Source organism: Alnus glutinosa, chromosome 1 (genome assembly GCF_958979055.1).
Source record: "Alnus glutinosa chromosome 1, dhAlnGlut1.1, whole genome shotgun sequence".
Taxonomy (NCBI): Eukaryota; Viridiplantae; Streptophyta; class Magnoliopsida; order Fagales; family Betulaceae; genus Alnus; species Alnus glutinosa.
The window spans coordinates 52,482,674-52,536,810 of record NC_084886.1 but is presented as its reverse complement, the minus strand read 5'-3'; the positions used below and the strand labels follow the sequence as shown (position 1 = coordinate 52,536,810).

Sequence of the window (54,137 nt, the reverse complement as noted above, 5' to 3'; positions counted from 1 at the left end):
AAATTACATGTCGTGAATCACATATTCTAAAAATAGAATTTGAATATAAACTTTAATTTGTCGCTATAATATTAAATTATTAATGATTGATGAGGCACAAATAAGGGCCAATATTGTCTCAATGTTTAGTGTTTACTAGTACAGTTACAAAGTAAAATAATCACATGTTCTAACAACAACTATTAGATACTCTGTTAATTATATTTAAAATGTATTTAAAAATTAGCAAATGATATTTGTACATATTTTTTTAGAGTAAGAATCGAGAAAATGCTTGAGAGTACCCATAATATTGTAATTTTAGAGTATTCTATTCTTGTTTTATAGAGATTTAGTCTCTTGTTTTAATTCTAAAGGTTTCGCTGTAGGCTTTTTCTTATTGGGTTAAATAAAGATCGAATTTTGACCCAAAAGAAAAGAGACTTAGATATTCCATTAATTATATTTAAAATGTATTTAAAATTATATGCTTCGAAGATTGTTGTCAATTTTATTTTATTTTTTTAAAATGAGAAATTTTAGAAAATCCTCCTCAACTTCCATTCAATTTAAACTAACCTCATTAAAGTTTAAAAACTTTTAATTTAAACTATTGAATTTCTAATTTTTTTCAATATCACCATTGGTTAAGATTTGACATTAAATCAGACGTCAAAAATGGTGAAATAACTTTTATACTCCTAAAACTTTTATAAAATTTCAAATTTACCTTTAATTTTAAATTAAAAATAAAAAATAAAGGTAACCCACAGCTAGGTTACCTAATGACATACGGTTTCTCTGCGTCACATTCGTTAGGATTTAACAGAAAATCGTAATGAATGAGGTTAAATATTGTAAAAAATTAGAAGTTTCATGTATAAATTAAGAATTTTTTAACTTTATGAAGATAATTTTAAAATGTCTTAAAATTATGGGGGTTTGTGAACGGGTCACAAAAAGGGGCCCACTACCGTTTAGGTGTTTACTACTGCTACAAAGTAAAGAGCTCTTCTACACATCCTCTCATCATCCCCTTATCACTCTTTTATAATAAAAATTAATCTTTTTTTTAAAGAAAAGAGGGTGGTAAAAGAGAATGAATGGAGGATGTTTAGCATTTCTCCGAAGTAAAATAGGGTTACCTCTACTTATATAACCATGGCGGAGTGAGGGGGGTGGAGGGGTCAAATGCCCCCTCACCTCCTAAGAAATCTCTTTATCCTTGGCTTAACTTTTTTCTATCTCCCTAGAATGCCCCCTTCAACAATTCATCGAGGGCAAACTTGCCCACCCATTGCCGTGTTTTTTTTTTGTTCTGTCTGTCCTAACTCAAAACGTTTCTCATTTCTGTAAGGTAAAAAAAAAAATACAGAGTCGAGAGGTTGAAGAAGGGTCCGGATGAAGGTGGAAGACAACATGACAAGTGACGAGGCAACATTTTTTTTTTCTTATCTCCGAAAGGATCAAAACGCAGCGTCAAGGGAAGTCTACAAAGAGTCAAGACTCAAGAGTCATCACTCATCAGTCAAGTCTACAACTCTACAGACTTGAGACTACAGCTACAAGGACAACTGGACAAGGACGAATCGGATCAAAATCATCAAACAGATGAGTAATAAGTCTAAACAAGCAGCGGCGTCCTTTTGGAGACTTAAATCTTTCTCATAAAAATTAAAAGTAAAAAGTAATTTACTGTAGCTTGAAGACATAACAAATTAACAATTAACAAGCAGTGGCGTGGGGCGTTACTCGAAGTCTAAAAAAAAATTTATTATTCAGACTCTCTGAGCTGCGTAGAGCCGTGTGTCGGGTGCGACTGTGCGTGTCAATGGTGTCATGGATTGAATGTCATATCATAAAATATGTTTGTTTTTCTATAGCTTCGGCCTTCACTCTTCAGATCTTGTGACTTGTGGCTTGAAAAATAAGAACACTATTTTCTTCCGACTCAAACCATTCCATGTATGTAATAAACTTAATAAACTTTCGATTAAGGTTTAAGTTTTTATATTTAAATTGTTATTTTTAATTTATTTGTTATTATGTTTAAATTTATTTTTTTAAAATTTAATTATTTATGAATATATATAATTTTTGTTTTATATTTTAATTATATAAAATATATAATTATAGTTGATGAGATTATAAAGAATAATAATTCAATTGAGTTACAATCAAATTCTAAAAGAGCTTGTATTGAGGTAAATTTAACAAATCTACCGACCATCCTTACTTAAGAAAAAAAAAATTATGGTTACCATCTTAATGATAGAGACAACATTCGAAGAGTGTATCTACAAAAAATACATTGTCAACCATTTGACTATAATTTTTCACAAATACAATTTGAAAACAACAAATTAATTAATTTTTGTTGAATTTTATTTTTTTATTCATCGAAAAAAAAAAAAATTCTTGATCCCCTTCACCCAAAATCTTGGTTCCCCATTGCTTTTTTTGTTTTTTTTAATTTTGTCTCATGTTCTCTAAACTACCCAAACATAATTTTAAAAAAATAAATTTTCTTGGTATTGACAATTTTGAATATAATAAAGAATAATATAATATAATAAATACACACCAAAACGAGCCCTTAATAGGTTTTTTTTTTTAAAATAAAAAATAAACAAGTACGTTTTAAGAATTTTGACAAGAATGAATGAAAAATTCAAATAGATGGTTGAAATTTTAAAAAAATAAAATAAATAAAAAATTGAAAGGCTGATACTTAAAATTAACTCATTTTAAAGTTTTAAAGTTTAGTTACCTTTTCATAAAATTTTAAAAAATAATAAAAAATCGAGAATTATAAATGAGATTTTTCAGTAAAATAAACTCGAAACAAAGATAAAATGTATAATTAATAATCAGTTATAATTGCCCAAAGCGTGGCTGCCCGCCCGTAAGATCAATGGGCTATATGGCCCACGGTAAAACAAAACAAAATAAGAAAATTGAAGGAAAAAGGGTGTAATCCATCGTCAACAAGGAAAAACGCTCTTTCTTTGAGGCCAGTACTTCAACGTAAAACCGACTCCGACTCCGACTCCAACTCCAACTCCAACTCCATCTCCGACATCTCCAGGATTTCTTATACCTATTATATATATTAACCTTCGCCTAAGTTCAGAGAGCAACTCCAAGCTTTGCATACTGCTCTTCCTAAACTGCAGTCTGCATCATCATTCATCATCTTCTTTTTCTTCTAGGAAGAAGACAAAAAGTTCCACCAAAGAAAGACAACAGTGAAAAAAAAAAAAATCAATTTTGCGAAGGATGTCTGATTCGGCAGATTCTCCAATGAAATCTGATCTCCTCCCACATCAACTCTCCAGTCCCAACGCACGCAGGTTGAAAAAACCCTTACCTATCCTTCTCCCACACGAACTTTACGGCCTCTACAGTCGTGGGGAGACAAATCACACGGCAGCTATCCTTCTATCACATGAACTCTACGGCGTCATCCCCCGCATGGAGCGAAAGAACGGCCAAGATAACTCTGAAGATAGCAACGGATCACAGCATAACACACCCATGAAGAAGCAGCTTTCTGAGTCTCTCAAAGGCCATCCTTCCAACCCACCCATTTTTTTCCCGCATGAGTTCTTCCATCGCCACAATCGTACGGAGAAAAGTATCCCACATCAGTCGTCTCATGAATCAGTGACACAAAAGAGCGCCCACGATAGTTTTGAAGAGAGCAACGCATCACAGCACAAGTCAACCAAGAATAAGCGGAAGCTCTTTTGTTTTTTGTTTTCGTTTTTAATCTTGTCTTTTTTTTTTTCTTTTTTTTTTTTATGAACCAGAAAATCTTTTGAGTTCCAAAACGACCATCTTTCTAAACTGAACCATTCACTCATTCAGTACGTCTGTTAATTGGGTAGCGACGGAATGACGATTGATCTTTGTACGTACTTTTGTTTTTCTCTCAACTCTTTTGCGAGGATCAAGCTAATCCAGTTGTATTTAAGTCTTGACCAAATAATTGAATATCCAGAATACAAAATAAAAATTAGTGTTTACTTTCACTTGATGATATCTATCTCTTAGCATTGTATGTTGATTATTTAATATATTTCTCACCTTGAAAAACTACATTAAGCTTAATAATAATAATAATACCAAAAAAAAAAAACCCTCAAACAGAAGGTAAGATCGTGTCCTTTCAAAGATAAATATTTTAAAATTACTTTGAGACCGACTAGGGCAACCCATGTCGCTTCTACAGCTGCAATTGTCGGCTCAACAGCCTTTTCGGTAACAACACCTACAAGTTTTGCAAAGCAAACCGGAAGAAAAAACAAACAAGTATTTATGGCAGTGTTCCTTCCGGCTACTTGGATTGATTTATGATAGATTTGTTTGCGTATCCTTAGTTTTTAGGTACAATTTGTTTATGACTCAAATTTTGTTGAAATTTTTTTTTTAATAGGGTTTAATTGTAATTTTAATAAAGTTTGAGATTCTGCATAAGTAGTTATTTTTTAAGTCAGATCCTTCTGGCTTAAGAATTTGGAGGGCATGTCCCTTATTGCTCAAGAGGTAAGCTTTCAGAATTTATAATAGCACGTGCTATTAGTTCAAAAACCCTAAATATTTGATGGAAAATGCTATATGTAATTAAATTTTTACAAAAGAAACATTATTAATTGATATTTAGCTTATTATTAGAGATAATCAAAATAATTAATAAAAAAAAATGTTATGAATATAAATAAATAATTCCCACATCATCTTAATAAGACTTCATTTGTAAAAGCTTAAGTACATGTAGTATTTCACTATTTCTCATATTTGATGGGCTCAAATATATGTTCTCCATCGACCAAGCCTACCTAGTACCTACATGGCTGGCTCTATGTAGAAAAAAATTAGGCAGCCGCCTAAAACCCTCAATTTAATAAGGCCCTCAATTAATAAAAAATATTCATGAAAAAATATTTGAAAACTTAATTATAGTTAACATTCTTTAATTAACGTCCTAATTATAGTAATAAGTGATTAAAAAGGCATTAATATCATATAAATATCCGACATTTCATTCTTGAAATAAGTTTTAAAAAATTAATAGTATTAAATAAAATAATCAAATAATATTAAAGACATTCTCAAATAAAATTTATTTTCCAACTTTAAACGTTTTATACTTTTATTCTTGAAAATAATTGAGAGAATTAAAATAATAATAATAATAATATTTAATTATTTTATGGGTAGAGATTTTTTAGGCCTTTGCGATGAGCATTAAATAACCAAAATTCAAATTAGAATTTAAAAGGACAATAATTTTGTATCCCAAAAGATGAGAAAATTAATTTTTAAATAAAAATAATATATATAATTTTTTTTTTTAAAAAAAAAGCCTCACTTAACTTTGTTGTCTTCGGTCACAAAATATATCAAGCGAGACATGCCTACCTAACCCTCATTTTGACGACTGATTTTTTTCCGTTCCGTTTAAAAATTGAGCTTCACAATTCACACGTAGAACCCTAGCTCGGCAGAGGAATGGTTGCAAATTGCAATCACTTGTCTGACCCTGTATGAAATACTTGATGGGCCATATGTTCGAGCAAGTGTTCAAACAATTTAAGTTCTGTTTAGACATATGCATGAGCCCATCAGATTCCTCACAACTGTGCCAATTGAACTGTAATTTTCGATCAACAATTGCAGGAAATTTAGTCCAAAACAGAAATTTTACCCCAATATGGCTCGAGGAGGCAAACGGTTGCGGGAGGAATGGCTCCTGAAAGAAGCATGTCGGCAGCCCACTGGCCAAGCTTGTGAATCGGCAAGCCACGTACGTTCGACACCTACAAGCTCGTTAGTTACTAGTGAAATAAGTGAACTTTTTTTTCCCCCTTCTAGCTGCTGTTATGGGCGTAGTTGGGCATTTATAATCATGGATATAAGCGGAGTGATTTGTTGGAGGAATGGGGAGTGGGGAGTCCTTAATTGTATCGTGATTTTACTGCATGTTAAAGTTGTTTAATTAACTTGAACTTTTACCTTCTTTCGGAGGCGTATCATAAGATTAGTAACAGTCTGCACCTTACAACAAGTGTTTTAACTTTTAAATTATATGTGCATCAAACATGCATTGTTTTCGGGAGAATCAATGTGTTGACTACTGGTCGGGTAGGAACATAGTATATACCATACCTTATTCCAGTCTAGATCCTATTATATAATTTCTTGTTGATTAATGATGAGCATGTGCATGTGTTTGTAATGATCATTAATGTTAAAAATTACATTTTTATTTTATAATTATCACATTTTGCTGCTAGTTAGGAATTAAGGTTTAAACCAAATTTTTTTTTTTTTTTTATCAATCCTTGTTAAATAAATTAAAAAAATTAATTAAAAGATTGATCGAAAGTGCCATATTAGAATATATTATAGGTTAAAAATGTAGGTTCTAGCATAATTAGTTGTTTGTAATACCTAGTTATGATTTGCTACTGGTGTCACCAAAACCTTCAAACCAAAAGTAACCCAGTTTGGAATTGATGCAAGCATCAGTTAGCGGAGAAGGCAGCGGGAAGTACTTGTGAATGAGCAGAATTCTTTCAGAAAGAGAAACGTGGCGGCGTGGCGCCATTTGCTTTTCGCATGCGCGCTCTTGATGCCCCCACCCAGCCAGGGAATGGGCAACCCATATATATGATTTTTCACCCACTCTTTCACTCGAGGAAAATGACATTTTTCTTTTAACAAAAAAAAATTTGGCAAAAATTTCGTAAGGAACTATTTGCAAGCTCCCATATATAACAAATATACATGTAACATGCGCCTGTGACGGGCCTTTACATTAAGCATTTGATATATATATATATATATATATATGCAACGCACTCTCAGGAACTTTTTATCATTTTTTTTTTCTTTTAATTTGTACAGCATTTTTCTTTTTTCTTTTTGGTTGAAATGGATAATGCATTAAAAACCTAATTAAACATAAGCAGTACAATTAAATCAGTGTATTAATCATATCCAAAACTATCAAAAAGAACAGATTTTTTTTTCAATGAGACCATAATATAGTACGTTACAACAGCAGCTTCACTGATTGAGATCATTGCACTAACAAGCTATTCACAACACGTGACAACTTGACCGCAGCACCGTAGAGTGTGGGGTACTTCAGCAGGTATGCCAATTCTGGTAACAAAGTCGCGAAAATATATGATGATGGAAGAGGCACAAACAGAGGCCGGCCAATAATGTCGCAAAGTGAATACTGCTACTACAAAGTTAGATAATCATGAGGAAGAAGAAAATAAAGATATAATGAATTAATGACATACGTGGTGGTAGTGGTGACAGTTTCTTGGTGTTCGGTTGCCTTCTTATCTCCTAGCTCGGTTGTGGCCCTTTCCACTGAAAAGATTGTGGCAAGTGTCCCCCCCTCCCCTCTCCCTCGGAGACGCTCGATCTCAAACTTACCAAACCCACTTCTCTCTCTCTCTCTCTCTCTCTCGCTCTCCCTTTCTGAAAGCCGAAAGAAAAGGAAATGTGTTCTTGGAAGATTACATGCATGATAATGACGAGCATATATATCTTTCATCACCTTTAAAGCCTCCTTTAGAGACAAAGTCTATATCTGTCTAATCTTATCAAATTGAAGAAGACCAAATGAGTATGGTTTGGTTAGAAAGTCATGAGGAGAGGAGATCGTCTAGAGTCCAGACCTAGCAACTTTTCGGGTTTAGGACATCATATTCCTTTTATATATGAAAATTAAAAGTAATGTATATATATAACGTGATAATTAAGAATGATTTAAATCAGATTATTAATCTGATTTTTTTTTTTTTTTACCTTGTTGAAACTTACCAATATGAGATCCCATTTCAACAAACATTTTTCTAAGTCATGTCAATTTAAATTAAATTGGTCGTGCTAAAAAGAACCAAAGTTTTTTTTAGAGCATTCTCATTCGGCTAGCCAAATGTTTTGGCTAACTGGGATATTGCTAAAATGAAAGCAAAATGAGCTGTATCTGGCTCAATAATTTGGAGAAACATTTGATGAGTACTTCACTTACCAAATGTAACAATAAAGTATTATTTTAATCTCTAACATTCACTATTCTCTCAATAAATAATAAGGAAAGCTTTTAAAAATAAATTTTAAATGGAATAATAAAAGTTGATAGCTAAAATAAATAGTCCATGCATGAGATGTAGCATGTATACTTTGAAAAAGTTTGTAGCTAAAATAGAAAAATATGTGTTTTAGCTAAAATTGAGAAAATTTACTAAACCGAATGTAAATGCTTAATTTTAGTATAACCAAATTTTCTACGAAGTTACTTAGATAATTATGCGGAAGATCATCCACATGTTTTATGTCACAATATGACTAGCTCATTCAGTCCATAACAACAATATAATTGAATAATCGCATGACCAACTTAATATATAGTTATGTGAATAGATCATCGTCCTTCGCCTCTACTGCAACCAGGAGTGTTTTTTCCCGACTGTCCGTACACTGCCTCTACTGCAACCAGGAGTGTTTTTTCCCGACTGTCCGTACACTGGAGCGTGGTGTGCATGTGCCAACAAGTGCTCCTGATCCCTTGCCGGCGCGTGTTGGCCCTTCATCTCCTCCAGCTTGCTGTCAGTGGATCCCGAGAGATTTGGTGGTTCATCTAATAGTGAGGGGTCTTAGATTATAATAAAGGTTCTTCCCTTGTTCAAAAAAAATAAAAAAAGAGTTTATTAATAATTTTGTAGTGCCTCGTGCATTTTAAATTGTTCATAATTAAGGTTAAAAATACATGCATGTGAATGAGAACCCTCAAAACCGGTATTAGATCGAGGAAAGCTTATTCCTAATGAATTTAGGCTTTTTCTTGGGGAAAACCAACCAACTAGCTAGAGATAAAAGGCGTGAATAATAATCAATCAAAGATCTTATTCCCAAACTGAAATTTTGGACCCTCCCTACAAAAAGGGCATTGCATTATAGGTGGTGGTGGCGGTCCCAATTTACATATTTTAATACTGATCGATCAGCTTCCTTTAGAAGCACCCATGCATCTCGATCGGTTCATTGTATCAATAAAGAGTTTTATGCATATTGTATATATATATATATATATGTTCAATTAATTATATATCCTCATGAAAGATTTGCCATTAACATTTTTAATTTTTAATTTTTGTTTTATGTTCTAAAAACAAATATATTAACAAATAACTTAAAATATATACAAAACCCTCCTCAAAATACAAAAACAATTTTCATTTTTTATGTTATATATATATATATATATATATATCAACACTGTTTTATAGTTTTATAAATCTAAATCAAAAACAAAAACAGTTTTTCTTAATTAGTTAAAGCAAAAGTTCGAGGCAAAAAGAGAATATCACGTACGGATATACTTATTTCCAGAAGCGTTATCTTTTTCTTCTTAATTCTCTTTTTATGCTTTGGTTTCGGAAAAGCGATATTGGAGAACCTATATATATATATTATTATATATAATATAAACGTCGTAGTTTAATTGGTCTCTCTATCTTTTAAGTAGGGTATACGAATTTTTCGTAGAAATTTTCAAATGCCTCAATCAAAACTTTCTCCAGACTAATCGGGATTAGCATTAACGTATTCTTTTAATGTGCTTTTGTGAATCCAGAAAATCACTTAAATAACTTTTTCGATCTTTCATCTAGCACAATCTAATATTGTCGGCAATTGTACGTATCGCCAATCTCTTTTTTATTGATAAATAATCGAGTAAAGTGATTAAGAATGGTGATTGGCATGACTTTGGCAGCCATCATTATTACTTGTTTATTTTTTATTTTTTATTTTTTTTTTATAATAATGTTTTGACTTATATACTTTTTGCTCATAATATTTAAGTCTCTGATACCAAATTAAGCACTTCTCCCTGGTTAAAAGTGCTACCAAACTCGAGCCTCCTCAAATAAAGTTTCATAAATTCAATTGTTCTCTTTCTGCATATAATTAATTCATGCATAATAAATTTTTACCATGCATAATACTGATCTTTTTGTCTTTTTAAAAGAATAATCTCATGAGGAAACCATAAATGTTTTAAATGAAACTTACCATGCATGCATATATCCAAGCGAACGAAGGTAGCTAGAATAAAATCGAAGAGCATATTTACCGTCCCAACTCAATACCCTCTATATATAAATCATTAATTAGCGATTGTCTAATTGATCATTAAAAGTATTTTAAATATGTTGATACAATTGACTGCACACCAACCACCTGGTGGAGGACTTCTGCAAAGAAGACAAAGTGAGATCGAGCAAAGGGAGGGCTTGCTGGGTGTACCGATGGAGCCACCTTCTTCGATGCTGAAACTAGTAAAGAAAAGAAGAAGGTAAGGAAAATCAAAAAATGGTTAAATATTATTGCAAATATGCTCTAGTTAGATTTAGAAGAGTATATATATATAAAGAAGATAATCATCAAACAAAAAATTTGGATTAATGCATTTTCCCTCCTTAAACCACCACTTATTTATACATTGCCCCATAAACTACCACGTCACATTCAACTCTCTTAATTTTCAAATGTAAAGGACGAAAATACCCTAAAACAACACAATTTAAAACTTAAAAAAAAAAAAAAAAAAAAAAAAAAAAAAAAAAAAAACAGATTAGTCTATTTTTTATTTTCGTGGCTTTTTTTTGAACTTTTTAACTATTAGGATATTTTCATCATTTCACGTTCTTTTTATTTTATTTTATTTTTGCAAGAAAATGGTGATTTAAAACGGTTAAATGTGACAAGTGGTATTTTAGGAGGAAATTGCGTAAATCAATGGTAGTTAATTTAGAAGAAAAAAAGCTAATTAATCCAAAATTTTGTCCCAAACTCGACCCTTTAACCGACATATGATGTTCCTACCACTCATTTTATCGAGCTCTACATGCAATTAATATCGGTAGTAATCGAATTCGAATTTTCTGCTAAAAAAAGGGAACATGAATAATAATAAGGGAGCTCTCCTGTCCAAACAGAAAAAAATCTCTCATATACTTAGAAAAAAATAAAATAAAATAAAATGAAGAAGAAGGACAAAAATAACAACAAAGATTCCCAATTTTAAATAATCTTTGTCTATGGTGGTTTGCCTTCATGGAAAATACGTTAAGGACATTTGGGTGTGCGAGTTTTTGTTTTGTTTTGTATTGTTTTTAACTTTTCTCAAAATTTTGAATTAATCCCAAGGAAAAAAAAGAGAGTATAAATTATGTTTGGGAAGATGAAGTAAATTGAGTATATATTTAATATAAATATATTTTTAAAAAATATATGTTTTTAACTTTTCTCCACCCCCTGTGTTTTTTTTTTTAATGTTTTTTTTCGTTTTTTTTTTAGTATTTTATATATATATATATATATATATATATATATATATATATATATATATATATATATTAATTGAGTTGAAAACAATGTGAGTTGGGTTGAAAAGAAATTCGGGAAGGAGCCAAACATGAATAGACTAAAAAAACAGAAAATAGTTGAGTTAAGAACGGTTTCAAAACATCTCCCTTGATAGTTGATAGTTGACAGTTGATACCCATTTGTTTCTGGTCCTTCACCAACCTAATTACCTCTCATCCAAAAGAAAAGATGAACACCTTCAAACTCACCAAACTTCACTTTCACTTTCACTTTCACACATTCCCACCAAATCACCCACCGTAAAAAATATATATATAAAAAGATTCTCACGTAAAAAGCAACTTTAAAAAAATCAAAATTAAAAGCACCCATTTTTAATGGCTCAAGATTCTTCACCAATAAAATCAAAAGCAAACACAAACTTGTTTTACAAGGCAACTAATATAGGAACAATTTTCTTTCCCTCTCTGTCTCTTTGTGGGTGTGTTGTGGGGCCCGTAAAACACAATGATATGGCTTGCAACATAGGTTGGAGGATCGGATGGTCACGGTTCCATCGTCACCACGCAGTGCAGCCCCGAGAAGCCCTCGCCTTATTTATGGGTTGCATTGGATTAGAAAGAGATTAACTGTGTGTTATTTTAGTAGTATTGCTATTTGAGAAGCGATTGTTTTACGACTCTCACCCACATGGCCATGGCTCACGAGACCCTCAGGAATTTTGAGATTTTTTTTTTTTTTTTTTTTTTTTTTTTTTTTTTTAACATAGGCATTTTAGACATTTTAACAAAAGGAAAAAATTCTTGGGATATAGACTTTGCAAATATTAAAATTTTAAAGTTATGATTGTTAAAACGCTGATAGTTCGGAGGGTATATATAAGTGAAGTTTCTACATTTCTTTTTTAGAAAAAAAAAAAAACTCAATTTATAAAATTATCATGCATTTTTTTAGTATATAAAATTATATATTTTAATAGTATTAAAAAAATTAGAAGAAAATTATATTAAAAAGAATATATTTATTATATACTATTAAAAAACAAACTTTCTACATGTTCAAAAAAAAAATACAACGGCCTCGTTTGATAACGTTATTTTTAAGATATATTTGTTAGTTTTTGTTTGAAAAAACGTTCTAATGTGACAAAGTAAAAATATTTTTAATTTTTAATTTTTTGAGTATTTTGTAATTAGAGTTATTTGTTAATACCTTCCCCTTTAAAAAAACAAAAAAACGTTTTCAAACTCTGCCAACAATTTTAGCCTGTACTTTGTTATTTTGGCTAAAAAATGGGACATATTAGAAATGCATTTCCTAATTACGTTTTATCAGTTTCCATATAATTAAGTTTTAAATATAATAATAAATTTAAAAATGAGATAGATTTATATACTTTTTTAAAAGATGGATGAATTGGGTTTTAATGGAGCTGGGGCGCACATACGGCGGAGATAGAGACAGTCTCCATTAACTTTTGTGCAGATGCAGATCGAATAGCGCCCATGGCGGCTCCTGTACACGAATCATGTTTACTCTCCACTATAGCTCGCGCCATATATATATATATATATATATATATATATATATATCAAAATATATTAATCTCCTTTGAGATCTCGGGAAAGTATCCTAAATTTTTCTTTGTTAAAAAATAGATACTAATCTCAGACTAATTTTTCTTCTATCCCACTCTTGTCTACTTGGACCAATAATGTAGTGGGACCCATTTTTTTTAACAATATTATTGGTCCAAGTAGGCAAAGGTGGGATAGGAGTGAGATGAGAGTGTACAACCAAGCATTTCTCTATCGTTCACCAATCACCCTCAATATACTAAAAAAAAAAGAATTATTTTGTTCACCTGCACACCAAAAGTTCAGGAAAAAGGATCTTTCTGATTTATGATAATTTCAAAATTGATATTCTCCATCATCGGAAGAAAAATATTCTTTCAAAATTTTGAGTTTAATTTTAACAAAATATAACAAAAAATTTAAAACTGAACGAGGAATAATAAAATTTGTGAAAAATGAACTAAAATAGTCTAAAGGGTTGGAATAAAACTCTCTGAAATTATTTAATTTCATAGAATAGTAAAAGAGTCATTAAGAATAAATCCATAGTCGTTGTAATTTTAAAAATAAAAAATTGCTTACACATTTTAACCAAATTTTTATTTTTTAAGTTCACTAAAAAAATTTGTTAATTCATTTAATGGAATTCAATGTTTTAACAATGTTCGGTGTTTAAAACAAAGAGGAGTTTAGTATAATTTTGTGAAATAATTTCCTCTATATAAATTTATTGAACCATGCATTGGATAACTTTATGCATGCATATATAGGTTGCCTGAAATATGAAATTATTATATAAAATTACATATATTTATATTGGTGTGAAAACATTTATTCATACGCTTCAGAGTTGGAACTTGAAAAGTATGTCATACTAAAAAGAAGGGTGAATTCGACGGTTCATAGGCTTTGCAAAATAGAGAGTTAAACATGACACAAATCGGATATGAGTAAATTGTGTTTTAGAGAGCATTCATGAAATCGTACCATCAAAGGTTCTCACTTTGTTTCTTTAGAGTTTTGATGCTCTAGTTATTTCAATCTTTATAAATGAAATAAAAAATATTTATTCAAACAAAAAAAATTCTAAATATCAAAGGTTGGTTTCGCACATTGATGGGTTTAATATTAATTTTCTAGTACTGTTACCTTCAATCAATTGAACATTACAATTATCTATTCATCAACTTAAAAATAGAAGAAGTGAAACCCACTAAAACTTTGATCTTATTCAATACTAAGAAGCTAAATTAAAAAGAAGATTAAAGTTGAACCAACCTCGACGGCAGACTCATTCCAATAGGCAATAGCATTGCAGCCTTGTACCTAGCCAGTAGTATTTAAAACCATGTGTACGCTTGGTACACTAAAATGATAATTACCTAAGAACAAAAATGTGTATAGTCATGAATACAAAAAACTAGAATTGAATGACTATTTATTTTCAATCGTTGGGGTGACAATACATAAGTTATCAAATTTCTCAAATGGAACGGAATTATATTTCAACCAATTTTTTTAAAACACTCATCCCGGCCTAACCCTAAATTTATTTCTCAAAAAAATCAATTTTTTGTTTTTCCCGTTGCTAGACAGTATTGGTTGTCTCCCTCGTGATTGACCGACCAACCCATGGGAGTGCTCCACCACCCCCAACAAAAGCTTTAAAGGTATTTGCACCGGCCACCATTGTATATAGTTTATCAAGATGACTCCAACGTTATTAAAGATTGTTGCTGCGACCACCTAATAAAAGTTTTGTCAAGATAGCCTTGATGCCGTTAAGGCTAGGTGGTCCTCCTGATGTCATTAAAGGATTGTAGTCGGCCACCCTAATGAAAAAAACTCCATCAAGGTGGCCCCGCCTCAATGCCGTCGAGGAGGGTTGTGGTACCCTCAATGCTCAAACACACAATAAGTATGTTTTAAGTATCTTAGTTGGGACTAGGATGATTTTTCCAAAAATTGTGAACCGTAAGTGTTTTGTACCATTGGTAAATAAAGAGAGTGGGACAAGCTTGAGATTCCATTGTTCCTAAGCTCCTTTTCTTTATTCCAACCAGTATGTTATACCAGCCCCAGTCCCGCAAAAGAGTGCCTGAAACACAAATTGGAATGTAGCCCAGTTGTAGGACATGGCATGCCAATGCACCCAGCCACCCACATCTTCTTACCAAGGTGCGTGCACTCACGCCCTCCACAAGGCGCGTAGCAGAACCACTTGTGTACACAACACCCCAATCAGATTTCGAGTACAAAGATAGTTAAGCATGAGTAGCCATTTTCAGAGGCATTTTTTGGAAGCTGGAACCAACCCTCCTCAATTTTGTTTGCTTTAGGCCCACTTTGACATTTTCATGAAGTCAATGCAAAAGCTAAACCCAAGTGGGTTTCAAACAGAGAAGTGTCTCGTACCCTCTAAACGGCAAAACCCACCCCCCTCTCTCTCTCTCTCTTTCATAGATTCTTAATATTTTGATCAATTATTTATTTCTTCCCTTTTATAAATAATTAACAATTACCAAGTCAGTGCCCCCAACATCTCCTCTCCCTTCTCTCTCTTTCTAAATTTTTTCTCCGAACCAAAAGTCAGCGCTGTCCTCTCTCCGTCTGTCTGTTGCCTTTGAGTTCTAACCTCACCCCAGTTGTGGGCTGAGAATTATAGCAAGAAGAGCAGAAAAAGATTGTGTGAGAATTTGTAGGTGAGAGAGAGAGAGAGAGATAGTACTGATCAGTGATCAGTCAATGGCTGAGGACTGGGATCTACATGCGGTGGTGCGGAGTTGTAAATCTGCTACCGCCAAAAAGACCATTAATACCGCCATCGCCGCGGCTCCGGAAGACCCTTTGGCTTGCCTGGCGTCTCTAACTTTTGAAGAGGAAAGCGACCCATTTTCTTTTCCCCATCTTGTAGAGCCACCCAGAACCACTGCTTTCCAGGAATTGCAGGAATTCTGCAAATCCTTTTTCCCCACCACTACCGCAACAACTAGTCACGGTATCAATCCAAATTCCTCCCTTTCAGATATACAACGACGAAGACATCCAGTGCGGCTTACTAACACAAGTAGTTCCATCAGGTCTCATTTCAAACCCGGATCTCCTTCTTCCACTGGTTTTGTGGGAATCCAAGACCAACAACGGCGGCGACAACAACAACAACAACAAAATCTACCATATCAACAACGACAAGTACTCCATCGACAAGAGTTTCAAAGGCCTCAAGCCAATCCTTCCATGTCCTTACCAACCATGCAATCTCAGGCCCCAAGATCAAGAAAAAGGTAGTATTTCAATTTTCCATTGATTAACTTGTTTCTGTTTACGATTGCTGAACAAAAAAAAAATGAAAACTTTACATGATGTTCATGGCTAAAGGGTCAAATATTGCCTCGTTCTAATTTACAGGAAGAGCCAGCAGAAGAGAACGGTGTGCCATGTAACCGCAGAGAATCTCTCAGCTGATGTGTGGGCATGGCGTAAATACGGACAAAAGCCCATCAAAGGTTCTCCATATCCAAGGTTAAATTCCTATGTAAACTTTTCTCGCTCATCTTCTTTTCTTTTCCGATCTTTTTTAAGGAGTTTTTGCGCTTTTCGTGTCAAAAAATTCGGCCTAAATATATGGTCTAATGGTCGGGTTTTTTCGAAACACAGAAACTACTATCGGTGCAGCAGCTCAAAAGGGTGTTCGGCAAGAAAACAAGTGGAACGAAGCAACATCGATCCCAACATGTTCATCGTCACCTACACCGGCGAGCACACCCACCCTCGTCCCACCCACCGGAACTCGCTGGCAGGTAGTACACGGAACAAATGTTCCGCACCCGGACAGAAGTCCATAGACAAAGATAATTCCGCGTCGCTGGGCACAGCTAATGTTGGTTCATGCTCCTCCCCACAGTCAGCAACAAGCCTCTCTCCCACAACACCGCTTACAGTTCAAACAGACGAAGAGGCAGCAATTATTACCAACAAGATCAACAGCAACGAAGAAGAGAATAAGATCATGATTGATGGTAATGATAAAGAGAGCGAGGAAATGGCGGATGATGATGTTAACAATGATGATGATGATGAGGATGATCATGATGAGATTCTGATTCCAAACATGGCCATGACCCAGGACATCTTCATGGGGCTTCAAGAGCTTGGCTATAGTAGTCCTGGTGGGGGCTCCGGGGACAATTTCTCGGATGATGGTCGAGCAAATTCGGGTTCTTCTTGGCCTCCGTGTGGCTCCGCCGCCTCCATAGCCACCACCGGAGCCGCCGTGAATGGCTGCTGAGATTTCGGATCTTTTGCTCTTTTTTTTTTTTCTTTTTTTTTTTTTTTTCCCCCCTTGACGCGGGGGCAAAGGAAATTTCTTGTACAGTTTCCTTCTCTATCTTTGCCCACCAAACAAGGTATAGCATAGAACAAAAGATGGAAAGAATCTCTTTCCACCCCCAATAGGTTTATGTTTGGTCTTTTTTATTTTTTCTTTTCTAATAAAAACTTCTTTCCAATTGGGTTTTTATTTTAGTAATGCTATTATTTATATCTATAAAAATTAACATATTTGAAGTGGCTAGCATATATTTATTTTATACAAATTAATGTGACATGTTTTAAGTAACTTTTTATATTAATTAAATTAATTTTTTTTAAAAAAAAAAATCAGTTAAAACATGCCATATCAACATAAAATCAATGTATTTTTGTACATTACCTTTAACACACTCGTGTGTGTGTATATATATAGTCATTTTTGTATTTTTGTATATTACTTTACTAGTTAACGAGATTTTTGTGGATGGCTTTATGATTATAGAAGGCGGATCTCGATGCTGTTTAAGTTTTTCACCATTCCAAATAAATAAATAAATAAAAGTTTTTGACCTTTTGATTCTTGTTATGGTAGTCATTGAGCTGAAATTCGAAAAGCTGGACATGGTCCTCGATTTTGCACCACCACGAGACATGTACTAGAGGCCAAAATAGCCCGCCGGCTCAATGCAAATGATAATGAGGGGAGAGAGAAGTGATAGATTCATAATGAAGGTAATTGTTGACAGTTAGAGCACTGTACGGAAAAGAAAAAAAAAAGATACTTCAAATGATGAAATTTAATTTTCAACCATAAAGTGGTAAATATTAATCAATTGGATACAAAATTATCAGGGGTTAGCGTATTTGAATCCAAAATCTAATTTTATTTCAAATGAATGATTGAAATTGGAATAGAATTTAATTCATTCATTTTTGCTCCAATGAAGTAAAAATTCTTGGGATATTTTTGCCTTCATATTGAAGTATTGCCTCTGTTCTGTTTGGCGTATATTAGAAAAAAAGGAAAACTTTATATGACAAGTCAGTGTGGTATCAAACTTAATGAATTAAGCTCTATTCATTATTATTTATATCGCTGAAATTGTAGGATAATTTAAGATATTCTCTAGGTAAAGTTATTATAAAAAAGATAACAAATAAAAATGTAATTTATTTTCTTTTAATAAAAAATAAGGCTATCTTTGTAAATTTTTTTCTTCTTAAAACGAAAACATTATCAAACAACTTAATATATTAAACACTCTTTAAAATATAAAAATAGTTTTTAATTTTATGTCACATCAAAATACATTTTTAATTCTTTTTTTTTTATAAAAAAAATACACCCCAAAACACATTAATAAATATATCCTAAAAATGTTCTAATTTTGTATATACATGCAGTACTATCCACTATTCAGGCTTCTTAATGTTAAAACACATACATTAGCAAATTGCCTATTTATTTTGTATATATATTGATTTAAATGATAGACTAAGGTATCATATGCTACGAAGAATCCTATGTGCCTCTTGTTTGAATTTTGATTAATGACTCTTCGACAATTGAACGGTCTGATTTCGTCGTAGCAAAAAGCTTCAATGTGTAATTGTATAAATCTATTTCACCATGAGGAACATATTAATATGCTCAGGAAAAAAAAAATTATATTTACTATTTGTAGTGAAATTAAATAATTGAAAATTTTTTTTTACATGAAATAGTTGAAATTGAAGGACAATCAAGTGGGTGCATGACAGTTGTCCCTTCCGCGTTAGGACGGCCCTTAGACCGTGACAGGGTCCGGTTTATCACGAGAGAAACACAAAGAGATCCTCTTTTTTGTCCGTTCACATTACGGGATTCGTTCCTAGTGGGTGGTGATCTCTTGGGTCAAATATATTTTATGCTTAGATATTAGAGTTGGTCAAATATATTTTATTCAATATTATTTTTTATTTTTATTTTCGTCAACTATGTGTTAATTGTGAATGGAAGATAAATAAAAGCACTCCTTCCTAGAAGTATGCAAATATGCATCATCATTCATGAGGTGGTTCCAAGAGACAAAATAAGTGATCGATGCAAGTTGTTAAGCCCATCTTATCTTCTCTTTTAATTATTTAATTTTTTATTTTTTTTATTTTTTTAAACTTTTTTCGGCCAGTTAGGCCTATCTTGTCTTAAGCAAGCTAATTTATTAGAGAAATGTGACAAATTAAGGGTGACCCCGTCTTTGGAGTAGCTCTAAAAGGTCATTTTGTCCTATTAGTGAAAAGAAGCAAGTCAAACAGCAAAAGGGTTACAAAAAGATTTGGAATAATAAATTTTATTTTAATGAAAATGTGATGTGGAGTAATTCAATGAGCAAAGGATGGTATTGGCAGCATATTTTATGTGATAGACTTTAAATACTATCAAAGAGAAATAGTTTGTCTTTAAGCCTGAATTAACACAAAAGAGTGTTCTATAGTTAACTTAGTACTAATTTTGAAAGATTGTATAAAAAAAACATAAAATCAATTGTCATACTACCATGATCGGAGAAACTGTATCGCGGAAAATGCTAGTGACCTCTTTTTTATATCCCAATTTCATCTTCTGACAAGAAAAAATAACAATTTTATATACCACACTAATATTTTACAAATATCTCACTATTCTAACATGGTAGGTTTAGAAGTAATTGATTTTTATTTTTTGAAAAAAAACAATGGATGATCTAATGATTACTACTTCTACACCTTGTCATGTCAATATACAATACACTATGTCATGTTAGCACAATGGAATATTTGTAAGATATTGGTGTAGTGTATAACCTTTCTTTATAAAGAATAATAGATAAATAGAAAATTAGTATTTGTAGTTGGCATAAATTACAAATCGTTCCCTACGATATAAAATATAATTCAAAGGTCTTCGGGGTAGGACAAAATAACAATTTAGTTCACGTAATCAAATTCCATCAAAACATTTGATGAATTCCGCTAGTGTGCCATATTAGCACCAATAAAATGACAACATGTGTCACTCTTAATAAAAAAAGATAAACATTGAATTCTTTTTTTCTCTCTCTTTTTTGTAATTGATAAACATTGAATTCGAGGCTTTGTATTTGATGTCTTCAATGAACTAAAATTTCCTAACCAAAAGAAACGTTTGCAAGATTCCAAGCTTTAAATATGGAGTTTCAAAAAAAAAAAAGAGAAATGCTACATGTACCAAATATTTTACAAAGAGAAACTTACAAATTGATGTGGAACCTCATATGAGCCTCCACGTCAATTGATGGTCAAAAATTTTGAAACCAATAGACAAAAATACCCTGCCCTTTCCTGTTGAACCCAGCCTCGACCACCTGTTTCTTCACCCACGCCGACCCACCAACCCACGCCGACGACCATCCAGCCACAACCCCAACCCCCCGACGATTGGCATCCCTCCAACAGAGACGGCGACATGGAATCCGGCCGGTCTCGGGATTCTTTTCGAGAGATCCGACTGGTCTCGGGATTCCTTTCGAGAGATCCAGTTGGATCTCTCAAACCCACGCCGGTGTGCGTGGGTTTCCGGCGTGTGTGAGTTGATTTTCGGCCGGAAACCCACGCACACCGGCGAAGGTTGGTGGGTCGGGTGGGTCGGGATGCGACGGTGACATGGAATCCGGCCAGTCTCTGGTTTCTCTCTCTTTTTCCGTTGCACGATGGATTCTTGGCCGGATCTCTCAAACCCACGCCAGTGTGCGTGGGTTTCCGGCCGGAAATCAACGCACCCACGCACACCGGCGTGGGTTTGAGAGATCCGACCGGATCTCCCGAAAATAATCCCGAGACCGTGCTGTCCAGTTTTCCCACGTTGCTGGATGACGATGAATTTTGCTGACATGACTGTAGCTTTGTTTTGGATTTAAAGGGCATTTTTGTCTTATGGAGAATGCCACGTCAGTTTGTAAAGGTCTCTTTGTAAAAGTTTTGGTACACCTAGCATTTCTAAAAAAAAAACTCATTTTGTCATCAAATATATTACAATTTTATTTTTCTTCCTTTTTAACTTTCAATGATACAAGAATTCCTCAATTCCTAGGCCAAAATAATTCCTTTATGAGTTCTGAACTCTTGATCTTAATCTCTAAACAAAAGTTGCTTAATAGTTATCCAGCCATCAAAGCAATGGTGGGGTCATCTTTAAGACTTCTTAAGTTAAATCAAGTTTCTGTCGATGGCATCTATGAAAATATAATTGACATGAAAAAGAAATTTATCTTTGGAAAAGTTAACCGGATGATAGCACTGCTATAATTGCTTGGAATTTTATTTTATTTTTTATTTTAAAAAGAAAAAGAAAAGATAAAAGAGAGAAAAAGATGAGCACCAGTGCACCACCCCACCACTATAATTAACACGGGGTGCTTCTCAGCTGGGTGGGGCATGGGCCAAAGTGGTATAGTGGATCAAAACCAACCAATTCTAGAATTAAATCATCAAAATAATTACTCTTCAAAAAAAAAAATTGGTCTAAAAAGGTGAAATCCATCAAAACATATATAGAGCTTCCACTGCGTCTCCCATGGATAAAGTTTTTTTTTTTTTTTTTTTTTCAAATTAGTTCCGAGAAATTCCTTCAAATTAGTTTGTTAAACTGTAAAATGTCATTCGATGATTCACATGCACCTATTTTTTTGTTGTTGAAATAATGGTACTAATTCTCATTCATGACTTGAAAACAACTAGAGCAAAACAGCTCTAAATAATCAGAGTAAAATTCTCTGATGATACAAACAGTCTAAGATGCTCCGAAATACAATGAATCCAAACTCATTCTTGTGCATGTTGTAACCCTGCCTGTGCTAAATAGATGAGCAGCCGTATTTCCCGTACGTTTGGTATGACAAACCTCCCAAGTTAAAAAAAAAAAAAAACGTAGCAATTCCTGAATATCTACAATGACTTGCCCGTGTGTGACCCATAATAAGCTCATATTTTTAATAGCATACACCACTTGGCAAAGAATCACCTTCCAAAACAATTTTTTGCAAACCTCTATCACGGCAAAACTCAACAGCATGCAAAGCAACCATTGATTCAGCAACCACTGGGGTTACAGAGGCTTGCAAGGACAAACTAGAATCACATACATCTTTAATAAGATTAACATATCACGTACATTTTGAAAATGTATACCAGAATACGAGAATCACATGCTTTATGAATAGATTTTGCCTCCCAAATGCTGATGTGAAAAGAGCTTTTGTCAATTTCTAAGTGCGGATGTGGCCGTTCGACCCAATTTCTTCAGTTTAGGTGCAAATTTTGATTACTATCTCGCCTAGAGTATCTGCCAACCCAACCTATACATTTCTAAACGTCCTAAATTAGATGTTCAATTTTAGGATAAAGGAAAAAAAATTCGCACAATTTTTGTAACTTTTCATAGAATCCGAAATGCTATATGACCCATATATTGAGTGACCCGACGGCCCATGTCGGCCAAGTGGGCCATGGAGCACAGGACTGTGCAATTCATGCTTGTCAAACAAAAATCTGAATCTCTTAGATAACACTCCCACTAACTTCAAATTTGAAACATAAAACATCATAATAGTTTGATTTTCCAAGGTAAACTTAGTAAGAAACAAAGCAAGTTAAGAATCCTCTTATAGTAATAAATATTAAGATAGCACAACGTGAGTTATTTAATTAAAGATAATGATTGAAGTTTGAATAACCATCCTCCTCATCTCCAAGGACTAGGCAAAATCTACTTTCTACTACTTTCCATATACAAGAAATCAAACAAATCTTGCACGACTCATGACCCGTACCGATTACCGAGGGCTTACACATATGAGCCTCGTTGAAAAAAAAAGCTTTTTACCTGGCTGGAAAAAGCAGCCAAACACTGCAAGAACGGTAAAAGAAATAACACATGCTCTTGTACTAAAGTTCAAGCAGAGATTATTAAGATACAAGCCTTTGTCTTGTCCCATAAATTAAACTCTATTCAGTCTAGCAAACAGTCCCACTATACGAGAACAAAATCATGAGAATATGAAGAAAAAGACAGATTCAGCTCTGGAATCCAAACTTTCCCAAAGCAGATGCCAGCAGCATAATACTCCTTTTACTAAGGCTCACTGGAGGTGCCAGCAGCCACTTCCTTTTTGGGGCTTGAAGTAGCAGCCTCCAGCGTCTTGTAGAACTCCTCTGGAAGAGGACCAGGTCGGTGCAGAGGGACATGCTTAGGAACTGGGGCATCATTCTCGATGACCTCGCATTCATAGTCGTCAGGAACACCCCATGGATCCCACTCTGCATTGCAAGACAACGCAGAAAACTCATAATTACAAACTAAAGAGAGTTTGAGATGCTTGCAGAGTGAACATTGCTTAATCCCTCTCTTCCAATTAGCAATTATCTGTTTCCATTACTTGAACTATAAAGACAATCTTAAAGCACCACTGCTGCTCCAAAGGGGTACAATGTTTTTTGAGAAATTTTTTTTTTTTTGATAGGTAATAGCAATTTATTGAAAAGCGCTAAGGGGCGCAACCCTTATACACGGGAAGGGTTGCGCCCCTTAGCGTAACAAGAAATGAATGATTACCACAACATACAGACTGATGTATATACACATTGGTGGAAAAGGCTCATGAATTTTTTCGACCGGCTCAGATAGTGCTTAAATAGCTATGAGCTGAAACTAACACAAAACAACCCATTACGTAATCTTAGTATATTAAATAAGTCAACTACGCAAAATCATCTTCCAGCCTAAATCAGTCCAAATTAAATTGAATGACCTAACACATGATGAATCTGTTTTGACAAAGTATAACAAAACCTGGACCAACCATTTGATTGAAAGATTAAGAGTATGGGCAAAACAACTCATACTCTCTGGACACAGAAAATAAAACACCCATATTAAGAAGCCATTGGCATACATGTGACCATGTATACACAAACAAGCTTGTCCGTGCACGCAAAAGCATAAAATGAAATGGACATTAAGAGCAGTAGCAACATATTGTGACGTATTCAAGCAGAAGCTACAAGAAATTAAAACAAGCCACACAACTAACTCACATATGCAATTTGGATTCATCCAAGTCCTTGCGTTAATTAAAATGCTAAAAATCCTTAAAGCGTAAAACTTTTTTTTTTTTTTATAGATACGTTACAAACATAAAGCCATTACCGAGAGGCAATGGTGTGATTACAACTAATAAAAGAAAGCAAGGCACTATTGTTCGAAGGATCATTGTTACTGACAAGAGGAACAAGAGATTGATGGGATAAGGATGAGGTAGGAATGCTGCTGGAACTGAATCTAGCTGCGGCCTAATGTGCCACATAATGGGCACCGAAGTTTGCACTTCTATTGACTTTCCGGACTGACCATGAAGCATCAGCAGGAATAGAGTCTAGTGTATTGGTAATAATGTCAGTGATATGCCAATCCTGAACAATAGATGGCTGTTGAAGAGCAAGGGTAACTACTTGGGAATCACCTTCAAGTATGAACCTGTTGAGATGGAGCAATGAAGCTAAAAAAATAGCAAGCTGCGCTGCTAAAGCCTCACCTTTATTTGGAGAACATTTGGATTGTATTTGGGAAATCGTCTTAATCAATTGCCCATTATGGTTTCTACAAATAGCAGCTTGGCAAGAGAATGAGTCACGAATAGCAGTATCAAACTTAATCTTATGCCAGTGCAGAGGCAGGCGGATCCACTTTTCCGGGGTAGGTTTCAGCTTGTGCGACCAAGCATCACAGTGTTGGTGATAATTTTTGAGAATAAGCTTTGTAAGAATACGAGCATCAAAGGAAAGACCATCATGAAAAGCTTTATTACGATGGAACCAAATGAGGTCACAAGTAACAGCAGCAAAGACTTGGAAACGATGATGCTCCGAACTTGGAATGTTTAGAGTGGCTTCGGGAGATAAGATTATTCTGATCCAGTCGCATAAGTTAGATGAATCTAATGTGGTAGAATCAAGCGGCCACGGCGAAAGGCGCCAAATAACACGCGCATAATGGCAATGAAAGAAAAGATGCCTAGTAGAATCTGACTTCGATTTCCAACTAAAATGTGACTTCAATTTCCAACTAAATTTCAGTCATTCATCAAATCAGGCCGTCTAACCAAAGCTAAGATAAAACATAGAAATTCTCTTCAAAGATTCTATCCAAGTCATTCATCAATTCTCAATCAATTTTTGGTCCAAAGAAGGAAAAAAAAATTGCATTTTTTCTCCTCTTAACTATGTTATGTCACTCCATGAAACTTTATATTTGTCCCAAGTTAGTAATTCATCTCTTGACCATGATTTAGTGAAACTGTTATACCAGGTCAGGTAGTTACAAAATTCTTTTACAATCAAAATGCACTAACCTCAAATCCACTTGATCTTGCAATCTTATGACGCTCAACTAGGAAGCTGAGGAAAAACAAAAAACACTTATCCATTACTTATTTCATATTGAAAATTTATCTGTTCCAAAGCTTTGAAGCCCTCCTGGCGAACCACAGTGAGATTCTCCTAGAATGAGGGAAGAACTCACTAAAAGGCACATCTTGAACTCTTTAAGTGCAAAAGATCTTACTTATAGAACAATCTCCAACACAGTTGCACACATTCTTTTTTCCCCCTCCAATACTCATCAACCCAACCATGAAGAAACTAAGCAAAACTACAAATGTAAGGACAATCATATTCTTTGTGAACCTAACACAACTTTTCAGCTTAGTCAGTACAATCTTTCATTGTCATTAATCACAAAAACACCAAAAGACATCAAACTGACACTTTTCTTTTACTTCCTCTTCTTTTCTCCCATTCTCTCAGCACCTAACCAGGTAAAAAACAAGAACCTAATACAGAAATGTACAGACCGATGCATTCACAGCAAAACTTTGGGCTCTCAAAGCCCAATGTCCCACATTGCAAAACAGTATAAAACGCCATCCCCCAAATCTCCATTTCTATTTTCTTTCCTTTCCCTAGTTTTCTCAGCGCCAAAACAAGGCTTAAAAGTTAAATCACAAAACAGATCTTCGTCCTCATAAACTAATCATTTTCGCAATGAAGTTAAACTCTCCCAGATTACCACAAACACCAAAATTTCCGTTTCCTTTTCTTCTTCTTTGTCAGCAGTCAAACAAACCACCAACCCACATCTAAAAACAAATTCAAAAAAAAATTTTCAAAAAAGAAGAAGTAGTGTGCGGACCGATCATTTTGCCGATGAGAGTGAGCTCGTCGCGAGCCTCCTCGATGAGCTCCTCGACCTGGCCACAGCCGAGGCGCTTCTCGATGTCCTCCCAGTCCTGCTCCTCCTGGCACACCTTGAGCCTCTGCGTGGTGAAGCTCTCCACGGCCTTCCGGTAGCCCTCGTCCTCCGGCACCGCCTGGATCTCCTTCAGCGTCTTCGTGTACAGCCCGATCAGCACCTCCCGCGCGTTCGGCACCACATCCAGCCCCACGATCCCCGTCGTCTCTTTCACCCTCGCCAAGAGTGGCCGTGCGATCGCCCGCAGGAACATCGTCTCCTCGGCCTTGATACGACTGAGCCCAGTACCGGTGACAGGGTTTTTTGTTGGGTTCGAGAGAAATGGGCCGGTGGGTGTGGAGGTGTTTGGGTCGCGTTCGGTTGGATTTGGTACGAGTGAGTACAGTACTGGGTGTTGTGTTTTGCCACGTCCCACTTTTTAAATTGGTCTGGTGCGCTCGGGGAGGAATAGAATCTTCACCGTTTTAAATGAAATAGTTGTAATTTATATTTTTTTAATGATCGAAATTTTAAGTTGATGCATTTAATAATATATATATATATATATATATATATATATATATATATATATATATATATATAATTTTAAATTATTTAAATTTTTAAAAATATGTTAATTTTAACTTCATATACACAATTAAATACATTAATTTTAAATTCTAATTTTTCATTTAAAATTAATACTATCCATTTAATTTAATTAGAAACATCCTATTCCCCAGTGAGGTGCCTCGCCACGACTCGGAACTACTTGACATAAATTTCATAAGCCTAATAAATTTTTGCGTCATTTTATATCTCTAAAAAATTAAGCTGAAAAATTATTATACTAACGTGGTCTTTTAGGATCAGAACCTATACAATAAGATTGTCCGAATGGCAAGAAATTCAGACGGTTTCGCAAAGAGCAGTATGTGAAATTTGAATAATGCTATATATCTTTCTTTTCTTTTTTTTCTTTTATCAAAGGCATTTTCAAAAAGGGCACTTTTCGTAATTTTGTTCAAAAATGCATTTTGGCTTACGAAATCAAAGTCAAAGGTACTCTTAATTGGCATAACCTCTAGATACAATGATCACCAATCTTTTTTATTTTCAGGTGAGTACAATGAAGTTAATTAGAGAAGTACGTTCCCGCACAACTGCACAAGTTATTTTTGAAAACGTCCATGGTGTCACCAAGCTCGTTGGCTTTGTAGAAGTGAACCGTGAATAACTTCACCGAGTTTCGCTTGCTACTTACCTGCCCAAAACGCCACAGAATGTGAGAATCACTTCCAGCAGAATGTGATAATCAGGCTCAAACAATGTCAGGGATAAACGAAACGAGCTTTTGTCAGGAAACAGTACTCCATTGCCAAACCATAATCTTTTTCCTCAAAAGAAATTCCTGATCACGACATAAACAAGAAAGTCAAGAAAAGTTTCCTCCCCTGATGACAACTACGAGTTGCCTCTGCATGAGCAGTCACCCTTCCTGAAGGAATGGACTCGGTTCCCTTCCCTTACAATAATTTCCCTATCAACCACTTGTGTTACAAGCATTACAAAGTTATGGCAATCCATACAAATACGTAATTTCTTGACTATAAGTATTGGAGTCTTAGATGGTGTACTAAGAAGAGCGAACGCAACAGCTAGCTTCTCACTGTGATAAGCTGTATCTCCATTGTCTCGATATATATATCCCCTACGCTTAAAGTCAGTTATAAGTGATCCTATTTCCTCATTAATTTCGTTTATCTGTGGATGCGAACTGTCCCCTGCAGTGAAGAGATGAACCTGGTTTCTTATCTCCATCCAGCTTTGGCAAGGACTCTTCGTCAAACCTCTCTCACTCATCAGCCTGCGAGTTTTCTCACCTAAGTCAGACCGGCCTGATCTATCATACAAGTTTGCAAGCAGCATATAGAAAGCTGGGTCAGATGGGTCAAGATTGAGACCTTGCCTTGCCATATCTTCCCCAAGAGGTACATTCCCATGTAATTTGGAGGCACTCAATAATGTTTTGTATATCAAAGCATCTGGCCTGAAAGGCATGGTCTTCATCACTCCTGTCGCCTCCTCTAGCCGGCCAGCTCGGCCAAGAAGATCAATTAAGCAAACATAGTGGTCCAATTGTGGTGCTATATCATGTGTATCTCCCATAGAATGAAAATGCTCAAGACCCAAGCCCACTAAACCACCATGACTGCAAGCAAAAAGCACTAACAAGAATGTAACTGAATCGGGTTTGACTCCGGCTAAACGCATATCTTCGAAGGCAGAGAGAGCGGAGGAGATATAACCATTTGATGCCAATCCAGATATCAACCCATTCCATGACGCAACATCTGGCACATTTATTTCCCTAAAAGCTCTATGTGCATCATGTATGCAGCCGCATTTTCCATACAAGTCAACTAGGCTATTTGAGACTGAAAGCAAGGAGCCTAAGCCAGATTTCACGGAAAAACAGTGTAGTTGCTTCCCGGCTCCCATTGATCCCAAACCTGCCGATGCAGATAAGAAGCAGGCCAGGCTAAATCCATCCATCTTAACATCATCATTGTTCATGTGCCTGATGATGTTTAATGCCCTGTCATGATGGCCCATCTGATTTATTCTTGAGGCTAAACTCGTGTATGTGATGGCATCTCTGTGACTCAAGTTTCTAATCACACACCACGCTTCATCCACCATCCCCAATCCAGCATAAGCATCTACAAGAGCATTCCCCACAGCTGAATCACGGTCTGCTTTAGTTTTAATTATGTATCCATGGAGCTTTGTTGTTTGACAATGAGATTTTATTGTACTGCAAGTAGCAAGCATGCTAGAGAGAGTAAATGAATTTGGTTTCAACCCCACTGCTTTCATCTCCTCAAAAGACTGGAAAGAATCTTGTGCAAAACCATGTTCAGCAAAACCAGCAATCAGAGAAGTCCAAGTGATGACATTTTGTGAGGTCATCACTCTAAACACTCTCAAAGCATCATCTATGAGGTTGGAACATTTCATATACATATCAACTAATGCATTTCCAACATAAATATCATCCTTCAAGCCGGCCATAATCACCCGTGAGTGGACCTGTTTCCCCAATTCCAGTGATAAAATTGACGAGCAAGCGTTTAGTATGGTTGAATAAGTAAAATTATTAGGTACAGATCCAGACATCTCCATCTCCTGTAATGCAGCAATGGCCTTCCTGACCTTCATATTTCGAATGAAACCAGATATAATAGCAGTCCATAGGAACACATCACGTTCAGGTGTCTGATTTAAGGCCTTGACAGCATCTTCCATTCTCTGGCACTTTGAGTACATATCAACAAGAGCTGTCTTCAAAATCACATTTAGCTCAATTCCTAGCAATATCATGTGGGCATGAACTAACTTGCCACAACTCAAACCAAGAGCACTGGATGCAGAAAGAAGCTTCACGAAAGTGAACTCATTCGGAAGTACACCTGCCTTAACCATATTGATATAAAGTTGTAAGGCCTGACTCCATTTCTGAGCTTGGACCAACGAAGATATCATCGTTGTCCAAGAAACAGTATCACCGCCACCCATATATGCAAACTCTGCATATGCTTCTTCAATAAAACCGCATTTGGAGTACAAGCCAATCAAAGCACTTGCCAAAACCAGATTCGAATCAAACCCATTCTTTATCATATAGGCCTGAATACGACTTCCACATTCAAACTCCCCTATAGCAGTACATGACCTTAAGACACTTGACAGCGTGAACTCATTCGGGTACTGACCAAAACTAATCATTGAACCGAACAACCCAAGTGCTTGCTCGTGGTTTTCATTTCTGACATAAGCAGAGAGTATCCCAGTCCAGGATACAACATCCTTGTAAGGCATTTCGTCGAAGAAGTGGCGTGCATGGTCCACTCCAAAGCATTTGGCATAGAGAGATAACAAGTTGTTGTTCAAATAGAAGTTATCTTGAAGACCCAGTTTGATTATTGGGCTATGAACACACACACCCTCTTTCAAAGACTTCGAGTTGCATAATGAAACAACCCCAATACAAATTTCTTGGAAACGGTATGAGTAATTTCCGTTAAAGGTCTTGGTGACCGGTTTACACAGCATTTCTTCCTTGCTCTCAGGAAGAGCCTCGTTTTGATGGTGACATCACAGCAATCAGTTGCAAATTTGTACGGAAGTGAGCGTAAATATAGTGATACGAAAAAAAAGTGAGAAATTTATGAGTAAGGAGTAGCAAAGATGAGAGAACAATACGCTAGAAATGGGAGCTATCGTAATTGTAGTGGCGAAAGAATTGTCGACTTAACAAAATGTCTGGGGTTCGTACGGTACCTTATAGAAGCGTTACCAAAGGAGTTTACTAGGTCTAAAGTTATCAAGTGGAAGTTATGCTTAAAGACTTATATAAACTATTATTTAATAGTTAATTAAATACAAATATATAAACAATAATAGAATGAGATATATAACATGTAAAATATAATATTAAATTGGCGGACAGCTGTTATCAGTAATATCCACCCATGCATATATACTCATGGGTCAATAGCCCTTCTATGAAAAAAAAAAAAAAAAACAGAATTATTTGACAGAATTTAGATACAATACTTTGGACAATGAGGCAAACCCAACCTACGAAAAATAACTTATATCTAGCATTTTTTAAATAAGTAATGTTAGAAATTACGCTATTATTCTACTAACTATTTTACTGTGCTTTTGTGTAAGATCTAATAATCCTTAGATTAGCCTTTATTAAAAAAAATTAAAAATTACTAAATCCTACCACATCTACAATACAATAGATATGTGATTTTTAGCCTTTATCTAAACTCACGCGAGATCGACCTCTTCATAGGCCTCTGTATATGTTACACAAGGCCACAAGAGCTATCTATAAATGCATGTCACAATTTCATTGTGTCAAATTCCAAATAACTAAAGGGACTCAACAGTTTATTAAATATTAATTCTAGATGATTCCGCGAATGACCTTTATATGCAATTAAAAAATAAATAAAATTATTTTTATAGGTTCATGATGTAAAGGTTTTTTTTTTTTTTTTTTTAAATGGTGAATGTTGATGATGCATCATGGATGCTTGGTGGAAGCTTCTAGGTGCATTTGTCATGGAATATTAGAAGTATGAAATGGGCTTTCCTGGAAATTGTTCGCAACTTCACTGTCCACGGCAAGTATACCGCAATGACTTTTAAGAGACTTCTAGAAAAGAAGCAAAAGATGGGCTCGGTTTTGTTTTCAATCTTTTATTTTCTGTTATTAAAATAAAAATATTAATAAATAATTTAAAACACTCAAAAAAATTAATTTTTTACTTTTATATGACATCATAATAATTTTTTTCAAATAATAAACAAAAAAATATCTCAAAACAAATTAACAAATAGAACCCTAACTTTTGAGCCCCAGCTTTAGAGGACTATGTTGTAATTCAATGGTTAACTGCTACTATATTACTAAAAACAAGAAGTATTGTTATTTTGCATTTTCATATGGAGTACAAACGGCTATGGTTAATGTTTATCGACTTTAACACGGTTACACCTTCTACGATTAACGGTTATTGAAACTCATAACCACGTCTCATAACAACTTATCATATATATGAGCCTATTTTAATGTTTTGAACCTCATTGAATCTCTCTTTCAAATTCAAAGCATATTTTAGATAGCTTTTAACATCTTTTTTTAAAAATAAATTGAAGGTTTCTTTTCAAGTATTTGCTATCAAACTTACCTGAAAAAAAAAAGATCTTTGCTCTAAAATATACACAATATATATATATATACATATATATATATATATATAGGCAGTTAGAGGTTATTAACTACTCTCGCTTATCATTAAAAAAAAAAATTGCTAATCGCACCATTCTAAGTGATTTGTAAATTAAGATATGTTAGTTGCACAACTCTTACACAATAATTACACAACAATATTGATGTGTTCAACATTTTTTTTAAAAAAAATAAAAATGCTAGATACATTAACATTGTTGTGCAAAATAATTGTGCAGCTAACATATCTCTTGTGATTTTTTTCAATCTTCACACCAGCAAAGTGTATTAAGAAAGAATTAATGAGAGAATGCAATTATGCAAAATAGCATTTCTAAAAAACAAAATACATTAGCTCCAATTTTTTTTTAAGCAATTTGTCATTCTTTTCATACTTAATAGGGATAATTGCACCGTTGGTCCCTACGGTATACCATAATTATTTTTTACTCTCTATGGTTTAAAAAGTTCATAGGAGGTCCTCGTGAATAGTCATGATATGCAATAATTACAAATTGATCCCTTGCGTCAAATTCTGTTAAAATTTTTAACAGATTCCGTCAAATGCCACATCAACGACACGTGTCGCCAATAAGATGGCGACACGTGTCCACCGTAATAAAATTATATAAATTTATTAAAAAATAAATAAAAATACTTATTCTTTAAAAAAAAAAAAAAAAAAAAAAAAAAAAAAAAAAAAGCTGAAGGAGCCGGCCACCCCCAGGCCACTGGGGTGGCTCCGTGCCACCCCCGACCACTAGGGGTGGCCGCGCGCCACCCCCTGCGGCCATTGGGGGTGGCCGGCCCCTTCAGCTTTTTTTTTTTGAATTTTTATTTTATTTTATTTTTTTAAAAAAGTATTTTTATTTTTTTAAAAAAGTATTTTTATTTTTTTTAATAAATTTTTATTTTTTTTTTATTACGGTGGACGCATGTCGCCATCTTATGGCGACACGTGTCGCTGACGTGGCATTTGACGGAATCTGTTAAAAATTTTAACAGAATTTGATGCCATGGATCGATTTGTAATTATTGCATATCACGAGGACTTTCAATGAACTTTTTAAACCATAGGGAGTGAAAAATAATTATGGTATACCACAGGGACCAACGGTGCAATTATCCCTAATTTATAATAGATTTAAAAAAGGAAAAGACCAAGTTGACCCTAACTTCAGAGGGAAAAAAGAAATTGATTATTGCACCGTTGGTCCCTGTAGTATACCATAATTATTTTTCACTCCCTATGATTTAAAAAGTTCATGGGAGGTCCTCGTGATATGTAATAATTACAAATCGATTCCTGGCATCAAATTCTGTTAAAATTTTTAACAGATTCCGTCAAATGCCACGTGTCGCCAATAAGATGGCAACACATGTCTACCGTAATAAAAAAATATAAATTTATTAAAAAATAAATAAAAATACTTATTTTTTTATAAAAAAAAAATTCAAAAAAAAAAAGATGAAGGGGTGGCCGCGCGCCACTCCTAGTGGCTGCAGAGGGTGGCCAGGGGTGGCCCGAAGGCCACCCCCAGTGGCCGGGGGTGGCCCGATGGCCTGGGGGTGGCCGCACGCCACCCGCGGCCACTGGACCACCCCCTTTCCCCATTTTTGTTTTTTTTGTTTTTTTTGTTTTTTGTTTTTTTTTTTAAAAAAGTATTTTTTATTTAATTTTTAATAAATTTATATTATTTTATTAAGATTAGACATGTCAGCGCCACGTGTCACCAATAAGATGACGACTCGTGGCGTTGATGTGGCATTTGACGGAATCTGTTAAAAATTTTAACAGAATTTGACTTCAAGAATCGATTTGTAATTATTGCATATCAGAAGGATCTCCCATGAACTTTTTAAACCATAGGGAGTGAAAAATAAGAGAAATGATCCCTACACTCATTTCTCACAACAGCCCCACAATAAGCTGACGTGGCTGGTAATATTTTATTATTTTTTTACAAAAAGAAATGAAAACAAAACAAAAAAATAATAAAATATTACCAGCCACGTCAGCTTGTTGTGGGACTGTTGTGAAAAATGAGTATAAGGATCATTTCTCAAAAAATAATTATGATATACCACATGGACCAACGTTGCAATTATCCTTAAAAAAAAAAAAGGAAATTCAACTTTTTACTAATACATTACAAATAAATTTAATTTTTTTTGGGTAATTATATTAGGAAAGCACGTAGACTTGAACAAGTCAATCATTATTCTCCCCCTCACAACTCTCCGATCAGTCTCCAAATTCCAATTCTCTCTCTCTCTTTTCTGTGTGGGTGCGCACGAGAGCGAGCAACCATGGCGTCTTCGGATCTCGAAACCAAGGCGAAGGAGGCCTTCATCGACGACCACTTCGAGCTGGCCGTGGATCTCTACACGCAGGCCATCGCTCTCAACCCTAATCACGCCGAGCTCTACGCCGACCGTGCCCAGGCCAACCTCAAACTCGAGAATTTCACTGGTACTCTTATAGCTATTTCTTTTAGAGGTTACCCTGAGGCTTCATTGAGCGCAATGGTGTTGGACCGTTGGTTACCCCCTTTTTGTCTGGCTCCGGAGAAAACAGAAGGAAAATAAAAATAAAAAATAATTGGCCAAATTTCTTCTTTGATTTTTTTTTTTTTTTTTTTTGGTTCTTATATTGTGGTTAACTTGTATTCTTAATTTCAGTGGCGTGCATTTAAATTCGATTTTTCTCCCCAGAATTTAGTTAGTATCGCATATGGCCTAACACACATAACGATGTAATGGATTTTGTATAACTTTTAAGTCCTAGTTTTAGGCTTTAATCGTTTTACATACACAGAGTGGATGCTCGAGGTTGTGGTTTCCAGGACACAACCCTTCCGCCTCTCTAGGGTTGCAGCTTGAAAACAAGCTAAACGAGTCTGGCTCGATAAGGTGTCATTCAAACAATTTACTAGTGGGGTTGAAAGATAGAGGAATCGAGCTTGAATAACATGCTCCTTGGTTCATTTTAATTTTTTATTCTTGGATAACCAAAATACTTGATTGGCTTGATTGTAAAAGTGGTAAACCCTGGTTGAACAAAAAATAGTTCTGCTGAGCTAGGTTATTCTTGGAAAAAACGAACTCCTTGAGCTTGACTCGAGATTGGTTTGTTAAATACTTGTTTAAGGTTGTTGGTAGAAGTAATGAACAACGGTTGAAGAATTTACTGCTAAGCTCAAATCAGCTTGCTTACAGCCCTATCTCTCTGTTGTTGCTTTCTCTACTCATTATGTCTGTGTATCTGTTTCTCTTTATTGTTCTCTTGTATTATGTTTTGTGTTTTTTTGCATTATAACATCGATAAACAAAGACGAAGACATCCACACAATGAAAAATATATTTCTCTTTAATGATGTTTTTGTTGACTTGCTGACTTTTAGTTCTGGGAATGGTTCGTAAAATTTGTTGGTTAATGCCTTCTTACTTTTGGCAGAGGCTGTTGCTGATGCAACCAGAGCAATTGAGTTGGGCCCTTCGGCAAAAGCATACTTGCGAAAAGGGTGAGTACAATGCAGCAGATGTGTAGACAGTATGCATTGTTGTGTCTAATTATGTGTCTAGCTTCATTTGAATTTCGGGATTCTGGAGAGATGTATGGTGAATACAAGGACCAACTTTTTTATTGGAAAAAAAATTGTGGCACATATCTATATTTTGAACCTTGCCATTCTTTTAACTGAGAAGGTAGAAAAATAGTTATACTAATCATGTAGACTTGGTACTTACAAAAAATACTAATCATGTATGAAATTCGCCCAACGACTCCGAACAACACCTAGAGGGGGTGAATAGGTGTTCTTTAGCAAACTCAATAAATTAAAATTTTGCAACACACGTACAATCACCAAAATTAAGCAAAACAATATCAAACACATCAATTTTGGTGATAAAGTGGAACCATTTTAAAGAATCTTTCAAAAGTAAACCATTCCGGACAATCAAACTCAGGAAACTCATCAATTATAGAAGAATTAAATTACACCCAATGTGCACCCCAACAAACGACTTGTTTATCTCCTACCACTGTATCTCGAGAACTTCTGGCCAATTCTTCTATCGAGTCTCCTCTTGCATCTTGGAAATCTAGTGGCTTGAAGGTTTTAAGGTCTTGAGTGGTTTAATCAAACTCTAAGAGAGGTTATGAATTGAAAGCATAAAGATGCTAGGGTTCTCTCTTAGCTCACAAAATATTGGCCTTAGGGTCTATTGGAAATCGTTTGCACCAAAGGGATTTGAACCTTAGTTCTGATGGGGATAACCGCCAAAGTTTAAAGCCTTCACCACTTGAGCCAAGCCCTTGCAAGTGCCACCACCGTTATTTTTAGGAAATTTTCTCTATGCCTAAGTCACCTTATATTTTGTCATAGATTGGAGTTGCAATTTGTATACAATATATTATAGGAAGTTGATTTGCTGGGATACAAGAGGTCTTTATATTTTTTTTAATTTAAAAAGAAGAAGAAGAAGAAGATAATAACAGATAACATACGAACAAAATCTGTGTAGTCTATAAATTTTGATTTTATCTATATATTTTTTTTATCTTGAATAAAATGAATTAAGGAATAAAATAACAAGAAATAAATTAAGGACATGAATTATTAGAAAATAGTGCCTTTATTTGAATGTAAAAAAGAAAAGAAAAAGATTATTAATGTTCCTTTTAAAGTTGGATTCAAAAGAGCAAGGACCAATAAAATGGGACAGGGCAACTATAATTTGTGTTTTAGAACTCTTGCTGGAATATAAATAATTCTTTTAGTTAATCATGTTTGTTTACTTTTTAGAGTTTAGATATTGTTAACTTTTGAGTTAGATTTCAGACACTTTTAGGGTATTAGCTTCTCATGTACAAGGGCTTTGCTTTTCCTCTTCAATAAATTATTATTTGTCAAAAAAAGAAGAAGTTAATCATGCTTATAAGAATTGTAGTAGTACCATGTTGGAGATAGTGCATGGACTCTCAATTTTCTTCTTAGAGTCGAAATTTACTTCCGTGCGCTTATTACTTTATGCGCTAAAACCTGGTGTTCAAAGTAAACCATTCTAAAAAGAATGCCGAAGGCAAAGTTGAAGTTTCTGTCGGAGCCTGTGTGGCATACTGCGATGATGTTTTCATTGTATATATTTTTTTGATAGGGTACTAGACTAGGTTCAGTAATGACTTATGAGCCATATGTGGGATTTCCAGTGAAATTTTTAACGGTAGGATTTTTCTGCGCTTAGAGAATATACAGGTCTATCATGCATGGTATTTTCTTCATGAAATATAGGACTTAGTTCACCCTTTATATTTTTTTGAAGGCTTATTTTGGATGCCAGTGTGTATACTCCCATGTTTTTATCGATCTCGCATGCAACTTCTCTATCATGCATGGTGCTTGTCCTTTTGGAATGGTCTTTGATTATTCTTCTTTGCTATTACTTTTCACAGCACTGCATGCTTCAAGCTTGAGGAATATCAGACTGCAAAGGCAGCATTGGAAGCAGGTGCATCTTTGGCCCCAGGAGATTCAAGATTCACTAATTTGATCAAAGAATGTGATCAGCACATTGCAGGTGTGGAATTGCCTGCTATAACCTTAGATCTTTTAATGATCAGTGAAGCTGTTTTACTTTATTCGCTATCAAATATTTTAATTAACTGTTGGATTGGAAATGCAATTTTCTTTTGGGATGGAAACAAATATTTATGAAAAATGATCATTTATCAGTAATTATGCTACTTGACCTTCTTATCATCTTACCTGTAAATGTCGCATGTTTGTGCAGAGGAAGCTAGTGATATACCAATCCACTCATTGGAGAAAACAACCCCAACAAATGTTGTACCTATGGAAGTTGTTCAACCTGTGGATGACCTTTCTGAACAGGTGATCGTATCAGCCAAACCAAAATACAGGTTGGTACAACTTTGTGTTTTCTTGGTCTCCATCTGATGTATCATTCGGTACATCGAGAAGTCAATGAAATCTATATTTGCATCTTTTAGTTATCAGGGTTTTTAAAAGCCTTCAAAATTTACCATTTGTACAAATTTTCATGTTGTGTTTGTTTAATACCCTATATACTCCTACGTGATGTTGGAACCGTCAATAATACATTTACTGACAAAAAAGTGCAGGCATGAATTCTACCAGAAGCCAGAGGAAGTGGTTGTGACTATATTTGCAAAGGGCATACCAGCTGAAAATGTTTCTGTTGAGTTTGGTGAACAAATAGTACGACTGAACAAATTTGATGCTTTTTGTCTTTATTCATCTTTCTCTTTGTTTTTGCAGTTGTCTAGATTTTAGGTACAAGCTGTTGGATTGAACGAATTCTAAATTTTATTGGTTTTGTGTAGCTGAGTGTTAGTATTAGTGTTCCTGGTGAGGATGCATATCATTATCAACCTCGCTTATTTGGAAAGGTATTTCATGCACCTTATAAAAATAATACATAATTGTCAGTGTCCATACTGAATTTCATTTGAATTTCATGCTACATACTGCGGATGCCAAGTTTAGCATTGATGTTTGTTTGCAAACAGATAATAACTTCCAAGTGCAGATATGATGTTTTATCTACCAAAGTTGAAATCCGTCTTGCAAAAGCTGAATCAGTACACTGGACGTCTCTTGAATTCAGCAAAGAAAGTAGAGTTCCTCAAAGGGTTAATGCCTTAGGTAGGTTAATATTCCTGTAATGTATACTGTTGCAGTATTCAAATGTGGATTGGGAGTTGAGCCACATCTGAGACTGCTCCACTAGTCTCATTTACTCTCTCTCTCACACACACACACACACACACCAATTGGAAATTTGAAAAAATGAGTTCTTAATAAAAGATTGTAGTAACTGTGCAGCTGCTTTTTTGTGACATAAACCCAAACTGAATTACATCTAGACCCTACATGATACTCTGATTGCTCCTGAATTGGATTTCTGAAAAACTAGAATTGGTACTAGCTGATGATCCAGCGATTTGATCATCCATGTCTATACAATGATCATTCATTTATAAAATTGTAGCTGCTTTTCTGCGAGTTGCCTCTCAATTTTGCTTTTTTGCCTTTAGATACATGGGCATGGCAGCCCAAGTTGGCCCTGCCCTTGGGTGGGCTTGTATAGAGTTTCTGTCCTGTCTGGAGACCAGGGAAAATTGTTAAAAGCCCGGCTCAGCCTGGCTAGAAGCTAGGCTCAGCTGGGGTCTGGCTATCAGAAAACGTGTGTACCTACACCAAATTTGTTTCTTGAACATTGTAATTGCTAAAACATTGGCTCAGTTATAAGCATGATTCCTGCCATTAATTATGCAGTTACTGGATCTCAAAGACCTACTTACCCATCCTCAAAACCAAACAGAGTAGATTGGGACAAGCTCGAAGCTGAAGTGAAGAAGGAGGTTTGCCTCTAACCTATATTATTTTGGGTTGAAATACACTTTTGTCCCTGAAATTTTTCCAATGTTCAAATTTCCTCACTGATATTCAAAAAGTTCCAAATTCGTCCCTGAACAATTTAAAAAGAAGTAATATGGTCTTTTCATCCAATTAAATTGCACGTGGCAGACATCAGACTAATGTGCCATGGTTAACTGTCTGCTACGTATTGCAGTTCATGGTTGATGGACAACATTGCGCTCTTTTAAGTGCAAAAAAAAGGTTCAAAGACGAAATTGAAACTTACTAAATTTTAACTGGGGCCAAATTTCAGGTACTAAAAGTGTATTTCATCTTTTTTACATTGGGCTTCTTCATGTTTGTTGGTGCACTTTTATTCATCATTTGTTTTTTTCTCAATTTCAGGAGAAAGATGAAAAGCTTGATGGTGATGCAGCTTTAAACAAATTTTTCCAAAACATATACTCAGATGCGGATGAGGACACCAGAAGGGCAATGAAAAAATCATTTGTAAGACTTTTACTCTCTGTCTTATGTTTAATATTTGTTGATTCATAATGCCAAACCCAATATTTTTGTTATGCTTTTCTTGACGATGATATGAAGGTCAGTAAGTAAATTTTGAAAACCATTTGGTGAATTTGTTTCCCGTGTCTTTGTTACTTTGTTTACGGCATTGTAATGTGTGTTTCAATATTACACAGGTCGAGTCAAACGGGACAGTGCTCTCCACAAACTGGAAAGAAGTGGGTACAAAGAAGGTGGAGGGAAGTCCTCCCGATGGTATGGAGATGAAGAAATGGGAGATCTAAGAGTCTAAATATTGTGATTGAGTGTGTGATTTTGCTCCATAAATGTTTTTTTAGTCCTTTCGTTTTGAAGCTTTGGTTGGTCTGGTTGCTTGTTCTGCATGAATGTCTGAAGTATTAACTGCTGGAATGCAAGGAAACTCAAGCATTCCCTTCGCTTTATTTCGTCTTTTTGGTTGTGTGCTTTCTTGTGCCCAAAATTGACACTTCATGTAATTCCAGTATCAGAACCCATTTGCTCTTGAATCAAAATGACTTTTGAGATTCTAGGTTTGCTTAAATCTTTCTACCCCTGCTTTCAAGATTACGCATGTCCTGGGGAGCAAGGAGCTCCCGAATCCAGATTGTGTGATTACTTTGGTAGTGAACATGTAGTGGCAATTCTGTCCATCAATGCCCACAAGTGCCTGTGGTTTTACTGGAAGTGATATCCTATGTGCTCCGGCCTGGCTTGGATTTGGATCCCCTACCTTTCCTGCCCAAAGAAGGGGCATGGAAAATTGTATGGGAGTTGTGAGAGGAAGCTCCTTGCTTGAGTGTGCTCCTGCTCGGGTAGAGGAGTCTCTTTTCTCGGACCCCTGCCCAAGTAAGATGGGGCAGAGATAATACCAGGAATTTCCAATTGTTAGGAATCCCTGTAGCCCCGGCTCACCTTGCTTGTGAGTTGCGACCACATTTAGTTGGTACAAATAACCACTCTTTGAGACATGCCTTGTTGATTAGTTTTAGACCAGATTGTTGCTATCCGGTAGGATTTCGGTTTACATGTGCAGTTTGTAATTGGAAAACATTTCAGAATTACTAAACCGCTTGATTCTTCTGTCCCGGTAAATTTTTTTACCAAAACTAAACAAATATACGTGCTGTGCTCATAAAGAACTCCTTCATATCAATTCATCCATAAACTCACAGCCTTAATCATACAGAAATACTACCAGATACAGAGGGAGGGGGTGAGACTTGCGAGGTCCTAACTCCTAACACACACCCCAGTACAGTTGCCTAAGAAACAAAATAGGGAAATGCTGGACCATAACAAAGAGTTTGCAACTGAACAACCAAAATAAGGATAGTATTGCCTTGTTGAGTAAAAACATCGTTCTTCTAGATACGCGAGCGCATGGTCAGGCCATTTTTCTTCACTCTTTCAAACACCACCGAAGAGTTTATACTTGATGTCATCCAAATACTTGAAGAAAGCATATCTCCAAGCCCTGTTGAATGCCAATGGACCGACTACACCCCAGAACCCCACTACGAATCCCAATGGCACGCTTATACAAAACCACTTCATGTCAATCCAATCTCCATCCCCGCCACCTTCATCGTCAACATTTGGTATTGGCTTAAGGGGCGTGTCATCTCCAGAGCAGCTAGGTGTAAGTGGAGGTCCACAAAGATCACGATTCCCAATGAAACTCAGTGCGCCAAAGCTTTGAAGTTGAGTGCCCGATGGAATTCTGCCCGAGAAGTTATTGTGGGATAAGTTCAAATAACTCAAGAATGTTAAAGTTCCCATACTTTGAGGTATCACACCTTTGAGTTGATTCATTGAGATATCGAGGGATTCCAAAAATTTCATGGCACTGATATTCTCAGGAATCTTTCCATGAAGTTGATTATTGGACAAATTCAAAAATCTTACGCCGTAAAGCCCGGTAAGTTCCTTAGGGATTTCTCCAATTAAATTGTTGCTCGAGAGGTCCATGCTTATGACGAGAGAAAGCATCTCTCCATATTCATACTCTTTTCCCTTTGTTACCAAGAACACTGTTTCTTCCCAACCACTTGCAATTATAGTTCTAGTAGGGGATTGTTCTGCCATGGCACTCAAATTACCAAAACACCGCGGAATGGGTCCTGATAATTTGTTACTTGCAAGGTCCACGATTTGAAGAAAATTGAAGTGACAAATCTCCTGAGGAATACTGCCATGAAACTTGTTTGAACGAAGCACGAGAGCACTAAGATCAACTGAACTATTTCCCAACCAATTGGATAAGCTGCCAGACAAATGATTCTCACTGAAATCTACAATCATTAGATATTTGCAATTTTGCAAGGACACTGGTAAATCTCCAGACAGATTGTTTTTGTCCAATGACAACACCAGAAGTGCAGTTAGAGAACCTATGGAACTTGGTATATTTCCTGTTAGGTGATTGCTGCCCAAGTTTAACACCCTTAATTGAGAATAGTTCATCCATCAGTCAGGAAATTCTCCGGATAAAAGATTTTTGGACAAATCAAGACTTAGAAGCAAATCTCCTCTCATTCTATCGTTCTGTTTACAAATGACAGGAGAAAGAGATCCATGGAATGAATTATTGGAAAGATCTAAATAATACATAATGCCAGAAGAGACATTGGGGAGAGGGCCAGAAAAGTTGTTTGAACCAAGATCGATTGATCCTCCACAAGATAAACTTGGAATACTGCCACGGATTTGGTTTTGAGAAAGATCCATAAAACGGAATTGGGAACAAAGGCTCCAAAACCAAGAAGGGATGACATCCGAAATACTTGCATTTGAGAAATCTAGTCGTTGAAGATCTTTTTGTGATTGAAGCCATGTAGGGAATCTTGGCCCTAATGCCCATGATCCCAACCACAAAGTTTGAAGTTGAAAAGGAGGAACCCAATTAGTGCTTACTTGCAAAGTCAACAAGTTTGAATAAGCATTGAGATATCTCAATTTTGTTAGGTTGGAAAAATGCTCTTCGGAAACAAAACCCTCTAAAGAATTGGAAGAGATGCTTAACTTTTCAAGATTTGAAAGATATCCAAGACTTACGGGAATTGGACCAAAAAGCTTATTACCACCAAGTGAAAGAACAGAGAGTTTTTTATGCTCCCTTAGTTGATCAGGCAAAGTACTTGAAAGTTGATTCCTACTCAAATCCAAAAGTTCTAAATTTTTTGTTGTGCATGAAGAAGAATTTCCTAAAATGTCATACAAACCTCCCCCAAGGTTGTTTTCCGATAAATCTAAATGTTGCATATTACACAGATTTCCCAAGAATCTTGGTATTTTCCCTTCAAGGTCATTTTGTGACAGGTCAAGAAGTATCAGTTGTGAAAGACGTCCAATAGCTTTAGGAAGTACACCTTGAATATTATTTCCTGGAAGATAAAGTCTTTCAAGAGTGGTCATATTATATAACCATTTAGGTATTGTGTAAGAGAAGTTGTTACCACTCAGAAGTAGATTTCTAAGACTAGACATGTTCTGGACAGCAACTCCAAGTAGTGGAACCTTGATCTCCGTGTATTTTAAATCAAGTGTAACAAGAGATGTAAGACTTTTAATCCAATCAAACGTTGAATTAACAAAGTAGTTGTATGAAATATCGAGCACAGTGAGAGATGAAAAGTTAACATAAGGAATTGGATCATATTTATCAAGTTCACAAGAAGACAATTGTAACTCTGATAGAGAAGGGAGCATGTTCATCACCTGTAACCAATTAGATGCTTTACTGAGATTGACATAACTCATGTCGAGGAATTCCAACAGAGAAAGATGAGATAACCATTCAAGATTGTCAACTTGCAGTGGCATATAGTAAAAACGTTGACGAATGTCAAGAGTATGCAAGTTGGAGAGATTTGCCAGCTGATGAGGAATTGTACCCATGAAACCCGCATCTGATAAATTTAGATATCTCAAATTCCAAAGACAACCAAAGAAGCTTGGAAAATGATTATCTGAAAAATTATTCAAACTTAGATCCAAATAGTGAAGATGCTTTAATTCCAACAGGGAATCGCTTATCAGCCCACCCAGCATTGACTGTTCAAAATCATCACTTGCATAAAAATCATATGGATTTCTGAGATTTAGGTGGACGACATGCCCAGTTATGTTGTCACAACCAATTCCTTTCCACGTGCAACACTCCTGGGCAATCCAAGATGAGAGTAGATTGGAAGGATCGATGATACCCTTTTTGAAGGTGAAGAGGGCATCTCTTTCTCCTTTTCTGCAAAGCACATTTGGATTGCCACCCGCATATGCAAACATGCATGTTAGAGTAGCCAAGGAAATATAGCAATGCACAAGGAGCACAACAAAAGTGGTCTTCCTATCCATAACCGTTGCCATAGTACAATATTGAAAGAGGAAATTTTGCAAAAATGAGTTGGTACCTCAAAACGTGAGACCACAGTCCATATATATAAGTAAATGACGTGAGGATTCCGCTTAACGTAACAAACATAAAATTAGGTTCTTCAAGTCAATGTTATTAATTTGGCTAGCTGCATGTCCCAACCGTGACTTTGTTAAAGCATTTTCAAAATTAATATGAATATATATATTTATTTTTTGTTTTAAGAATGTTTTAAATGGAATGTATAAAAGAGCATTAAATGAAAAGAGTCACATAGAAATTAACGGATTTAATAATTATGATCTAATGATTATTATTAAATAATCATTGATAGTTATTTGATCTGATGGTCAGAATTAGTATTTATTAAAATATCAGTTTATGACTGTTAAATTAAAAGTTTATGATGGTTAGATTAGCAGTTATTAAATTAAATAACTGATATTCAACACAATATAGAAGTGCCTGCATTCCAGTTATTAAATATATAGAACAATTTTCTCTCATCATCTGTTCTCTTTTCCGATATCTTCTACACTTTATATTTCAAGTTTTTGTCTCTTGCTATAGTAAAAAAAAAATCTGAAGGTATTCGGGTTTATTAGTTTTCATTGGTGCAAAACACAACTAAATAATAGTAGATTTTTGAACCCATTGCATTTTAGAGAAATATTTACTTTAATTTTTTGTATATTATTTTTAACGAGGACATAATTTTTTAAGGAAAACGGCGTAGTAATGCAAGTTAGTGCATTTCGATTATGTTTTCTTTAACCTTTATCTAACCAATATGCTTGACTTGGAAAAGTGAAGTCAATGCATATCAAGGTCTCGATGCATAAATACATGTCTTTGTAGTTAGAGGTCTCAATTGCAAATTGAGTGACCCAGGGCCACTAATAATGATGTAAACCGTGACTTTCTATGCATAGACTTGGAAAAGTGAAGTCAATGCATAAATACTTTATTCCGACCAATAATTTTTTTATTTTTTTTTTTTAGATATAAAATATTGTTTTGAAGTCTAGGGATGGAATAAGTATAAACAGCCAAGACTTGCCCTCTTCTCTTTAATAGCCGCCTCTATTGAAAGTCTTTGGAGTTGGGACAAGAATCCTCTCCACCTCACTTGGAGCTGTATGTATGTATGACTTGGAAAATGATTATCTTTTAAAACCATTTAAACTTAGGTCCAACTATTTAAGATTTTCCAATTCCAATTCCAGTAAATAATCACTTATCAGTTCACCCACTTTTGACCCTTCAAAAGTTTCATGGATCTGGATAACATGTCACTGCGAATTCCATACCGTTCCATTGCACAAGAACTCAAGAAGGAAGGAAGTACTGTTTAGATTAATTGTATCCAAAAAAATTACAAATGTTAAAAAGACAAAACAACGCTGCCATGGCCCATGAGCTACGACTATCATTTGGCCTACACTCTGCCCTGCAGGCAGACCATTCCAAACAGAGTGACTAGAAGTGAAGTCAATGCAAAAAAGGTTCAAAGAAATATCCTGCTCCGATTACGAACCCACCACCTACCTTGGCTATGGGTTCTAACTTCTAATTATTATATTATAATCACAATGACTTTCCTCTCTCATTCATATTTTTGAGATAACAATCCCAATTACTTATGGGACAACACCGTTTGACAACACCCTCCCTTCCCCTTCTCTTATTTTTACTTCTCCCAAATATGAAATGTCTGCTTGATTTTTCTTGTTGAATTCTACTAAGGGATTACTATTTAATTTGCTGGTCCGACATTTGAAGAGAATAGAGTTTACAAAGCTCCTTAGGGAATATTGCTCTTGGGGGCCTGAGGCCACACAAAAGACTCATATAGAATTTGTGTATTGTAATCATAATTTGTGATACCCGTGGAGGTTGTCTTTTTAATGTCATCAACATCATGGCTTTCTCCAAGAATTTTCTTCTAATGTAGTTAAAGTAAAAGAAATGAAATGGCACTTCAGTTTAGTTATCTTGCCAATGCCATAGAAGTAAAATTACAGAAGAAGCACAGACGCAGTGGAGTGAATTCATGACAGAGTGTTTCCTGCAGTGTCATAATTATGGTGAAACAATGCATTCAAAGTAATGGGAAGAATCATATAGTGAAGGGAATGAGCCATTGACCGATAAATGCTTGCAGAGAACTTTTACAAATTTTGGGATGAGGAAAATGTGTAGATTTGACAGAAACAAATAGATAACTCTGATGATGATGATGATGCTAATGAACTAGTTCAGCATGATTGTAAGTCTCATACACCAGTTGTGATGCAAGAATGTCCACAACTGCCGAGCCAACAGACTTGAATACAGTTATTTCACCCGAATTACTCCTCCTAACCTTCTCTCCCTTTATCAACTCCAACAAATTTGCTGCAATATCTCCCTTCTCAATCACCCCTCTCTCAAAAGCACCCACCAATTCCCCTGCTTCCTCCAATGCAGCCTCGTTATCCACAAACACTCTCCCTCTCCTTATTGCCTCGTTGTTGCACTCCCTCATACAATGCTTGAACGACCCAACCAAATCTAGATGCGCCCCTGCCTTCAAACTCCCGCCCTTCACAAGCGCCGTCTCCTAATTCGTCGCGCAACTCGCGATATCTCCTAGTCCAACAATTTAAGCCAAGAAGGCATGACATCCAAAATGCTTGCATTACATAAATCTAAAAGTCGAAGATCTTTTTGTGATTGAAGCCATGCAGGGAATCGTGGCCCTAATGTCCATGATTCCATCTTTAAAATTTGAAGTTGAAAAGGAGGAACCCAATTAAAACTTACTTGCAAAGTCAACAAGTTTGAAGAGGCTTCAAGTGTTTTCAATTTTGTTAGGTTGGAAAAATGCACTTAACCCTCTAAAAAATTGAAAGACATGATTAACTCTTCCAGATTTGAAACATGTCCAAGACTTTCAGGAATTTTTCCATTTAATTGATTGTCAGAGACATCTAATTTCCTCAATGAAGACAAATTTCTTATAGACGCGGGAAGTGAAAAAACATTGAGTTTTTGATATTTTCCCAATTGATCAGGCAAACGTGCGTACCTACACCAAATTTGTTATCTTGAACATTGTAATTGCTAAAACATTGGCTCAGTTATAAGCGTGATTCCTGCCATTAATTATGCAGTTACTGGATCTCATAGACCTACTTACCCATCCTCAAAACCAAACAGAGTAGATTGGGACAAGCTCGAAGCTGAAGTGAAGAAGGAGGTTTGCCTCTAACCTATTTTATTTTAGGTTGAAATACACTTTTGTCCCTGAAATTGTTCCAATGTTCAAATTTCCTCATTGATATTCAAAAAGTTCCAAATTCGTCCCTGAACAATTTAAGGAGGAGTAATATGGTCTTTTCATCCAATTGAATTGCACGTGGCAGACATCAGACTAATGTGCCAGGGTTAACTGTCTGCTTCGTAATGCAGTTCATGGTTGATGGATTGAAGGACAACATTGCGCTCTTTTAAGTGCAAAAAAAAGGTTCAAAGACGAAATTGAAACTTACTAAATTTTAACTTGGGCCAAATTTCAGGTACTAAAAGTGTATTTCATCTTTTTTACATCGGGCTTCTTCATGTTTCTTGGTGCACTTTTACTCATCATTTGTTTTTTTCTCAATTTCAGGAGAAAGATGAAAAGCTTGATGGTGATGCAGCTTTAAACAAATTTTTCCAAAACATATACTCAGATGCGGATGAGGACACCAGAAGGGCAATGAAAAAATCATTTGTAAGACTTTTACTCTCTGTCTTATGTTTAATATTTGTTGATTCATAATGCCAAACCCAATATTTTTGTTATGCTTTTCTTGACGATAATATGAAGGTCATTAAGTAAATTTTGAAAATCATTTGGTGAATTTGTTTCCCGTGTCTTTATTGCTTTGTGTACGGCATTGTAATGTGTGTTTCAATATTACACAGGTTGAGTCAAACGGGACAGTGCTCTCCACAAACTGGAAAGAAGTGGGTACAAAGAAGGTGGAGGGAAGTCCTCCCGATGGTATGGAGATGAAGAAATGGGAGATCTAAGAGTCTACATATTGTGACTGAGTGTGTGATTTTGCTTCATAAATGTTTTTTTAGTCCTTTCGTTTTGAAGCTTTGGTTGGTCTGGTTGCTTGTTCTGCATGAATGTCTGAAGTATTAACTGCTGGAATGCAAGGAAACTCAAGCATTCCCTGCGCTTTATTTCATCTTTTTGGTTGTGCGCTTTCTTGTGCCCAAAATTGACATTTCATATAATTCCGGTATCAGAACCGTACCCTTTTGCAATTGAATCAAAATGACTTTTGAGATTCTAGGTTTGCTTAAATCTTTCTACCCCTGCTTTCAAGATTACGCATGTCTTGGGAGCAATGAGCTCCCGAATCCAGATTGTGTGATTACTTTGGGTAGTGAACATGTAAGTGGCAATTCTGTCCATCAATGCCCACAAGTGCCTGTGGTTTTACTGGAAGTGATATCCTATGTGCTCCGCCCTGGCTTGGATTTGGATCCCCTACCTTTCCTGCCCAAAGATGGGGCATGGAAAATTGTATGGGAATTGTGAGAGGAAGCTCCTTGCTTGAGTGTGCTCCTGCTCGGGTAGAGGAGTCCCTTTTCTCGGACCCCTGCCCAAGTAAGATGGGGCAGAGATAATACCAGGAATTTCCAATTGTTAGGAATCCCTGTAGCCCCGGCTCACCTTGCTTGTGAGTTGTGACCACATTTAGTTTGTACAAATAACCAGACTCTTTGAGACATGCCTTGTTGATTGTTGCTATCCGGTAGGATTTCGGTTTACATGTGCTGTTTGTAATTGGAAAACATTTCAGAATTACCAAACCGCTTGATTCTTCTGTCATCCGGGAAAAAGAAATTCACTTACATGCCCCGGTAAAATTTTGCCAAAACTAAACAAATATCCGTGCTGCGCTCATAAAGAACTACTTCATATCAATTCATCCATAAACTCACAGCCTTAATCATACAGAAATACCACCAGATACAGGGGGAGGGGGTGAGACTTGAGAGGTCCTAACTCCTAACAAACACCCCAGTACCGTTGCCTAAGAAACAAAATAGGGAAATGCTGGACCACAACAAAGAGTTTGCAGAAAATGGAAAGGACAACTGAACAACCAAAATAAGGATAGTATTTGCCTTGTTGAGTAAAAACATCGTTCTTCTAGATACGCGAGCGCATGGTCTTGCCATTTTTCTTCACTCTTTCAAACACCACCGAAGAGTTTATACTTGATGTCATCCAAATACTTGAAGAAAGCATATCTCCAAGCCTTGTTGAATGCCAATGGACCGACTACACCCCAGAACCCCACTACGAATCCCAATGGCACGCTTATACAAAACCACTTCATGTCAATCCAATCTCCATCTCCGCCACCTTCATCGTCAACATTTGGTATTGGCTCAAGGGGCGTGTCATCTCCAGAGCAGCTAGGCGTAAGTGGAGGTCCACAAAGATCATGGTTCCCAATGAAACTCAGTGCGCCAAAGCTTTGAAGTTGAGTGCCCGATGGAATTCTGCCTGAGAAGTTATTGTGGGATAAGTTCAAATAACTCAAGAATGTTAAAGTTCCCATACTTTGAGGTATCACACCTGTGAGTTGATTCATTGAGATATCGAGGGATTCCAAAAATTTCATGGCACTGATATTCTCAGGAATCTTTCCATAAAGTTGATTATTGGACAAATTCAAGAATCTTACGCCGTAAAGACCGGTAAGTTCCTCAGGGATTTCTCCAATTAAATTGTTGCTCGAGAGGTCCATGCTTGTGACGAGAGAAAGCATCTCTCCATATTCATACTCTTTTCCCTTTGTTACCAAGAACACTGGTTCTTCCCAACCACTTGCAATTGTAGTTCTAGTAGGGGATTGTTCTGCCATGGCACTCAAATTACCAAAACACCGCGGAATGGGTCCTGATAATTTGTTACTTGCAAGGTCCACGATTTGAAGAAAATTGAAGTGACAAATCTCCTGAGGAATACTGCCATGAAACTTGTTTGAACGAAGCACGAGAGCACTAAGATCAACTGAACTATTTCCCAACCAATTGGATAAGCTGCCAGACAAATGATTCTCACTGAAATCTACAATCATTAGATATTTGCAATTTTGCAAGGACACTGGTAAATCTCCAGACAGATTGTTTTTGTCCAATGACAACACCAGAAGTGCAGTTAGAGAACCTATGGAACTTGGTATATTTCCTGTTAGGTGATTGCTGCCCAAGTTTAACACCCTTAATTGAGAATAGTTCATCCAACAGTCAGGAAATTCTCCGGATAAAAGATTTTTGGACAAATCAAGACTTAGAAGCAAATCTCCTCTCCTTCTATCGTTCTGTTTACAAACGACAGGAGAAAGAGATCCATGGAATGAATTATTGGAAAGATCTAAATAATACATAATGCCAGAAGAGACATTGGGGAGAGGGCCAGAAAAGTTGTTTGAACCAAGATAGATTGATCCTCCACAAGATAAACTTGGAATACTGCCACGGATTTGGTTTTGAGAAAGATCCATAAAACGGAATTGGGAACAAGGCTCCAAAACCAAGAAGGGATGACATCTGAAATACTTGCATTTGAGAAATCTAGTCGTTGAAGATCTTTTTGTGATTGAAGCCATGTAGGGAATCTTGGCCCTAATGCCCATGATCCCAACCACAAAGTTTGAAGTTGAAAAGGAGGAACCCAATTAGTGCTTACTTGCAAAGTCAACAAGTTTGAATAAGCATCGAGATATCTCAATTTTGTTAGGTTGGAAAAATGCTCTTTGGAAACAAAACCCTCTAAAGAATTGGAAGAGATGCTTAACTTTTCAAGATTTGAAAGATATCCAAGACTTACGGGAATCGGACCAGAAAGCTTATTACCACCAAGTGAAAGAACAGAGAGTTTTTTATGCTCCCTTAGTTGATCAGGCAAAGTACCTGAAAGTCAATTCCAACTCAAATCCAAAAGTTCTAAATTTTTTGTTGTGCATGAAGAAGAATTTCCTAAAATGTCATACAAACCTCCCCCAAGGTTGTTTTCCGATAAATCTAAATGTTGCATATTACACAGATTTCCCAAGAATCTTGGTATTTTCCCTTCAAGTTCATTTTGTGACAGGTCAAGAAGTATCAGTTGTGAAAGACGTCCAATAGCTTTAGGAAGTACACCTTGAATATTATTTCCTGGAAGATAAAGTCTTTCAAGAGTGGTCATATTATATAACCATTTAGGTATTGTGTAAGAGAAGTTGTTACCACTCAGAAGTAGATTTCTAAGACTAGACATGTTCTGGACAGCAACTCCAAGTAGTGGAACCTTGATCTTCGTGTATTTTAAATCAAGTGTAACAAGAGATATGTAAGACTTTTAATCCAATCAAACGTTGAATTAACAAAGTAGTTGTATGAAAGATCGAGCACAGTGAGAGATGAAAAGTTAACATGAGGAATTGGATCATATTTATCAAGTCCACAATGAAACAAGTGTAACTCTGATAGAGAAGGGAGCATGTTCATCACCTGTAACCAATTAGATGCTTTACTGAGATTGACATAACTCATGTCGAGGAATTCCAACAGAGAAAGATGAGATAACCATTCAAGATTGTCAACTTGCAGTGGCATATAGTAAAAACGTTGACGAATGTCAAGAGTATGCAAGTTGGAGAGATTTGCCAGCTGATGAGGAATTGTACCCATGAAACCCGCCTCTGATAAATTTAGATATCTCAAATTCCGAAGACAACCAAAGAAGCTTGGAAAATGATTATCTGAAAAATTATTCAAACTTAGATCCAAATAGTGAAGATGCTTTAATTCCAGTAGGGAATAACTTGTCAATCCACCCAGCATTGACTGCTTACACTCATAAACAGCTACAATATTGTTGAGGCAAAATTTTGGATGTGACACGTGTCAGCTCCTGGTTGGTCTTCGGATCCGAACCGATTGGAGTGGAAAACCTTGAAACAGCTTTCTCTACACCCTGCAAGACAAAAGGACCGACGGAGTTTCCGGCCAAGCCCCCTCTGACGGTCAAGTCAGTATGAACTCAAAGAGGAGGAGAATGAGAGAATTTTTTTTTAGATCAGAGAATCTAAGAGAGACTCCGTTTTTTCTTTTCCCTCTTTTATGTGTTGATGACCCTCTCTTTTTGTTTATCCGTACTGCTATTTATTATCCTGAGATGCTCATATTTTCTCAATTAATTCCCTTCGGCGGTCTCAGATGGTCATCTCATGTTACAGTTTGTGCTTTCCCAGATGGCGGCGGTTGTCTTTGATTAGCAGGACCAAAGCTTTTAATGAAGTGTTTCCCTCATCAAAGCCTTTATTTAATGCTCTACTCCCCCTCTTCTTCCATTCGGACTTACCCTATTATAGCCATTGAATTCTGCGCTCTTCCGGGGTCCCTTAAAGTTTTTTTTTTTTTGAAATTTCCCTAACAAATATCTTCATAAGGATGGTATGGATTTCTAAGATTTAGGCGGACGACATGCCCAGTTATGTTGTCACAGGCAATTCCTTTCCACGTGCAACATTCCTGGCCAATCCAAGATGAGAGTAGATTGGAAGGATCAATGATACCCTTTTTGAGGGTGAAGAGGGCATCTCTTTCTCCTTTTCTACAAAGCACATTTGGATTGCCACCCGCATATGCAAGCATGCATGTTAGAGTGGCCAAGGAAAGATAGCAATGCACAAGGAGCACCACAAAAGTGGTCTTCCTATCCATAACCGTTGCCATAGTACAATATTGAAAGAGGAAATTTTGCAAAAATGAGTTGGTACCTCAAAACATGAGACCACAGTCCATATATATAAGTAAACGACATGAGGATTCCGCTTAACGTAACAAACATAAAATTAGGTTCTTCAAGTCAATGTTATTAATTTGGCTAGCTGCATGTCCCAGCCGTGACTTTGTTAAAGCATTTTCAAAATTTATATATATATATATATGTATATGTATACATACATATGTATATGTATATACATACATATGTATGTATATACATACATATGTATGTATACATATATATATATATATATATATATACATATATATACAGAACAATTTTCTCTCATCATATCTTCTCTCTTCCGATATCTTCTACACTTTATATTTCAAGTTTTTGTCTCTTGCTATAATAATAAAAAAAAAAAATCTGAAGGTACTCGGGTTTATTAGTTTTCATTGGTGCAAAACACAACTAAATAATAGTAGATTTTTTAGCCCCATTGTATCTTTGAGAAATATTTACTTTAATTCTTTGTATATTATTTCTAATTAGGATATAATATTTTAAGAAAAGCGACGTTGTAATGCAAGTTAATTCATTTTGGTTATGTTTTCTTTAACCTTTATCTAACCAATATGCTTGACTTGGAAAAGT

The 54,137-nt window shown here is 35.6% G+C and overlaps 7 protein-coding genes across 8 annotated transcripts; 2 read left to right on the top strand and 5 right to left on the bottom strand.

The window, feature by feature from the left end:
- The first annotated feature begins 15,492 nt into the window (after positions 1-15,492).
- LOC133858269 (probable WRKY transcription factor 27) lies at positions 15,493-17,485 on the top strand. The gene is made up of 3 exons (XM_062293701.1): positions 15,493-16,261; positions 16,386-16,499; positions 16,635-17,485. Exons 1-3 carry the CDS (start codon positions 15,723-15,725, stop codon positions 17,263-17,265), a joined length of 1,284 nt encoding a protein of 427 aa, XP_062149685.1. The 5' UTR covers positions 15,493-15,722; the 3' UTR covers positions 17,266-17,485.
- Positions 17,486-23,202: 5,717 nt separating this feature from the next.
- On the bottom strand, positions 23,203-26,993 carry LOC133858268 (probable NADH dehydrogenase [ubiquinone] 1 alpha subcomplex subunit 5, mitochondrial). The gene is made up of 2 exons (XM_062293700.1): positions 26,530-26,993; positions 23,203-23,600 (listed from the first exon to the last, which is right to left on the bottom strand). The coding sequence occupies exons 1-2, from the start codon at positions 26,840-26,842 to the stop codon at positions 23,416-23,418; spliced, it is 498 nt and encodes a 165-aa protein (XP_062149684.1). The 5' UTR covers positions 26,843-26,993; the 3' UTR covers positions 23,203-23,415.
- Positions 26,994-27,920: 927 nt separating this feature from the next.
- LOC133862673 (pentatricopeptide repeat-containing protein At5g52850, chloroplastic) lies at positions 27,921-30,900 on the bottom strand. The gene has a single exon (XM_062298520.1). The coding sequence runs from the start codon at positions 30,682-30,684 to the stop codon at positions 28,033-28,035; it is 2,652 nt and encodes an 883-aa protein (XP_062154504.1). The 5' UTR covers positions 30,685-30,900; the 3' UTR covers positions 27,921-28,032.
- Positions 30,901-34,591: 3,691 nt separating this feature from the next.
- On the top strand, positions 34,592-40,879 carry LOC133858267 (protein SGT1 homolog). 2 transcript variants are annotated; one of them, XM_062293698.1, is made up of 10 exons: positions 34,593-34,853; positions 35,838-35,904; positions 37,839-37,963; positions 38,177-38,306; positions 38,529-38,625; positions 38,751-38,816; positions 38,937-39,072; positions 39,706-39,791; positions 40,195-40,299; positions 40,494-40,879. In XM_062293698.1, exons 1-10 carry the CDS (start codon positions 34,691-34,693, stop codon positions 40,599-40,601), a joined length of 1,083 nt encoding a protein of 360 aa, XP_062149682.1. In that variant the 5' UTR covers positions 34,593-34,690; the 3' UTR covers positions 40,602-40,879. The 2 variants fall into 2 exon arrangements, with proteins under 2 accessions (XP_062149683.1, XP_062149682.1); XM_062293699.1 differs by lacking the exons at positions 40,195-40,299; positions 40,494-40,879 and adding an exon at positions 40,004-40,093 and having other exon boundaries at positions 34,592-34,853.
- On the bottom strand, positions 40,865-42,801 carry LOC133861739 (receptor-like protein EIX2). The gene is made up of 2 exons (XM_062297539.1): positions 41,752-42,801; positions 40,865-41,176 (listed from the first exon to the last, which is right to left on the bottom strand). Exons 1-2 carry the CDS (start codon positions 42,799-42,801, stop codon positions 40,865-40,867), a joined length of 1,362 nt encoding a protein of 453 aa, XP_062153523.1.
- A 3-nt stretch (positions 42,802-42,804) lies between these two features.
- LOC133861729 (receptor-like protein EIX1) lies at positions 42,805-44,703 on the bottom strand. Its single transcript, XM_062297529.1, has one exon. The coding sequence runs from the start codon at positions 44,701-44,703 to the stop codon at positions 42,805-42,807; it is 1,899 nt and encodes a 632-aa protein (XP_062153513.1).
- A 5,247-nt stretch (positions 44,704-49,950) lies between these two features.
- LOC133861720 (receptor-like protein EIX1) lies at positions 49,951-53,488 on the bottom strand. The gene is made up of 5 exons (XM_062297519.1): positions 53,188-53,488; positions 52,163-52,512; positions 51,764-52,064; positions 51,597-51,679; positions 49,951-51,087 (listed from the first exon to the last, which is right to left on the bottom strand). The coding sequence occupies exons 1-5, from the start codon at positions 53,486-53,488 to the stop codon at positions 49,951-49,953; spliced, it is 2,172 nt and encodes a 723-aa protein (XP_062153503.1).
- Between the last annotated feature and the right edge of the window lie 649 nt (positions 53,489-54,137).

Excerpts from the sequence above, each read along its gene's own strand:
- LOC133858269 (XM_062293701.1), top strand. The coding sequence starts at position 15,723 with ATGGCTGAGGACTGGGATCTACATGCGGTGGTGCGGAGTTGTAAATCT. Across the intron at positions 16,262-16,385 it reads GCCCCAAGATCAAGAAAAAG|GAAGAGCCAGCAGAAGAGAA; the intron begins GTAGTATTTCAA and ends TCTAATTTACAG. Across the intron at positions 16,500-16,634 it reads AAAGGTTCTCCATATCCAAG|AAACTACTATCGGTGCAGCA; the intron begins GTTAAATTCCTA and ends TTCGAAACACAG.
- LOC133858268 (XM_062293700.1), bottom strand. The coding sequence starts at position 26,842 with ATGTTCCTGCGGGCGATCGCACGGCCACTCTTGGCGAGGGTGAAAGAG. Across the intron at positions 23,601-26,529 it reads TCTCATCGGCAAAATGATCG|AGTGGGATCCATGGGGTGTT; the intron begins GTCCGCACACTA and ends CTTGCAATGCAG.
- LOC133862673 (XM_062298520.1), bottom strand. The coding sequence starts at position 30,684 with ATGCTGTGTAAACCGGTCACCAAGACCTTTAACGGAAATTACTCATAC.
- LOC133858267 (XM_062293698.1), top strand. The coding sequence starts at position 34,691 with ATGGCGTCTTCGGATCTCGAAACCAAGGCGAAGGAGGCCTTCATCGAC. Across the intron at positions 38,626-38,750 it reads TTGAGTTTGGTGAACAAATA|CTGAGTGTTAGTATTAGTGT; the intron begins GTACGACTGAAC and ends GGTTTTGTGTAG. Across the intron at positions 40,300-40,493 it reads GGGCAATGAAAAAATCATTT|GTCGAGTCAAACGGGACAGT; the intron begins GTAAGACTTTTA and ends AATATTACACAG.
- LOC133861739 (XM_062297539.1), bottom strand. The coding sequence starts at position 42,801 with ATGAACTATTCTCAATTAAGGGTGTTAAACTTGGGCAGCAATCACCTA. Across the intron at positions 41,177-41,751 it reads AGTATAAACTCTTCGGTGGT|GGGTCCGAGAAAAGAGACTC; the intron begins GTTTGAAAGAGT and ends TTACTTGGGCAG.
- LOC133861729 (XM_062297529.1), bottom strand. The coding sequence starts at position 44,703 with ATGGCAACGGTTATGGATAGGAAGACCACTTTTGTTGTGCTCCTTGTG.
- LOC133861720 (XM_062297519.1), bottom strand. The coding sequence starts at position 53,488 with ATGGCAACGGTTATGGATAGGAAGACCACTTTTGTGGTGCTCCTTGTG. Across the intron at positions 52,513-53,187 it reads CCATCCTTATGAAGATATTT|ATAATCATTTTCCAAGCTTC; the intron begins GTTAGGGAAATT and ends ATAATTTTTCAG. Across the intron at positions 51,680-51,763 it reads GGAAAACAACCTTGGGGGAG|GTACTTTGCCTGATCAACTA; the intron begins GTTTGTATGACA and ends ATTGACTTTCAG.